The following is a 72,089-nucleotide window of genomic DNA, read 5'->3' as shown; positions in this document are numbered from 1 at the left end:
AATAGGCAGGACTCTGGGAAGGAGAACTCAGGAAAGCTGGGGGATTTACGGCCTAAGTCTCCTGAGGGCCCCACTACCAGGGACAGAGAGGTGATACTGGATAGAGGACCCCTCAGAGGCAGTAGTAAATCCACTGAGACAGCTAAGGACAAGAAGTCTGTTTTGACTCACATTAAGAAACTGGAGCAGGCAATGAAAGAGGGTTCCACCAAGCCCTCCTTGGTGTTGCCTGGGAACTATTTCTGCCCCCCTTCCCAGGAGGAGCAGGAGGGGGCGGAGAGGAAGGGGAACGAGCCCATATTTGGGACGCTGGAAGTTGCGGGGTCAATGCTCCGGCGGAGGTCGGGTGACCCTGAGAACGTGTACACTGAGCCTGGTGCTGCCAGTCCCTCCATCAACCCCTTACCCAAACCCCAGCGCACCTTCCAGCACCACACCCCACCCAGCACCCCCGCCTCAGGCCTGGGCCTTGGCAAGGGGAGACGTAACCTGCCCCCTCTGCCCTCCATCCCACCGCCTCCCCTACCCACCTGCCCCCCTCCAGGAGTCTGCAGGAGACCCTGGGCAGAGAGAACCAGAGACAGCAGCAATAGGTAAGAGACCAGACAGAGATGAAATGAGACAGAAATGGGAGGGAATACAGCACCCTCAGATTCATATTAATTCATTGCTACACAGCAAAAGGTCGGTGGTACAGTATTTTCTATCCATACAGTATTTTATGTAAACTCTGACAAAGTTCTTAGTGACATCTTTGCCCGTACATGTTTTTCCCCAACCCCACATACTTTATCCTGTCATCCAGTTTAGCTTCTCATTCTGCACATCTGCAATGAATCAGAGGAGGGGGTGATGATGTCATCCTACTCATCATTCTAGAGGATGAGGTCATTGGTTGGAGCTGTGGAATGTACACATGGACCACTGAACCATGCCAAGAGTCTCCTGGCAGGAAACAATAACATATTACATTGTGTGTCTGTGGTAGAGTGGCCCATGGAATATCAATGGCTTATATTTGAGTAATTCTATGGCTCTATCATAGCATTGCGTTAGAGTACCTTCCATTTTCAACTATGAGCAGCTAGCCATGAAGTGTCTGTGTGTAATGTGTGTTCTTAAACTGTCCTACAAGAGACACTAAAGGCGGATGTTGGCATTTATTGGGATGACTCATATATTGGAGGCAGCTCTGAAAGGTAGTCACTAGCTGGCACAGCCACAAAGTCATAAAATCTGATTTGAAACCTAACCCTAACCTAAACCCTAACTTTAACCACAATGCTAACCTTAATACTAACCCTATATGTAAAATTAAAGACAACAAGCACATGTTTTCAGGAATTTTGATAATGTGAAGGAAAAAGGAAACCGCACACTGCTCTTGATAGTATCACCGATATTTAATAAGCTTACGTATCCGCCACAGGAATTTTGATAATACATTGTCAATTCTGACTTTATGGATGGCCTATCTAGTGGAAATCATTCATCCCAATAAACTCAACCTGCAAAACAAAAGGCTTCTAAAAACACAATACATGTTTTCAAGTATCCAACGAAAGTACAAATGTGGATTCAAATGTTTCAATTGATTTCTTCAGTAGACTGCATTATTGTTAGCCCAAGTCTGGCTGTGTAACATTCCAAACCATATGTGGAGGCTTCACACTGCTGAGGTCTGTATTTTCAAAAACCTGTGTGAAGTCAACCTCAGTCAGGGTGTGCCCAAAATGGCACCCTATTCCCTAAATAGTGCACTACTTTTGACCAGCGCCTATTTGGGATTCTGGTGCACTACAAAAGTAGTGCACTATACAGGGAATAGGGTGTCATGTTGGGTGCAGCCTTAGTCTTTCTCTAGGAGTTTTACAGTACAATAGCTGGACTATTGGAAGAGATGCTGTCTGTTTCCCCACTGGGCCAGAATGTTAGGCAGCTCTGGAGAACACACAGAGACGGGCATTCAGAGCTGTCCAAGAGAAGCGTCTGTCCGTCCGTCCGTCCGCCTGTCCGTCTGTCTGTCTGTCTGTCTGTCTGTCTGTCTGTCTGTCTGTCTGTCTGTCTGTCTGTCTGTCTGTCTGTCTGTCTGTCTCACACAACACACGCATGCGCAGGCAGGCACACAGAGATGGGCATTCAGAGCTGTCCAAGAGAAGCGTGCGTCCGTCCGTCCGTCTGTCTCACACAACACACGCATGCGCAGGCAGGCACACAGGGCACATGCATGCACACACAACACACGCAGGCACACACAGCACACGCAGGCACACACAACACACCTTTTCCATCTACATAGATGGGTATTTGTTTGAGACAGAAATGGGTGTCTTTCTTTGCTCTAACCCAGGTCCCAGAAGTAGAGAGAAAATATGCAAACAGTTGATCTTGCGTTTTTTTTTGTGCAGGTTGGCCTTTTTCTTCATGAGTCTTCTTCCAAAGGCAGTTCTGCAGTGTGGTCACCAGCTGGCACAGCCACAAAATCATAAAATATGATTTTAAACCTAACCCTAACCTTAACACTGCTAACCCTAACCTTAAATCAAGACCAAAATGCTTATTTTTGTTCATTCATTTCTATATTATAGCCAATTTTGACTTTGCAACTGGCATATGCCAAGAGAAATCGCTCAGTTCTGCATCCAGGACAACACTCATGACAATAAACGTCAACCTGCATTATTTGTGACCCTTATAGTAAAATATTATGAATAATAATAATATAAGCCATTTAGCAGATGCTTTTATCCAGAGCAACTTACAGTCATGCATACATACTGGTGGAGCACATATGGGTGGTCCCGGGAATCAAACCCATTACCCTGGCTATACAAGCAGCATGCTCTAGCAACTGAGTTACAGAGGACCAGAGATAATGACTCACGCTTACACAATTATATATTTCCCACCTGGTTGATCTGTGTGTGTGTATGTCTCTCCTACAGGAAGTCCTATGAGTTTGAGGATCTGCTGCAGTCGTCGTCAGAGAGCAGCAGGGTGGACTGGTACGCTCAGTCACGACTTGGCCTCACACGCACTTTATCAGAGGAGAACGTCTACGAGGATATCCTAGGTAACACACTCTGGTCTTAAATATATGTTTGTATAATATGGGCTTGATGGCTCAGTTGGTTGGAGTTGTTGGTTGGTTTGCAACACCATAGCTGTGGGTTTCCTGCATGGACCACATATGCTGGTATTCCTATATGTTCCTAACACTGTAGAACAGTGGAAGCTCTCTCTAAGGGTTGACTTGGGCCATGGGCCCCTCTGCTCAAAGAGTTCAGAGAAAAGTCACTGCCACAGAGTTCGAGGTTATGTTCAGTAGGGTACACCGTAGCAAAACGCTTTGCAGTGAAAAACAAAAAAGCTGTGTTTTTATTGGACATGTTTAGGTAGTACCTCCCCATTTCACTCTGTACCAAAATGTTTTCTACCTACTGAACACGACCCAGGTGTAACTAAGGTTATGTTTTCTTTTGTGCGTGTTCTTTCTGTGTTTCTGTAGCTTTTTAATTAAAAAGAGGCACGCTGCTTCAGAATTGTTATTAGTAATGGCAGCTGCTCTTACCTACGTTCCTGCGTTATTGTTTTCTCTGTTATACTAACCCCACCTTCTGCCTTTTCCATGTTTTGTGAGGTCTTAGGTGAGCTGGTCTGCTGTGTGATTGTCTCTGAGGCTGCTGTGGGGGGCATATTTGCGTGACTTAGTCCCCCGGGGCATTTTTAGCAACATTATCCATATTTCTATGGTTTTCATCACTCACACTGTTGTGTTATGAGGATTGCTTGTTACATGTAAGGTATATTCAGGTCAGTGCTGTAGGGCTTAACCATAACAATCAAATGGTGTTTCTTACAGTGTCACAGTGTAGTACTTAGAGTGAATTCTCCGACATGGTCCACCGAACCCCCAGCTGCCCATGGGTTAGGTAACTCATAAGTGCCAACTGTAGAAAGAGCTAGAGCTGAATCTACAGAGAGAAAGAGACAAAGGTGGGACAGTGCATTACGATAACTGGGCTAGGTCTGAGTGTATTCTCATAGGGCTGTCTATAGTCTACACCATACATACTCTTAACAACTCTACACAACTCCAGTCTGCTGTTTCAGATAAAGAGAGCAATAACTCTCACTAAGTTAAATCTCAGTTTCACAGACTTTGAATAGTATAGTCAGTCAGTGATATTAGCCACTTGAAACAGCCATTGATCTAGCTGATTCCTTGATTTTCTGAGAGGAGAGGATGGGAGGGGAGGAGAGGAGAGGAGAGGAGAGGAGAGGAGAGGAGAGGAGAGGAGAGGAGAGGAGAGGAGAGGAGAGGAGAGGAGAGGAGAGGAGAGGAGAGGAGAGGAGAGGAGAGGAGAGGAGCTGGCTGTCGCGGTCCCTGTCTGATTGTCCCCCTCCAACAGGTCCATCTGGTGGATGAATCGACAGGGGAGAAGAGATGAGCCCCGGCTCTGGAAAATGGGCCTCTCTGTCCCTGCCTTAATCTTATCTGCACACACAGCCATGTTTAGAGTTACTGGTAGGATCAGTCACATACTGATGCAGTTTATCTTGGTGAAATATTAGCTTGGTTGCAAGCAAGCTCTGCTGCTGGCAGGTCTGTACATACGCAAATCTGGAGCAAACAACCAAAACATACCATCAATGAATTAGAGCACTCATTTGAGAAGATTGCCGTCAAATGAATAACGTTGGACATTAAAACCGTGGTTCGGTAGGATCACAGTGTGTCGCTGAGTGTAGAATGGAGGTGACAGTTGCTGTGTGTTCATGGGATGCTTTCTGTTCTGATTCCTCTATAGACCCTCCGTCAAAGGAGAACCCTTACGAAGATATAGAGTTGGAGAGAAGTTGCCTTGGAAACAAGTGCTCTTTACCCATCTCCTCCCCGTCATGCCCAGTCCCCGACACACCAACCAAGGTACATAAGACGATACACTAGAATGAATTCTCCTTGCTAGTAATGTGCATTCTGCGTATAGTGAATGTGGTTACAGCATAGTGATCAACCTCTTATAGTGATTAGATTGTGAACTTATCTTCAAAGGCAATAAAGGCCCACTATACAATTTCAAGAGAAGTGAACAAACATACATATTGATACACATCTCCTCCCCCTCCCCCTATATCTCCTGCTCTTCCTCCTCTATCTCCCACCAGCTCTCCTCAAAGCCAGTTTTCTTCAGGCAGAACTCAGAACGTCGCAGCTTCAAGCTCCTGGACCCGCGCAAGGCCAACCGGGACACCGGCATTTCCTCACCCTCCCGCATCAGCCCCCCCTCCACCCCCAGTAGCCCTGACGACACCCCAAACCTCTCAGGAGACCCTTACAACCGCAGGCGCAGGAAGATCCCCAGGGTAAAGGAGGGGGATACTAGGCTACTGAAACTTCCCCCCATTCCCATTGATTTCCAGGCAGTCTACTACTCTCATATGTCCCAATCTAGTGCAGAAGGACAGAGACAGTTAAAATGATGTGGTTAGACAGGAGACAGACAGTTAAGAAGATTTCTTTTGATAATATATTTCCTCTAGAGACAATCTCTCCCAAAAGCTCTGAATAGCATTATGTGGTTCCTGCCAGTCTGGCTGCCAGTCTGCTAATGCCTCTGCCAACAATGCCTCCGTAATTGCCTTTTTTGGCATGGTAATGACAAACGAGTTGGCTAATAAAGCAGAACTAGCCTGGCACCCAGTTCCAGGTTAATTATGTAGTGAGTGGGTGGTTCTGAGAAGCTAAGGTTGCTGACTGTTGTTGTCCTGCTTCTCCTCAATACAGATGGTGCTGAAGATCAACAGCATCTTTGAAGCAAGGAGAGGGAAGAAACGCATGAAGAGGGTGTCTCAGTCTACTGAGTCCAACTCAGGGAGAGGTGAGGCTGGGGGAGACCTTCCAGGAACATCAAGGGGGGCCTCAAGTTAACAAGAGCTGTATCTCACTCTTTTTTGTCTTTGATGCAGTGACAGATGAGAACAGTGAGTCGGAGAGTGACACAGAGGAGAAATTGAAAGGTGAGGAGATCTCAAATATCTGTGTGTGTTTTTGGTTTTACTATCCTTGTGGGGAACAGAAGTCCTCACAAGGATATTAAAACAAGGAACATTTAGACATGTGGGGACATTTCGCCGGTCCCCACAAAGAAAGTTACTATTTTAGGCTTAGGGGTTAGGTTTAGGGTTAAGGTTAGGAGTTAGAGTTATGGGTTTGGGGTTAAGGTTAGGTTAATGGTTAGGGTTAGGGGTTAGGGAAAATAGGATTTTAAATGTGAATCAATTGTTTGGTCCTCACAAGGCTAGTAAAACAAACGTTTATAGGACTCTCTCCTTTGTAGAGGGGGCATTATTGTCTGGAGGATGTCCTTCCTTTGGTTAAAGTGTATGTTGTTGTTTCAGTTCACAGCCAGCGTCTGTCGTCAGTGCAGTCCATGTTGAGGCAGACGGGGCGGTACCGGACACTGGAGAGGGACCTGATGGACCTACAGGAAAGGAAGCTGTTTGAGTACTTCATAGTGGTGGCCCTCCATAAGACCAAGGCTGGAGCTCCTTACCTACCAGAGGTCACTCAGCAGTTCCCTCTGAAGGTAGGCAGAGCTGACACTTAGTCCTCAACCAACTGGATATGCATTGGCCATATAATCAGTGAAAAAATGATGTATAAAACACAAGTAAGTGTCTGGTGTTTTTGTATGTGACCTACCAGACCAGAATGTGTCTTTGTGGGTTTTACACATGCATCTCTGTAGTTGTGTTAAATTGTGTGTGCTCTCTGTCTAGAGTTTGTGTGTGAGATAATATCAGATGTGGTATTGCAGCTGACCTATTATTCTCTCTGTGTCAGCTGGAGAGAAGCTTCAAGTTCATGCGGGAAACAGAGGACCAACTGAAGGTCATCCCCCAGTTCTGTTTCCCTGACGCTAGGGACTGGGCCCCCGTTGACAACTTCCCCAGGTCAGACACAAACACACACGAACTCAACCCATAAATAAGGTCTTGACAAATTATGAATGGTAGGATAGTGAGCTGCTAATCGTGTGTTTTAGCCCCTTGCTCCTCGTATTAGGAGAGCACCAGTCACTTCTTCTTTACCCAATAGCACCTAGACCCAGGTCAATCTCTCAAGCACTGCTTTGTTCCCAGAAGTGACATTGTGTTTTTGAGGGGAGACAGATAATAAAACTCCTCTAGTATATACTTGAAGGGTATAGGTCCTACAGGGGCCATTGGAATGTTAGCACAAGCAGACAGGCTGCATCCCAAATGGGATCCTATTCCCTGTACACTGAGTATTCAAAACATTAAGTACACCTGCTCTTTCCATGACATAGACTGACCAGGTGAATCCAGGTGAACGCTATGATCCCTTATTGATGTTACCTGTTAAATCTACTTCAATCAGTGTATAAATGAAGGGGAGGAGACAGTTTAAGGAAGGATTTTTAAGCCTTGAGACAATTGACACATGGATTGTGTGTGTGTGTGTGTGGCATTCAAAGTGTGAAGGAGCAAGACAAAAGATTTAAGATCTGCCTTTGAACAGGGTATGGTAGTAGGTGCCAGGCGCATTGGTTTGAGTGGGTCACCACCCAAAGGACATCCAGCAAACTTGACACAACTGTGGGAAGCATTATAGTCAACATGGGCCAGCATCCCTGTGGAATGCTTTCAACACCTTGTAAAGTCCATTCCCCGACAAATTGGGAGTCCATGCCCCGACAAATAGTTTGACCATAGGGCTCTGGTCAAAGTAGTGCACTATATAGGGAATAGGGTGCCATTTCAGATACAGACAGAGCCGCCCCCTCAAACACACACTTGCAGTGCAAAGACATTGAGCTGGCGACACACTGCCTGTCAGAGAGCCAGGGTTGGTCAACGCACACCTGTCAGGCAGACTGGAGCAGTCTTTGGAGTTGTCTTTGTGTGGGTGCTGCCCTGAGAGTAGGACTGAAGAACAAAGTAGGGCCTTATTGGTTTTAACGACATCAAGCAACGATTGGCAGAATGGCGCCAGAGGAGATGGCTGCCATTTTACGGGCTCCTAACCAATTGTGCTATTTTGTGTGTTGTTTTTTGCTTTGTTTGTAACTTATTTTGTGCATAATGTTTCTGCCACCGTCTCTTATGATGGAAAAGGGCTTCTGGATATCAGAACATCAATTACTCACCTCGAACTGGAGGTGAGTCGGATGCAAAAGATTTAACACTGATACCGGACCAGGTATCCCCGTCATTCGTTTGAAGAAGAGACGCCGATACAGGGGACGCAGGTCCGGGTGCCTTGTGAGAATTCATCCGCGAGTGGGTAACCCGCCTCTACCATCCGTCCTATTGGCCAACGTACAATCATTGGAGAATAAATTGGATGAGCTCCGTTCAAGACTATCCTACCAACAGGACATTAAATACTTTAATATATTATGTTTCACCAAGTTGTGGCTGACCGACGATGTAGATAATATACAGTTGGCTGGGTTTTCCGTGCATCGGCAAGACAGAACTGCCTCTGGTAAGACAAGGGGTGGCGGTATTTGTCTATTTTTCAATAACAGCTGGGGCACGAAATCTAATATTAAGGAAGTCTCAAGGTTTTGCCTGCCTGAGGTAGAGTATATCATGATGAGCTGTAGACCACACATAGATGCATACAAAGCTCTCCATCCCCCTCTATTTGGCAAATCTGACCATAATACCCTCCTGATTCCTGCTTTGAACCCAACTACACGCGCCTACCAGAAGAGCTAAATTACTTCTATGCGCTCTTCGGGACAAGCAACACTGAAGCATGTATGAGGGCACCAGCTGTTCTGGACAACTGTGGGATCACGCTCTCCGTAGCCGATCTGAGTAAGACCTTTAAACAGGTCAACATTCACAAGGCTGCAGGGCCAGATGGATTACCAGAACGTGTACTCCGAGCATGCGCTGATCAACTGGCAAGTGTCTACACTGACATTTTCAACCTGTCCCTGACCGAGTGTGTAATACCAACATGTTTCAAAGAGACCACCATAGTCCCTGTGCCCAAGAACACCAACGTAATCTGCCTAAATGAATACCAACCCGTAGCACTCACATCTGTAGCCATGAAGAGCTTTGAAAGGCTTGTCATGGCTCACATTAACACCATCATCCCAGAAACCTTAGACCCACCCCAATTTGCATACCACCCCAACTGATTGTCAGATGATGTAATCTCTATTCCACTCCACACTTCCCTTTCCCACCTGGACAAAAGGAGCACCTATGTGAGAATACTGTTCATTGACTACAGCTCAGCGTTCAACACCATAGTGCCCTCAAAGCTCATCACTAAGCTCAGGACCCTGGGACTAAACACCTCCCACTGCAACTGGATCCTGTACTTCCTGACTGGTCACCCCCAGGTGGTAAGGGTAGGCAACAACATATCTGCCACGGTGATCCTCAACACAGGGGCCTCTCAGGGGTGCGTGCTTAGTCCCCTCCTGTACTTCCTGTTCACCCATGACTGTGTGGTCAAGCACAACTCCAACACCATCATTAAAGTTTGCCGACGACACAACGATGGTAGGCCTGATCATCGACAACGATGAGACATTCTTTTCCTCCCCAATTTTCCTCCTCTATGTTCAGTTTTATGTCTTGTCTCATCACTACAACTCCTGTATGGGCTCGGGAGAGACGAAGGTCGAGAGCCATGCTTCCTCCGAAACACAACCCAACCAAGCCGCACTGCTTCTTAACACAGTGCGCATCCAACCCGGAAGCCAGCCGCACCAATGTGTCGGAGGAAACACCGTACACCTAGTGACCTGGTCAGCGTGCACTGAGCCTGGCCCACCACAGGAGTCGCTAGTGCACGATTAGACAAGGATATCCCTACCGGCCAAACCCTCCCTAACCCGGATGACGCTAGGCCAATTGTGCGTCGCCCCATGGACCTCCCGGTCACGGCCGGCTGCGACAGAGCCTGTGCTCGAAACCAGAGTCTCTGGTGGCACAGCTAGCACTGCGATGCAGTGCCTTAGACCACCCGATGAGACATTCTATAGGGAGGAAGTCAGAGACCTGGCAGTGTGATGCAAGGAAAACAACCTCTCCCTCAACATGATCAAGACAAAGGGAAAGGAGGACCGAGCACGCCCCCATTCTCATCGACGGGTCTGTAGGGGAGCAGGTTGAGAGATTCAAGTTCCTTGGTGTCCACATCACCAACAAACTGTTATGGTTCAAACACACCAATACAGTCGTGAAGAGGGCACGACAAAGCCTGTTCCTCCTCCAGAGACTGAAAATATTTAGAATGGGTCCTCAGAAACTGCACCATTGAGAGCATAGTGACTGGTTGCATCACCGCCTTTTATGGCAACTGATCGGCCTTTGACTGCAAGGCGCTACAGAGGGTAGTGCGTATGGCCCAGTACATCACTGGGGCCAAGCTTCCTGCCATCCAGGACCTCTATACCAGGCAGTGTCAGAGGAAGGCCAAAAACTCCAGCCACCCTGGTCATAGACTGTTCTCTCTGCTACCGCACGCAAGCGGTACCGCCAAGTCTAGGTCCAAGTCTAGCTCTCTTAACAGCTTCTACCCCCAAGCCATAAGACTGCTGAACAGCTAATCAAATGTCTACCCAGACTATTTGCATTAACCCCCCCTTTTTTTACACTGCTGCTACTCTCTGTTAATATCTATGCATAGTCACTTTACCCCGATCTACATGTACATATTAACTCAAGTACCTTGACTAACCTGTACCCCCGCACATTGACCCAGTACATTGATTCTACACCTGTTTTATCTACACCTGTTGTATGTGACAAATACAATTTGATTTGGTTTGATTTTAACAGGGTAGTTGGATTTTTCCTCAAAGCAAGGTCAATGAGCTGGCTATGCAGCCAACTGTTTTAGATATTCAAAAACTCAACGTCTAGTTGATGAATAAGATCACCTTAAAAGAGGTGTGCTGTAACTGACTCAACACACACAGTCAGTGACCTAAATCAGAAAAAGCAAGGAGTACATTTTTCAAAGTTGGCTGGTTGAGGTTGTTTTTTGAAATACAACCCTGACAGTGGTTTGAGTGCTCTATTCTCAACACACAACTCACTCCATTTCTTAGCAGTTTTATCGTTCCAATATATGATTAGTTTCCAACCTGTGTGAATTATGTTATTTTCCAGTGAAACGTTCTCCTTCGTCCTGACCGGTGAGGACGGGAGCAGACGGTTTGGATACTGTCGTCGTTTACTGGTAGGCAACTAAAAATGGCAACTTTTTTGAATTTCCACCTTATCCACTTCCATGTGTAGGCCTGTCACCTACCTAAGTGATGATAGTGATTGGAAACGCAGTGTTACTCTATTTATCTGAATCAGTTCTTGACGTTTTCTACTGCTTGAGCTCCTGTTCCTCTTTTAGAATATTTGCTCAAAAGTATTGTGGAGCTCCTGCAACTAAATAGAAATACTACCGGTACCCAAAATGAGTACCATCACCTACAGTATTTCAGTCCAGGTAAAGCACTGATATAAGTTCAAGACGGAGAGCCTTATTTGCACAGGTCTAATCCAAGTATTGTCCGGGTACTCATGTCTTCTGATGTGCTGTTTGTTCTGACCCTGTCTAACTATCCACAGCCCACTGGGAAAAGCCGGAGGCTGCCAGAGGTCTACTGCATCGTCAGTCGGCTGGGCTGTTTCGACCTCTTCTCCAAGGTACAGTATACTATGTGAACACAGCAAATTGGCCAATTTTACATAGTGTTGATTTTCCAATGTAACATTTATAGTGTTGATTCAAGAGTTAAATTAACTCTGTAATGTTAAATTAACATTCATTGGTTTAACATTCATTGGTGTTAATAAACAGAGTTGAACCAAAACCAAAACCAGGTCCATCATTATCATATTTCCCAGCATGCTCTATTGCAGGTAGATTTTTTTTTTTTAAAGAAGATTTTCTATGTTTTTGCATGTACATTGGACTTATTTGCCCCCGAAACTGAAATTTTGTTCCAGTTTAGATGCTTTAGGTAGTCTTTTATCTTAGTCTTCCCAACCCTGGCAGTCATTCTGAATGCAGGTTGAGTTCAGAAAGACGTTCTGGCTGGATACCAATAGGAATTACACTTTACTTTACAAGCCAGCAATAAGGCCACTGTATTGGTATAACTAGGCCTTATGAAATACGTATTGTCTTAAATAATTATATTTTAATTATAACATATTTGCTTAGGATCTCACTTGGTGATGGCCACAGGACTGAAAATGAATGAATGCAACAATCATGTCTCTGCCACTAACAAATACAGTCAGTCATGGGTGGTAACTCAATTCACTCGAAAGGCACACTGGGAAATGTGCAAATAAGGCTTTACACTAAGCAGTGTGTTCATTTAACACTGAAAAGTGTGGACCTGTATTGACCCTGGATCAGTGTTACATTTAACACAGCGTTGATTTAACACTGGAGAATTTGCTGTGTATAGATCTATACACCTAGGTCAAAGAGAGACAGTGTTTCCTGGTCAGGTCACATGGTCAGGCCAAACTCCTGGGAAGATCTCAATTGCATACTCATCGCATCCTCTCTTCGTGCCTCCTTCTCAAAACCCATTGAAGGAGATGGACCTCTGGCTTTCTCCTCCAATGGGTTTTGAGAAAGAAGTGAGGAGACAGGACGCGAGGAGTATGCAATTGAGATTCTCCCCAGCCTTCAGTATAGCCACCCACAGCCTCCCACAGGGAGAGGGACTGGAGCCAACATAAAGGACCCCACAGGGAGGGACCACCCTATGCATCCACAGAGCCCCACCCTCCCGCTCCCTGGTTGCCACTTTCCCACCGCGGCATGTTGGGCTGCTGCCCTGGCCCCAGTACACAGAGACACATATGAACCCCAGCTGAAGTAGTTACCGCAGTGGAATAGTGGGTTAGGCTCCCCTGTAATGAGCTACTGATTCATCTGTGTGAACGTGCATGTGCAAACATCTGTGGATGTAGGGGAGCGTGTGAGTGTATAGTGTATATAGTATGTTTTCAGAATGCTTAGTTTACTTTGTAATGTACTCTATTCCATATTGAATTATGTATATGTTGTGTCTGACTCCACAGATCCTGGATGAGGTGGAGAAGAGGAGGGCCATCTCTCCAGCCCTTGTGCAGCCCTTCATGAGGGGCATCATGGAGGCTCCATTCCCAGCCCCGGGAAGAACCATCACTGTCAAGAACTTCCTGCCTGGCTCAGGCACTGAGGTGGGGGGGAATAGCTGTGCACAGCAGGGTTGGGGGGCTAGAGCACAGACCTCAACTGGCCATGTCACTTTACTGTATTCAAAACATAATTGACTTGAGGTCTTATTTATCTAGGTAGTATGTCACTTTGTCTATGTTTATGTATTTGGTGCTTAACTCTGTGTGTGTTTATGAATCCTGTCTAGATGTGTATAGGGTATTTATATAGATCTCTCTCTGGTTCTCCATCCCTCTCTCCCTCCTTTTCCCCTCTCCCTCTTTTTGTCTCTCTCTCTCTTTCCTTCTGTCTCTTGCAGGTGATAGAGCTGTGTCGTCCGTCTGACTCTCGTCTGGAGCATGTAGATTTTGAGTGTCTGTTCTCCTCTCTGTCGCTGCGTCTGCTCCTCAGAGTCTTTGCCTCTCTGCTTCTGGAGCGCAGGGTCCTCTTCACCGCTGACAAACTCAGGTGGGACACTGTCCAAAAAGAACCCCCCCCTCTCCTAGACCCTTACAATGGCCCCTATATAAGGAGGAGCTATTACCGTATACAGTAGCTTACACCTATCCAGTTCATTCAAATGTTTAAAAGACTGAAACTTCTGGGGGCTATTGGGACAGGGACAGGAACCAGGGGCTTGGGGGTTTATGCCAGGGCTATCGATCAGTCAACCTTCTCTAGCTACTCCTCTACTGACTTGGGATCTGTGAGGTGGGATCAGGTGAGAGGCAGCGGACAGTGAAAAGGATATGACAGACACACACAAGACCGACGGACGGTCAGACACACGAGACAGATGACTCCTGGACGAGAGAAAGAGAGACAGAGTGTGTTAAGGAAGGAATGCTGTTGTGTTATACAGTTGTCTAGGGAACAATAATTTCTCTCTGGAAATATGTCATGGAAGCCAGAGACAGGGTTAGTGTAGAAAGTTAAGCTGTAAGACTGGTGTTTGTGCAACCAATTGACACACTAGCATCCACTAATCACCTGCTATTGATGGGCGCCGTGAGATAAACCCTTGAATTGCTACGCTGGTCTTTCTTGACATGCTAAATACTGTAGGCTTTCTTGGATATACAGTACATTGCTCTGTGTAGTGTGCTACTTCATTGCTTTTTAAAAGCCCACCTGAAATGCCTGTGAATCCACAATAGATTGTGTGCCGTTCCACTGTGACATTTTTCTACTGTTGCATTGAAACGAGTGGAAACCTGGCCTCACAATCACTGATTGTTTTTGAATTAATTAAATGAAAACAGACACACATATTGGAGGCATTAAGTTAACAGTGTGGTGTTAGTTCGTTCGCTCCCGCAGTATATATTTTATAGTGTTAAATCCCACTCCCTTAAAAAAAAAACTTTACAATTCCTCATACATTAAAGCCATGCTTAAAAATTCTATGTTCAGTTTTATGTTCCAAAATAAGTATTGGGTAATCACATTTTAATCTGCTAACACCATCTTGTGGTAGAAACGGGAACTACATTGAAGACATGCTGCGATTACATCATTTGACTAGATTTTAGTAGTTGACACCCTGTTCTCTCTCTCTTTCCAAATATACATCTCCCATCTCTCTCTCTCTCAATTCAACAACTGCTATATACGCATGAATGGGTGGTTGCCACTGTTGCCAAAGCAATATATATGAGTATTACAAATGAGCAATGTGCTTGATCAACAATAGTCATCTCTCTGCCTCGCTCTCCTGCTCTCTCTCTCCCCTCTCTGCAGTACTCTGTCTCAGTGCTGCCATGCGGTGGTTGCTCTACTTTACCCTTTCACCTGGCAACACACCTACATCCCCGTGCTGCCCCCTGCCATGCTGGACATAGTGTGTACCCCCACACCCTTCATTGTGGGTCTGCTATCCAGCTCCCTGCCCAGTCTCAAAGAGCTGCCCATAGAGGAGGTGAGACCAGGCTCCCGAGCCCAGCTGACTGTGTGTGTGTGTGTGTGTGTGTACCCCTGACCTCAACTCTTTCCTCCATTAAACAATGGTCTCTACTCTGAGAAAGGGCTGAGGCTGCCAAACTGACAGGAAATGACATCACCCTGCCCTTTGCTCTCTCCTTAGGTCCTGGTGGTCGACCTCGGCAACAGCCGCTTCCTCAGACAGGTATAAACCTCTAACAACAATACCTATAGCAACAGACCAACAACATACTGTATATCTCTTAAACGGTTGTCTACAGCTATATATGTAGCAACACCTCTATGCTCATGGGACACGGTCATCCTTTCCTCTCACACCTCGGTCTTTCCTATCCAGCTGGATGACGAGGACTCCATTCTGCCTCATAAGCTGCAGGCTGCTCTGGAAAATGTTCTGGACAAGAGGAAGGAACTGGCCAGTGAGATGCCCACCGGTTAGTCAGTGCTACTATATTAACACGTCTCGCAGAAGGGTCTTGTTGTGACCGATACAGCCTTGATGAAGGTCTATGTGACAACTGATATTTTTATTACGCAAGCATATGCCCTCCGTGTTGAAAGGCTCTCTTACTCTCTCTCTCTCTCCCTCTCCCCTTCCCTCCCTCCCCAGACTCAAGCTCCCTCAGTACCGTGGTGTCGGAGGCCTTTGTATGTTTCTTCGTAGAAATGGTGGGCCACTACCCTCTCTTCATGGGCGGGGGGGATCGAGAGGATGAGTCTGGAGCCCCCTCCTCCCCCACGCCGTCCTACTTTCAGCGCGAGGCCTTTCGCAAGGCTGTCACCTCAAAGAGTCTGAAAAGGTTCCTGGAGGTCTTCATGGAGACCCAGATGTTCGCTGGGTTCGTCGCAGAGAGAGAGCAGCGCAGGCAGGGTCTAAGAGGTATGGAGAGAGGGGGTGCAGCCAGGCAGAGTCTAAGAGTTACGGAGAGAGGGGGTGCAGCCAGGCAGGGTCTAAGAGATACGGAGAGGGGGGGGGGGGGGGGGGTACAGCCAGGCAGGGTCTAAGAGGTAAGGAGAGGGGGGGTACAGCCAGGCAGGGTCTAAGAGGTACTGAGAGGGGGGGTACAGCCAGGCAGGGTCTAAGAGGTATGGAGAGGGGGGGTACAGCCAAGCAGGGTCTAAGAGGTACAGAGAGAGGGGTACAGCCAGGCAGGGTCTAAGAGGTACGGAGAGAGGGGTACAGCCAGGCAGGGTCTAAGAGGTACGGAGAGAGGGGGTACAGCCAGGCAGGGTCTAAGAGGTACGGAGAGAGGGGTACAGCCAGGCAGGGTCTAAGAGGTACGGAGAGAGGGGGTACAGCCAGGCAGGGTCTAAGAGGTATGGAGAGGGGGGGTACAGCCAGGCAGGGTCTAAGAGGTACGGAGAGAGGGGGAACAGTACCAGGTTATGGGCACCGCCATAAGATAAGTCTGCTTTTGGAATCTGTAAGTCTGTCTGAAATGCATAATTATATGACAATTTTGCACAATTGTCTAACAGTTGTATGTGTTCTCATTATTCTACTGTTGTTGTTGTTGTGTGTCCAGGTCTGTTTGAGGTGAGGTCACAAGACTACCTGGACTCTCTCCCAGGGAGCGAGCAACGTGGGGTCAACAAATTCCTCAAGGGTCTAGGTGAGGCCCAAATCCTCTCCCATACACCCTATCCACTCTAGTACCTGCATAGATCATATCCCAAGTCACTCTGGATAATAGTTTCTGATTCAATTGTCATTGTAAATTGTGATACATTAGTGAAACTACATTCCTCCTCAATGTATGAAAGGGTTGCCAGAACTTGCCTCTCACACCAACGTTTTTTTGTTTTCATTTTCAGGAAATAAGATGAAATTCTTGTCCAAGAAATGATGCCTCGGGAAGGAACTCCATGAGAGAGAGAGCATGTTCAAGAGAGGTAGAGGAACAAACCACTTCGCCTAAAGAAGTCCAAGGACCTGAACTCCCTGTGGAATGCATGGAGTAGGGGATTCTGTGTGTCCACAAGCTTATGGACACATACTGGGCAAGGACTGAACACTCCCTGGTTTAGGAATCGGACCAAAAAACATGAATATTGTCCTAGCCTGAAGACACAGACCCATTAAGGAACATCGTTCTCCATTGAGGTTACTGAGTGTCTTTCCGTTTCCTCTATTGTGGAGAACTTACTTTTGTGAAGCGGTCAGTCTTTATAGTGTACATTGATGTACTGTACAGCACAGCCGATTTCCCTTCCTAGAGTTGGTATATAGAGGGTCCTCCCTCTATGTCACTCAGAAATGACTGACTCCACCCTCGATCCCAAAAGGCACCAATGAGAACCTGAGGATGTTGCTGGGTGGCTTAAGAATAATTCAATTTTGTACAGTAGCTTTTAAACATTCCACATATTTCTTTTGTCTTTAAAAAAAATAGTACAACTTCTTTGTTAACAGGAGGCTTATACGTTAATTTATACTGTATAGTTTCTAGAATAACTTTATCTTCCTTTTTTTCTCCTTCAAATGAAAGCAAAAAAATCTCCTGTAGTTTGTGATGGACTTTGTGTAGTCTGATCAGACGATCGATTGTAGAGCACTCTAGGTTACTATTGAGGAAATGTACCACTGTGATAGGAGAGTGAACTATGGAATGGACTGGGTGTACGCCAAAAAGAGGAAAAAGAGAGGGGAATGATCAGAAAATCATTCCTGGATGAAGGCAAAAATGAATTGAGTGGGTGAAGTGTGAAATCAGATCTCATGAAAAGAGCCATGTTTAAGATGGACTTAATGTTGTAGAAAAATATGTTCAGTATGTACGACCAATCAATATATGTCAATCTAAAACACCACTAGTTTCACTATAAACTTGTATTATTTTTAATTAAGAATACCCTGTTTATTTGATTGTGTTTGATCTTGCAGAGGATGTTATAGACAAACAGCTATCACAATGTTATAAACTGCTTATTCAAATATGTTATGTGTTTTATAGGTCACATAATTGTTTTCATTTTAACAGACATGCAAAAGTTACTGACTTGATTTCAGATGGAACTGTACAATGCACAACTGAAACCTTACCTGTTAGGTAATTACCTATATTATCCACTGGAGGGCGCTCTATTCTCTATTTAATTCAAACCTGACAGGCTCCAGTTGTTCAGAGTCCAGTTAACCGTCAGTGCTCAAGGTATTATGCTTTCTGTAAAGATGAATTGCACAATCGATTTTCCACGTTTGCTATAAATAAATAACTAATGATATCGAACGAAAAATCATTATTCTAAACTAAACGAAATATATCAACACATTTTGACAAAGGTCATTACACATTGTTTTTAAGTACACAGCCTATTTATAGGTAAAGTCATAGTAATTTGTACTATTTATCCCATTTATATTATTCGAATAGTGTCAGATAAAAAAAGCCAATAGGGGTATTTTAATATTTATTTAGGGTTATTTCACAACTTTAGATAATTATAAGAGGGCTGATAAGGTTTCGCAATAGCTTTGTCCCTTTGTGTGTTTGTCCCTCTCCTTACAGCGGCAATGATAATCCACACGTTTTTCTTGATGGATTTCCTTTTCCCTTCCGAAGCTGGCTTTCTTTTGCTTTTCGGAGCCCTGGCCCTCCCCTCTGATCCCCCTCCCTCATTACATGTTGACCGGTCAGTCCTGCCTCCTTCTTTCCCCAAGTCTTTTTCTCTGCCTTCCAGGCTTCATGTCATACCACAGCTAATTCCTGAAATTCCAGCCCTCCATTGCGCTTCCAAGGGGGTACAAATACTGATATTTCTTCACAGAAACCTGCCCCAAAAATTCCACTTCCCTGCCTGACCCACCCACCGGTGTTGTCTGTTGCTTGACCTTCAACAGGTAAGTTTCCAAAATATTCTATCTGTCTATTTGTTTTGTAAGTGAACATACATCAGTGTTCTTTTAAAAGCAGTACATTGTGGGTGACCAAACGTTCTGTTTCAGCGTTACTGGTCAGTTGTATTCTATGTACAGTTGTATGCCGGTTACGTTGTTTCTAATACGCTTTCATTCACTGTACAAGGAAAACATTCTTTACATTTCTGACATTTTTTTCTCTCGAATTCCCAAATTTCTATCCCTGCACTACTTCCTGCGTTTCGGCCGGAACTTTTTAAAGGAAACTAATAACGTCATAGGCACGCAGTTAAACATTAGCGCTCGTTTGGGTGAGGCGACTAATATGTTTACAAAATAGCGATTTCAATTGCATACTTTTTGAGAATGTCACATGTCAGAATGTTTCCGAAGTAATAGCCACATATGTGTGTGTATTGTTTTGGAGTTTTTTTGTGTCATAAAATAAAATACCAGCCTATTAATAATAACAACTATTACTATGAATGACTGATACTAATAATAACTACAGTTATTACTAGTCATATAATACATGAGATATATCATACTCAATAAATATACTTATAGATTAATGTGCATTTTAATTATGGTTATTATGATTAGGCTATTATTATTGGTATTTGTTTTAATATTCATTTAAAAAAAAAATTATAAGCCTATGACATTAGTTCCCATGATCATCATACATGTTCATATATTGTGTGAAAAGTCCACATACCGTACATTTATAGAATGCCTGTTACATAAACAAAATGTGGTTTACTGTGTATTGTATCTTTGTCCAAGCTAAATGTATTTACTGTATATCAGGCTAACATTTTTCTATAGTTTGAAAACGTCCACATTTTCAAGCATAATTTTATTTTTGCTTGGTTCACGATGTAAGGTACTTATTAGTATGTTGTTTTTGAGTCACCAATCCAACCACTGCTACCTGGCATATGTGTGTTTGTGTGCTTTGTGTGTGGGCAGTGAGAGGACACACACACACACACACACACACACACGCGGTTTGGTAGTGGAGTGAGTGGATAAACTTTGTAGACTTGCTGGTCATGGTGGTGCTGACATGGTGTGTGAGGGTGTATTTTTGGTCCGAGTGCAGGGTTAGACTGGTGTGTGTGATAGTCCGTCCTCCCGCGGGACAAGGGACAGGGTGTGTATTCCACAGGAGCAACAGATGGATTGGGCCAGGGGCATGGACAGGTAGGGGCAAGAAGAGGTAGGGGGCATGGACAGGTAGGGGGCAGGAAGAGGTAGGGGCAGGAAGAGGTAGGGGCAGGAAGAGGTAGGGGCAGGAAGAGGTAGGGGGCAGGAAGAGGTAGGGGGCAGGAAGAGGTAGGGGGCAGGAAGAGGTAGGGTGCAGGAAGACGTAGGGGGCATGGACAGGTAGGGGGCATGGACAGGTAGGGGCAGGAAGAGGTAGGGGGCAGGAAGAGGTAGGGGCAGGAAGAGGTAGGGTCAGGAAGAGGTAGGGGGCATGGACAGGTAGGGGGCATGGACAGGTAGGGGTATGGACAGGTAGGGGGCATGGACAGGTAGGGGTATGGACAGGTAGGGGCAGGAAGAGGTAGGGGGCATGGACAGGTAGGGGGCAGGAAGAGGTAGGGGGCATGGACAGGTAGGGGGCATGGACAGGTAGGGGGCATGGACAGGTAGGGGGCAGGAAGAGGTAGGGGGCATGGACAGGTAGGGGGTATGGACAGGTAGGGGGCAAGAAGAGGTAGGGGGCATGGACAGGTAGGGGGCATGGACAGGTAGGGGGCATGGACAGGTAGGGGGCATGGACAAAGCACACACCCTTTAGTGTGATGTTGATTTTCTTTACTCTTCCTCACTTCTTTGTTTTTCTGTCTTGGGGTCTCTGGGTTCACTCTGTCCTTGTCTGTTTTTACCTTACAGTTTTTACCATACAGTAGCCTACTAATGACTAGGTTTGGAGTGAAAGGTATTGCTAACTTGCTTTGTGTGCCTTGTGACTGCGACATTGTAATCAATTTATCAAAACTCATTTTGTGTGTGTGTCTGCCCTGAGACTGGCCCTGTGCTGAGGAGACTGTTCAGTGTGCTCATCCCACATAGCGAGCATTCCTCCTCCACTCGCACGAGAGAGCAGAATAATGTCCTAGATATGAGTCCTACAGGACAAACAAATCCCCTGGCCTCCAAGCCCCACCAACTCTACCAACCATCCTCCTCTCTAGGCTGTACATACTGTATGTCCAACAGGTCATCAGGCTGTGGTAGTGTACGTTCATATTAGCCAGAAGTGAACATCTCTCTTTAGGGATTATCTTGGACTGATCTCATGCAGACCAGTCTCCCTCTTGACCTTTGACCCTGTACCCTATGTGATTATTATGAGGTACAGTGGAGCAAAAAAGTATTTAGTCAGCCAACAATTGTGCAAGTTCTCCCACTTAAAAAGATGAGAGGCCTGTAATTTTCATCAGAGGTACACTTCAACTATGACAGACAAAATGAGAAGAAAAAAAATCCTGAAAATCACATTGTAAGATTTTTTATTAATTTATTTGCAAACTATGGTGGAAAATAAGTATTTGGTCACCTACAAACAAGCAAGATTTCTGGCTCTCACAGACCTGTAACTTCTTCTTTAAGAGGCTCCTCTGTCCTCCACTCATTACCTGTATTAATGGCACCTGTTTGAACTTGTTATCAGTATAAAATACACCTGTCCACAACCTCAAACAGTCACACTCCAAACTCCACTATGGCCAAGACCAAAGAGCTGTCAAAGGATACCAGAAACAAAATTGTAGACCTGCACCAGGCTAGGAAGACTGAATCTGCAATAGGTAAGCAGCTTGGTTTGAAGAAATCAACTGTGGGAGCAATTATAAGGAAATGAAAGACATACAAGACCACTGATAATCTCCCTCGATCTGGGGCTCCACGCAAGATCTCACCCCGTGGGGTCAAAATGATCACAAGAACGGTGAGCAAAAATCCCAGAACCACACGGGGGATCTAGTGAATGACCTGCAGAGAGCTGGGACCAAAGTAACAAAGCCTACCATCAGCAAGGGCATTGAAGATGAAACGTGGCTGGGTCTTTCAGCATGACAATGATCCCAAACACACCGCCTGGGCAACGAAGGAGTGGCTTCGTAAGAAGCATTTCAAGGTCCTGGAGTGGCCTAGCCAGTCTCCAGATCTCAACCCCATAGAAAATCTTTGGAGGGAGTTGAAAGTCTGTGTTGCCCAGCAACAGCCCCAAAACATCACTGCTCTAGAGGAGATCTGCATGGAGGAATGGGACAAAATACCAGCAACAGTGTGTGAAAACCTTGTGAAGACTTTACAGAAAACGTTTGACCTCTGTCATTGCCAACAAAGGGTATATAACAAAGTATTGAGAGAAACTTTTGTTATTGACCAAATACTTATTTTCCACCATTTGCAAATAAATTCATAAAAAATCCTACAGTGTGATTTTCTGGGTTAAATCATTTTTTTTGTCTGTCATAGTTGAAGTGTACCTATGATGAACATTACAGGCCTCTATCATCTTTTTAAGTGGGAGAACATGCACAATTGGTGGCTGACTAAATACTTTTTTGCCCCACTATGACTGGAATATAGTGTAGGATTTTCATTATGGGTTGGGTGTTGGGTTAGTGGAGGTACATGGAGGGTTGAGGTGTTACATATAATAAGGCTGAGCAATGTCTTTGATTCTGATTAAATCAAAGTTTATTTGTCACGTGCGCCGAATACAACAGGTGTAGTAGACCTTACAGTGAAATGCTTACTTATAGGCTCTAACCAATAGTGCAAAAAAGGTATTAGGTGAACAATAGGTAAGTAAAGAAATAAAAACAACAGTAAAAAGACAAGCTACATACAGTAGCGAGGCTATAAAAGTAGCGAGGCTACATACAGTAGCGAGGCTATAAAAGTAGCGAGGCTACATACACACACCGGTTAGTCAGGCTGATTGAGGTAGTATGTACATGTAGATATGGTTAAAGTGACTATGCATATATGATGAACAGAGAATAGCAGTAGCGTAAAAGAGGGGTTGGCGGGTGGTGGGACACAATGCAGATAGCCCGGGTAGCCATTTGACTACCTGTTCAGGAGTCCTATGGCTTGGGGGTAAAAACTGTTGAGAAGCCTTTTTGTCCTAGACTTGGCACTCCGGTAGCGCTTGCCATGCGGTAGTAGAGAGAACAGTCTATGACTGGGGTGGCTGGGATCTTTGACAATTTATAGGGCCTTCCTCTGACACCGCCTGGTGTAGAGGTCCTGGATGGCAGGCAGCTTAGCCCCAGTGATGTACTGGGCCGTACGCACTACCCTCTGTAGTGCCTTGCAGTCAGAGGCCGAGCAATTGCCGTACCAGGCAGTGATGCTCTCGATGTTGCAGCTGTAGAACCTTTTGAGGATCTCAGGACCCATGCCAAATCTTTTTAGTTTCCTGAGGGGGAATAGACTTTGTTGTGCCCTCTTCACGACTGTCTTGGTGTGTTAGGACCATTCTAGTTTGTAGTTGATGTGGACACCAAGGAACTTGAAGCTCTCAACCTGCTCCACTACAGCCCCGTCGATGAGAATGGGGGCATGCTCTGTCCTCTTTTTTCTGTAGTCCACAATCATCTCCTTAGCCTTGGTTACGTTGAGGGAAGGTTGTTATTCTGGCACCACCTGGCCAGGTCTCTGACCTCCTCCCTATAGGCTGTCTCGTCGTTGTTGGTGATCAGGACTACCACTGTTGTGTCGTCTGCAAACTTAATGGTGTTGGAGTTGTGCCTGGCCATGCAGTCGTGGGTGAACAGGGAGTACAGGAGGGGACTGAGCACGCACCCCTGGGGAGCTCCAGTATTGAGGATCAGTGTGGCAGATGTGTTGCTACCTACCCTCACCACCTGAGGGCGGCCCGTCAGGAAGTCCAGGATCCAGTTGCAGAGGGAAGTGTTTAGTCACAGGATCCTTAGCTTAGTGATGAGCTTTGAGGGCACTATGGTGTCAATGAATAGCATTCTCACATGGGTGTTCCTTTTGTCCAGGTGGGAAAGGGCAGTGTGGAGTGCAATAGAGATTGCATCATCTGTGTATCTGTTTGGGCGGTATGCAAATTGATGTGGGTCTAGGGTCTCTGGGATAATGGTGTTGATGTGAGCCATTACCAACCTTTCAAAGCACTTCATGGCTATGGACGTGAGTGCTACAAGTCTGTAGTAATTTAGGCAGATTGCCTTTGTGTTCTTGGGCACAGGGCATATGGTGGTCTGCTTGAAACATGTTGGTATTACAGACTCAATCAGGGACATGTTGAAAATGTCAGTGAAAGACACCTGCCAGTTGGTCAGCACATGCCCAGAGCACACTTCCTGGTAATCCGTCTGTCCCCACAGCCTTGTGTATGTTGACCTGTTTAAAGGTCTTACTCACGCTAGCTATGGAGAGCGTGATCACACAGTCGTCCGGAGCGCATGCCTCAGTGTTGCTTGCCTCGAAGCGAGCATAGAAGTGATTTAGCTCGCCTGGTAGGCTCGTGTCACTGAGCAGCTCGCGGCTGTGCTTCCCTTTGTAGTCTGTAATAGTTTGCAAGCCCTGCCACATAAGACAAGTGTCGTAACCGGTGTAGTATGATTCAATCTTAGCCCTGTATTGACGCTTTGCCTGTTTGATGGTTCGTCACAGGGCATAGCATGATTTATTTTATTTATTATTCCGGGTTAGAGTCCCACACCTTGAAAGTGGCAGCTCTACCCTTTAGCTCAGTGTGAATGTTGCGTGTAATCCATGGCTTCTGGTTGGGGTATGTACGTACAGTCACTGTGGGGATGACGTCCTCGATGCGCTTATTGATAAAACTAGTGACTGATGTGATGTACTCCTCAATGCCATCAGAAGAATCCCGGAACATGTTCCAGTCTGTGATAGCAAAACAGTCCTGTAGTTTAGCATAGGCTTCATCTGACCACTTTTTTATAGACCAAGTCACTGGTGCTTCCTGCTTTAATTTTTGCTTGTAAGCAGGAATCAGGAGGATGGATTTGTGTTCGGATTTACCAAATGGAGGGCGAGGGAGAGCTTTGTATGCGTCTCTGTGTGTGGAGTTCAGGTGATCTAGAATTATTTTCCCTCTGGTGTGTTTGTGTCTGTTTGTGCGCACATGAGTCTGTACGTGTGTGTATGGGGGGGGGGTTCAGAGAGCAAAGTTGATCTGCTCCTTACAGGGCAGCACATTGGGACACCGTGCAGAGACCATGTGCTCTCAGCAGAAGACATGCCATACAAATACGTTCCTTTCTCTCCCGATGCTTTTCCACTCCCCGCCCAGCCTGATTCCTGATCATCATATGAGAGTATGTTTTCATTTGGGATAACGGCCACAGCGTTATGTGAGAGTATGTTTTCATTTGGGATGACGGCCACAGCGTTATGTGAGAGTATGTTTTCATTTGGGATGACGGCCACAGCGTTATGTGAGAGTATGTTTTCATTTGGGATGACGGCCACGGCGTTATATGAGAGTATGTTTTCATTTGGGATGACGGCCACAGCGTTATGTGAGAGTATGTTTTCATTTGGGATGACGGCCATGGCGTTATATGAGAGTATGTTTTCATTTGGGATGACGGCCACGGCGTTATATGAGAGTATGTTTTCATTTGGGATGACGGCCACAGCGTTATGTGAGAGTATGTTTTCATTTGGGATGACGGCCACGGCGTTATATGGGAGTATGTTTTCAAGCTTTACATTCCGGTCCCGATTAGAGGAGATTGTGTCCAGCGGAGCCCCTCCCCCTCTCTGCTGCCCCCATACACCCCTCCACCTGCCAACCCTCTCTGGCGTGGGCCTCAGTTGGTGCCCCCTGCCACCCATAGACCTTCCCAACCTACAGCACACTGAGTGGGCAACACACAATAGTTTGAATAAGTGGGCCTATGTGTATTTCAGTTTTCATAATGAACGTGTGTGTGTGCTCGTCTGTATGTGTGTGTCTGTGTCTGGGAGGGGCCCCTGAGCGCAGCACCAGCTGGGGGATTATCCCGCTGAGCAGGCCCAGGGGAGAGGGGCCGAGGTAGGGGATAAGGGCGCCGTGGAAGGGGCAGCCTGGTTTAAGGGGCTTAGGTCAATTAACCCTGCTGGACACTTTGACTTAGGAACCTAACCAGCACTCTAATGGCTTATGGCCCACAGATCTCACTGCACTAAACATTCTCTTTCTTTATCAGTATTGGACTATTACATTGTAATTACAGTTGTCCTTTACACCAGGTTACTTTGTGAGCAAAGTTATGAAACATACTCTCTTGAAGCACAGCAAAGATACAATGACCACAAAAACCATTTCACCATAGACCCCTTATTTAAAAAGTTACTAAGGTTCACCACCAGAGCGACGAAAGGGGCTCTACAGTGTAAGTTTGCCCTACTCAGTTGTTTTACTTGGTGTTATTATGACAAGGCCTTAGCAGGGGTTTGGCCGAGACAGATATTCCATTACAACAAGTTTCATAACTATTCCAGAAAGCCCACCCTAAACAAACTGATTGGAGTAAACACTGTCACACTCAGTATGGTGTGCTTGACAGAGCTTTAGTTCAGTGCTTCTTTAGGGTCAGTCAATAGTAATGAGACATAGTCTGAATTCTACCAGAGGGCTACTACAAAGCAGGATCAATTAGTTAGCCAGCTAACTTGCCTAAATATTCTGACATAACTTTTTATTTTTTAGAAAGATAAGTTTGAAATGGGAATGATCCAGTTTACTCAACAATGATAAACACATATTTAAGTTTAGCTTTCTTAATGAACCATAACATTTGCAGTTATTTCTGGTTGTATATCAAAGTTAGCTGGCTAACTCATTGATCCTGCTTTGTAGTATACCCCTCTGTAGTGTTATCCCCATCATTCAGGTTTTTCAATTAGGTTAATATAGTGTCCATGTAGCCTGTACATTCCTGGGTTCTTTTGTTAACTCACTAAATTATAGTTCAGTATGGAGAGTCCAGAGAACGAGGGAGGGGGGAGAGGGAAAGAGAAACAGAGAGAGAAAAACAAAGAGCAAAAATTGAGAGAGCGAGAGGGAGGGAGGGAGAAACAGAGAGAGACAGACAATAGGGAGTGAGAGACAGAGAGAGAAACAGTTAGATAAAAAGAGAGAGAGACAGACAATAGGGCCTAGGCTGTCATTGTAAATAAGAATTTGTTCTTAACTGACTTGCCTAGTTAAATAAAGGTTAAATAAATAAATAAATATGGAGGGAGTGTGAGGGTCATTACTAGAGGTCGACCGATTATGATTTTTCAGCGTTGATACCGATACCGGTTACTGAAGGACCATAAAAGCCGATACCGATGAAATTTGTAATGACAATTACAACAATACTGAATGAACACTTATTTTAACTTAATATAATACATCAATAAAATCAATTTAGCCTCAAGTAAATAATGAAACATGTTCAATTTGGTTTAAATAATGCAAAAACAAAGTGTTGGAGAAGAAAGTAAAAGTGCAATATGTTCCATGTATAATATGTGCCATGTAAGAAAGCTAACGTTTCAGTTCCTTGCTCAGAACATGAGAACATATGAAAGCTTGTAGTTCCTTTTAACATGAGTCTTCAATATTCCCAGGTAAGAAGTTTTAGGTTGTAGTTATAGGAATTATAGGACTATTTCTCTCTATACCATTTGTGTTTCATTAACAATTGACTATTGGATGTTCTTACAGGCACTTTAGTATTGCCAGTATAACAGTATAGCTTCCGTCCCTCTCCTCGCTCCTCCCTGGGCTCGAACCAGCAACAAAACGACAATTAGCGCGCGCTAACTAGCTAGCCATTTCACTTCGGTTACACGAGCCTCATCTCGGGAGTTGATAGGCTTGAAGTCATAAACAGCGCAATGCTTGACGCACGACGAAGAGCTGCTGGCAAAACGCACGAAAGTGCTGTTTGAATGAATGTTTACTCGCCTGCTTCTGCCTACCACCGCTCAGTCAGATACTTGTATGCTCAGTCAGATTATATGCAACGCAGGACACGCAAGATAATATCTAGCAATATCATCAACCATGTGTAGTTAACTGGTGATTATGATTGATTGTTTTTTTATAAGATACATTTAATGCTAGCTAGCAACTTACCTTGGCTTACTGCATTCGCATAACAGTCTCCTTGTGGAATGCAATGAGAGAGAGGCAGGTCGTTATTGCGTTGGACTAGTTAACTGTAAGGTTGCAAGATTGAATCCCCCGAGCTGACAAGGTGAAAATCTGTCGTTCTGCCCCTGAACAAGGCAGTTATCCCACGGTTCATAGGCCGTCATTGAAAATAAGAATGTGTTCTTAACTCACTTGTCTAGTGAAATAAAGATGTAAAAAAAAAATATATATATATTTTTTTATCTGCAAATCGGCGCCCAAAAATACCGATTTCCGACTTGAAATCGGCCCTAATTAATCGGCCATTCCGATTAATCGGTCAACCTCTCGTCACTACCTGTTGTTTGTGTATGGATGTTGATCTGTGTGTGGTCAGTTTGCCCCATGGCCTCTGAATAGATACATTGTCTCATGTGTTTGTTTGGTTTGTGTATTTTAGTTATCTTGGTCATGTGTGTGTGTTCGTTTTGTGTGTGTGTGTGTGTGTGTACATGTATGGTTAACTGGCCAACTCATTTATGGAAAGCCCATTGGTACGTCAGGGGGCTCAGAGTAAGAGAGGGTGACTGGCTGGATGGAGATCGTTACTCACTCGTGGTTTTTCTGCACAGAAAAGTAATGGGGGAGCTGCCTAAGCATTTGTTTTATCCAAACAGTAGATCGGAATGGAAAAACGTTTTCAGTGTAAACTTAAAACAGTAAATGTTATCTCAGCCACATGGCTAAATGTGTAGAATTGCAGGACATTTGCCTTAAGCTAAATATTGTCACTGTGGCAAACAGGAGGGCCGAATACAACCAGGCAAATCATGATTCATACTGACTAACACTGTCAATAGCCTTAATTGGCAGCCCAGATTGCCTCTGGAGGAACACAAACAATGATTGAGATTCATCCATTTCTTGTGATGAGACGTTTGGAGATCTAGGAGTTTTTCCCTGACCCCATGTCCTGACCAGTTCTCAAACATCTAGCCTGATAATTTCCTTGAGTGTTTCGAAGTGTAATTACCTAAATAACCCTGATATGATATGACCTCCTCCTTGATGTGTCTGACCAAGTGTCTCTGTCTATCCCCAACCTGGGTTCAAATACTATTTGAAATCTTTCACATACTTTGAACTAGAGGTCGACTGATTATGATTTTTCAATGCCGATGCCGATTATTGGAGGACCAAAAAAAGCCGATCCCGATTTTTATTTCTTTATTTGTAATAATGACAATTACAATAATACTGAATGAACACTTATTTTAACTTAATATAATACATCAATAAAATCAATTTAGCCTCAAATAAATAATGAAACATGTTCAATTTGGTTTAAATAATTCAAAAACAAAGTGTTGGAGAAGAAAGTAAAATTCCAATATGTGCCATGTATAATATGTGCCATGTAAGAAAGCTAACGTTTCAGTTCCTTGCTCAGAACATGAGAACATATGAAAGCTTGTAGTTCCTTTTAACATGAGTCTTCAATATTCCCAGGTAAGAAGTTTTAGGTTGTAGTTATTATAGGAATTATAGGACTATTTCTCTCTATACCATTTGTATTTCATTAACCTTTGACTATTAGATGTTCTTATAGACACTTTAGTATTGCCAGTGTAACAGTATAGCTTCCATCCCTATCCTCGCTCCTACCTGGGCTTGAACCAGGAACACATCGACAACAGCCACCCTCGAAGCAGCGTTACCCATGCAGAGCAAGGGGAATAACTACTCCAAGTCTCAGAGCGAGTGACGTTTGAAATGCTATTAGCGCGCACCCCGCTAACTAGCTAGCCATTTCACATCGGTTACACCAGCCTAATCTCGGGAGTTGATAGGCTTGAAGTCATAAACAGCGCAATGCTTGAAGTACAACGAAGAGCTGCTGGCAAAACGCACGAAAGTGCTGTTTGAATGAATGCTTACGAGCCTGCTGCTGCCTACCACCGCTCAGACTGCTCTTATCAGACTGCTCTATCAAATCATAGACTTAGTTATAACATAATAACACACAGAAATACGAGCCTTAGGTCATTAATATGGTCGAATCTGGAAACTATCATCTCGAAACCAAGACGTTTATTCTTTCAGTGAATTACTGAAAGATCAATTACTATTGATTTTAAGAAAGGCATTGATGTTTATGGTTAGGTACACATTGGAGCAACGATATGCACCGCATCGATTATATGCAACGCAGGACACGCTAGATAAACTAGTAATATCATCAACCATGTGTAGTTAACTAGTGATTATGATTGATTGTTTTTTATAAGTTAAGTTTAATGCTAGCTAGCAACTTACCTTGGCTTCTACTGCATTCGCGTAACAGGCAGGCTCCTCATGGAGTGCAATGTAATCAGGTGGTTAGATTATTGAACTAGTTAACTGTAAGGTTGCAAGATTGAATCCCCCGAGCTGACAAGGTAAACATCTGTCGTTGTGCCCCTGAACGAGTCAGTTAACCCACCATTCCTAGGCCGTCATTGAAAATAAGAATGTGTTCTTAACGGATTTGCCTAGTTAAATAAAGATGAAATAAAAGGGGAATAAAAATAAATAAAATGTAAAAAATATTTTTTTAAATCGGCCAAATCGGTGTCCAAAAATACCGATTTCCAATTGTTATGAAAACTTGAAATCGGCCTTAATTAATTGGCCATTCCGATTAATCGGTCGACCTCTACTTTGCACGTTTGCTTCAGCTTGCCTGTAGACTGCCAGATGGGCAGAGTTTACAGTTTTGGTACTATTTTATTGGTCCATTAAGCCAGGCAAGCTCAATCGAGCACAGATAAAGTATTTGAAAATGTCAATGGCGGTGTGTTTGAGATCCCAGTTTCATGTATTTCCCAGTCTGTTACTCCTCTGCCTCACCCTCGGCCCTCTCCCTCGGCCCTCTCTCTCCGGCCCTCTCGTCAGCCATCTCTTCAGCCATCTGAAGAGCTGATGGCCTCTAGGTGCCAATGCTGTTTGTTTTCATGGCTCCATAATCTAATTTCTGGTCCGAGGTGCTTTATCCAAGTAGTATTAGCAACTCCCCATTGATGTGATCTAAGATTTCATAGCATTTGCGCGCACGCCGCTCTTCATATGACCACACTCAGCTGACATAGCTATCGCTTTCCTAGATAGTTCAACCTCCTTGGGCTGACGTCAAATGACCAGAATTCTGTTGTGGTTTTTGTTTCATCTTAATTTTACCAGGAAGTTTCTTGATGTTTGAATGTATGGTTTGAGTGAGATCTGGCAAGTTTTTAGCATGGGAATAGCTTATCATACATAGTCACAGACAGTACATAACTATGGATACCTAGACAATTCAAAGTATCAAATACTTAGCAGCATAATCAATATTTGAAAGCAATCCTTGTTATCCTTTAAAGCATATCATATGGTCATTCACTGTTTCCGATGGGTATTGCCTTCCTATGCTCTTGTTCTTGGCCTAACATTCTTCTAGCCAGCACTCCTTGGCTCAACCTCACCTGACCTAAATGTTATGTATTTTGCTTTCTCAGGATCACTCTCCCCTGTCTTGTTCTGTCATTGGCCCCTGGAAGACCATCTACACCCCACCTCAAGCCCCTTCCCCCTCCTGGGTCTACCCCCCCGATCCCTCCAACCCCAGCCCTGTCCTGTGGTCCCCCCCTGCCCCCACCACGTCTGCGGAGTGGGTGCCGGCCCCCTCCCCTGGGGGCAGCAGTGAGGAGCTGAACGAGCCTCTGGACAAGGCTCTGGAGAACGATGCGGAGGGCGTGTGGAGCCCTGACATCGAACAGAGCTTCCATGAGGCACTGTCCATCTACCCGCCCTGCGGACGCAGGAAGATTATCCTCTCCGACGAGGGAAAGATGTATGGTATGCCCTACCCTTTTCCCATCTATTCCCTGGCTTCATATGATGACTGACTATATGCTGTCCCCTCAAATGTTCATGTACATACACTCTCATGGACCCATGTCCCTTGAAATTGAAGATATGCCAGTATGCCAGTTGTATCTGCACTGACCACTTTCCTTCACAAATAAGGCCTACATACGTATACACACAGTTGCACACTCACACACTCACACACTCACACACACACACACACACACACACACACACACACACACACACACACACACACACACACACACACACACACACACACACACACACACACACACACACACACACACACATAGTTCTTATGCGTTGTGAGTGATAAATGGCAGTATCCCAGAGTACACACATATAGTTCCACACACCCTCTCACTACCACCACCACTCACAGCACTCTGGTACACACACCATGCTGGGTTTCTGCCCAGTTGTCCCTACCCTCCATCCACGTGGCTGAGTAGCGTGTAATGGCACCATGGATGTCACACGCCTCCATGCTGCTACTCACGTTCTGATTGATACTTGACATAATCCGCTCACCTTCCCTCTCTCCCTCAGCCATTTCTGTACTATACTAATATTCATTGAAATGTTTGTAATTTAGCAGACTCTTTTATCCAGAGCGACTTACAGGAGTAATTAGGGTTAAGTGCCTTGATTCGAACCAGCGACCTTTTGATTACTGGCCCAACACTCTTAACCGCTAGGTTACCTACCGCACTATTCGATTACATAACTATGGCGAGGGCATGTTGTTTACCCTGTTTTGCCATATCTCATTATCAGTCATACATTTATGTCAGACATACATTACTTAATTTCTTGTTGGCCTTCATACCTATGTTACATCATTGGCTTTTAAGTGTTGCAGTCCAATTAACATTTTGGAATAAAGGTGAAGAAAAAAGTTATATGCCACGATAAGGGAAAATATTTAGATAAGCAATGTGTTTCGGACATACTATCACGTTTCAGGTAAGACCCAAATGCAGACTATGTCGAAGTAACAGTGTTTATTACAGCAACAGGGGGTCAATAATCCAGAGCAGTGGGGAAAAGGTACAGGATGGCAGGCAGGCTCAGGGTCAGGTCAGGCAGAGGTTGGTAATCCAGAGTAGTGGGGCAAAGCTACAGGACAGCAGGCTCAGGGTCAGGTCAGGCAGAGGTCGGTAATCCAGAGTAGTGGGGCAAAGCTACAGGACAGCAGGCTCAGGGTCAGGTCAGGCAGAGGTCGGTAATCCAGAGTAGTGGAGAAAAGGTACAGGATGGCAGGCAGGCTCAGGGTCAGGTCAAGCAGAGGTCGGTAATCCAGAGTAGTGGGGCTAAGGTACAGGATGGCAGGCAGGCTCAGGGTCAGGTCAGGCAGAGATTGATAATCCAGAGTAGTGGGGCAAAGGTACAGGACAGCAGGCTCAGGGTCAAGTCAGGCAGAGGTCGGTAATCCAGAGTAGTGGGACAAAGGTACAGGATGGCAGGCAGGCTCAGGGTCAGGTCAGGCAGAGGTCGGTAATCCAGAGTAGTGGGGAAAAGGTACAGGATGGCAGGCAGGCTCAGGGTCAGGTCAGGCAGAGGTCGGTAATCCAGAGTAGTGGGGCTAAGGTACAGGATGGCAGGCAGGCTCAGGGTCAGGTCAGGCAGAGATTGATAATCCAGAGTAGTGGGGCAAAGGTACAGGACAGCAGGCTCAGGGTCAGGTCAGGCAGAGGTCGGTAATCCAGAGTAGTGGGGCTAAGGTACAGGATGGCAGGCAGGCTCAGGGTCAGGTCAGGCAGAGGTCGGTAATCCAGAGTAGTGGGGAAAAGGTACAGGATGGCAGGCAGGCTCAGGGTCAGGTCAGGCAGAGGTCGGTAATCCAGAGTAGTGGGGCAAAGCTACAGGACAGCAGGCTCAGGGTCAGGTCAGGCAGAGGTCGGTAATCCAGAGTAGTGGGGCAAAGGTACAGGACGGCAGGCAGGCTCAGGGTCAGGTCAGGCAGAGGTCGGTAATCCAGAGTAGTGGGGCTAAGGTACAGGATGGCAGGCAGGCTCAGGGTCAGGTCAGGCAGAGGTCGGTAATCCAGAGTAGTGGGGCTAAGGTACAGGATGGCAGGCAGGCTCAGGGTCAGGTCAGGCAGAGGTCGGTAATCCAGAGTAGTGGGGCTAAGGTACAGGATGGCAGGCAGGCTCAGGGTCAGGTCAGGCAGAGGTCGGTAATCCAGAGTAGTGGGGCTAAAGTACAGGATGGCAGGCAGGCTCAGGGTCAGGTCAGGCAGAGGTCGGTAATCCAGAGTAGTGGGGCAAAGGTACAGGACAGCAGGCTATATATATATACACACAGTACCTTTGGAAAGTATTCAGACGCCTTGACTTTTTCTACATTTTGTTTTTTGTTACAGCATTATTCTAAAATGGATTAAATCAAAACAAATTCCTTAGCAATCTACACACAATACCCCATAATACCAAGAACCCAATGGTCACTCTGACAGAGCTCCTCTGTGGAGATGGGAGAACCTTCCAGAAGGACAACCATCTCTGCAGCACTCCACCAATCAGGCCTTTATGGTAGAGTGGCCAGACGGAAGCCACTCCTCAGTAAAAGGCACATGACAGCCCTGTTGGAGTTTGCCAAAAGGCACCTCAAGACTCTCAGACCATGAGAAACAAGATTCTCTGGTCTGATGAAACCAAGATTGAACTCTTTATCCTGAATGCCAAGCGTCACGTCTGGAGGAAACCTGGCACCATCCCTACGGTGAAGCATGGGGGTGGTAGCATCATGCTTTGGGGATATCTTTCAGCGTCAGGAATTGGGAGGCTAGTCAGGATCGAGGCAAAGATGAACAGAGCGAAGTACAGAGAGATCCTTGATGAAAACCTGCTCCAGATCACTCAGGACCTCAGACTGGGGAAAAGGTTCACCCCTCCAACAAGATAACGACCTTAAGCACACAGCCAAGACAACACAGGAGTGGATTTGGGTCAAGTGTCTGAATGCCTTGAGTGGCCCAGCCAGAGCCCGGACTTGAACCCGATTGAACACTTCTGGAGAGACCTGAAAATAGCTGTGCAGCGACACTCCCCATCCAACCTGACAGAGCTTGAGAGGATCTGCTGAGAAGAAAGGGAGGAACTCCCCAAATACTTGTCACGTCATACCCAAGAAAACTTGATACTGTAATCACTGCCAAAGGTGCTTCAACAAAGTACTGAGTAAAGGGTCTGAATACTTATGTATATGTGTACCTTTTCAGTTTTTTCTTTTTTATACATTTGTAAAAAGGCCTCTTGACTTTTTCCATATTTTGGACTCTGACATTGCTTGTTCTGATATTTCTTACATATGGGATAACATCTGTAAAATGCCCCTCTCCCCACTGGTGTGATTAATATATCTGAGGGTTTAGATCTTAATAAGGTAGTCACCTCATACAAGTACTTGGGAGTATGGCTAGACGGTACACTGTCCTTCTCTCAGCACATATCAAAGCTGCAGGTTGAAGTTAAATCTAGACTTGGTTTCCTCTATCATAATTGCTCCTCTTTCACCCCAGCTGCCAAACTAACCCTGATTCAGATGACCATCCTACCAATGCTAGATTAAGGAGATGTAATTTATAGATCAGCAGGTAAGGGTGCTCTCATGCGGCTGGATGTTCTTTCCATTCGGCCATCAGATTTGCCACCAATGCCCCTTATAGGACACGTCACTGCACTCTATACTCCTCTGTGAACTGGTCATCTCTGTATACCCGGCACAAGACCCACTGGTTGATGCTAATTTATAAAACCCTCTTAGGCCTCACTCCCCCCTATCTGAGATACCTACTGCACCCCTCATCCTCCACATACAACACCCGTTCTGCCAGTCACATTCTGGTGAAGGTCCCCAAAGCTCACACATCCCTGGGTCGCTCCTCTTTTCGCTGCAGCTAGCGACTGGAAGGAGCTGCAACAAACACTCAAACTGGACAGTTTATTTATTTCGTATTTTGAACCCCTTTTTGATCTTGCTAATCGCTGACTTGGGAGAGGCTAAGGTGGAGTAATGTGTCCTCCGAAACATAACCCGCCTAACTCCCGGCCATGGCTGGTTGTGACACAGCCCGTAGTAACGCTTCTTGCACAGCGATGCAGTGCCTTAGACCGCTGCACCACTCGGGAGGCCCCAAACTGGATAGTTTTATCTCCAACTTTACATTCAAAGACTCAATCATGGTCACTCTTACTGACACTTGTGGCTGCTTTGCATGATGTATTGTTGTCTCTACCTTTTTGCCCTTTGTGCTGTTGTCTGTGCCTAACAATGTTTATACCAATTTTGTGCTGCTACCAGGTTGTGCTGCTGCCATATTGTTTCGCTACCGTGTTGTCATGTTGTATTGCTACCATCCTATGCTGTCATGTGTTGCTGCCATGCTGTGTTGTTGTCTTCAGGGGTCTCTTTTTGTAGTGTTGTGGTGTCTCTCTTGTTGTGATGTGTGTTTTGTCCTACATTTGTATTTTTAATCCCAGCCCCGTCCCCACAGGAGGCCTTTTGCCTCTTGGTAGAGTGTCATTGTAAATAAGAATTTGTTCTTAACTGACTTGCCTATTTAAATAAAGGTTAAATAAAAAAAATCTGTGTACGCAACCAATAAACTTTGATTTGATAGGACACACTAGGTCTTGCTGGTAGACATCTGCTAACAGATGGCTTGCGATAACGATAGCTCGTCTGCTGGTGGTGGAAAAGCGTTGGGTCCAAATGGAGCAGGTGGTTGTGTGCTTTTCAGAGGAGGTCTGTCATCTCCCCTCTCTGAGCGAACTCCTTTAGCCTAGCATGTGGCTAATGGCTATCTGGGCCCGGCGAGTTCACAGCCGTCCCCTGATCAACTCTAACCCCTTATAAAGCCTGCAATAATGGGACGGAGGAGAGGGGGCAGGTGTCACATTCTGTTTTAGGGGAGGGGAGGGAGGGGAGGGTGGTGAGAGCTGGGGGGGCGCGCTGAGGTGCCCCTTCCTCCCCACGGGGGTCAGGGGCGGGTGATGCGTGCCAGGGAGCACGATGGGCCGTTAGGAATGGCATGCGCTTGGAACCGGGGTTCAAGGCAGCTCCGCTGTAACCCTATACCAGAATAGACGTTTACCCTTTGAGTGCTTGGAGTGAGGGGGGGAAACAAATAAACACCAAGGCAGCGGCGGTGTCTTGTGCGGCTCCGGGGCATTCTGCACCTGTTTCGTGTGTGTGTGCGTGTGTGTGTGCGTGTGTGTCTTTATGCCTCCCTCCTCTGTTCGCTGCTATTTCTGGGATTTATCATGCTCTTTGCCCCCCCCCCCATCTGTACGTCAGTCCGTCAGTCTCTCAGCGGGTCTGTCTGCCTTTCAGCTAACCTCCAACTGCTCCCCAAGTTCACCACAGCCTCACGGCCAGATAAAATTTACTACATGAGAAAAGAGACAAGACTGAACCCGCTGCCCACCCACACCCCATCAGCCCCTAAACAGCTAAGCCCACCCCCCACACTGACCCCCCCACACTGTTTAATCAGCCCTGTCAGGGTCATTGACAGACCTTTCGGCACATTGCTACAACTCAACTCATTTCAACCTAAAGCTATGTTAATTTCATTCTCAGGTTGAGGTTTTAAAATGTAAGTATATCATTACATGAAGTGAGAGGAAAACCTATGGAAATACACTACCGGTCAAAGGTTTTAGAACACCGGCTCATTCAAGGGTTTTTCTTTATTTGGACTATTTTCTACATTGTAGAATAATACTGAAGACATCAAATAACACATATGGAATCATGTGGTAACCAAACAAGTGTTAAACAAATCAAAATATATTTTATATTTGAGATTCTTGAATATCCACCCTTTGCCATGATGACAGCTTTGCACACACTTCCCATCCAACATGAGAGAGCTTGAGAGGATCTACAGAGAAGAATGGGAGAAGACTCGAGGCTGTAATCGCTACCAAAGCTGCTTCAACAAAGTACTGAGTAAAGGATCTGAATGTCTAACAATCTGTTTTTGCTTAGTTATTATGGGATATGGTGTGTAGATTAAATTGTTTTTTTCCACCCTAATCAATCTATTTTAGAATAAGTCTAATATAACAAAATGTGGAAAAAGTCAAGTGGTCTGAATAATTTTCCTGAATGCACTGTATTGCATTTCCTGTCTATAACACTGAACAAGTGCCATTCCAGAGGCAACAATGCCATATTGAGATGGGGAACCGTTAATTTTGTAATATGCGTGTAGATCCTCTTCATCCAATTGTAATTTCTTATATCGAGAGGAATGTTTTTGTCTCATATTTCCTCATGCATTCATGGCATTTTTCTCATAATAGTCTGGCCGTCATGCTTATTACTCACTGCAGTTATTAGCTTGCTTATTAAGACAGTGTCACGGATATTGTGGAGGTTTTTGTGTGGCAGTCATTCGTCCTGCAGTGCCAATGAAAACATTTCCTGGCTTCCATGTGTCCCGGTTGTGCTTTGCCCCATCTAACGTCCGGCGTGTAAACTAACAGGGATCCACCGAGTAGAAACAAATGATGACAAATGATGTGTGTTATAGGGGAGGAGGGATGGACAGTTGGATAAGTGCTTTGCCCCAAGGTATAGGATACCCATATAGGCCGTATATGAAAATAACACATTTGATAGTGGAAATGTTGGTTGTTTATTTACAGTTTTTGAATAATTAAGTGATAGTGCCCGAGAAGCTCGGTTTTAACCAATCAGCATTCAGGATTAGACCCACCCATTGGATAATCACTCATAACTAAACACTTGTATTATTTACATAATCAGAAAAAGGCAATAGTCTTATGCCTAATGCAAAAATAACTGACAGAGTATAATATTTTATTCAGTCATCATGTTCCTTCACACCTGCTCTTCCGCTATACCTCCTATAGTGAACATCTGTTTTCTCTGGCCTTCATTGCAAGGGTTTTATTGCCGACAAACATCTTGACATGTTTGTTTCTCTTGTGTAGACGCCAACGTGCCCTGCAAACAGAGAGCAGCAGTTTTTTCTGTCAACCCTCATTAATAACAGTGTATGATGTAAAGGAAAGGCCCAATGGAAATAAATAATTATCCTCCTCACCCAGGTCCCAACCTTTCCAGTCAAGTGAGAGATTCACTGACAGAAGGCTGTGTGTAGCTGGTAGCCTTTTGATAAAGTGCTCCTGTGTCATGTTTCTTTTGTAATTGCAACTGAGACAGGACAGAGTTCTCAGTACGGTCACCATATCATTATTGAGTACTACTGCAGTGGGGTCACTGTTTGCTGTCTCCAGAGAGAGTACTTGAAGGCATGGCCAGGTCAGGGGTTTGCTGGGTAGTGAGTGGGTAGTGGCGACACCTGAGCCCTCCTGAGGATGAGGCTGGGGCGGTGCAGGGGGCACAGCACAGCAGTCACATGGGGGAGGTCCTGAGTCTGAACCTGACCTCGGCTCTGTAGCCCTAGCCCCTGTCTTGACCTTCACTCTCACATGCGATTGGATCCTCCCTGGGACTTTGAGGAATCATCACTGCATGTCCACTAAGGTGCCTCCAGAATTCAGACATGGCTGTCTGCTTGGCTCTGACATGCATCTCACCTCTGTCTAAGGCACTGATCGAATGCTCTCTCTCATTACATATCCCAAGATCTGACATGACTGGATAGATACAGTTGAAGTTGGAAGTTTACATACACTAAGGTTGGAGTCATTAAAACTTGTTTTTCAACCACTCCACAAATTTCTTGTTAACAAACTACAGTTTTGGCAAGTCGGTTTGGACATCTGCTTTGTGCATGACACAAGTCATTTTTCCAACAATTGTTTACAGACAGATAATTTCACTTATAATTCACTGTATCAGAATTTCAGTGGGTCAGAAGTTTACATACGCTAAGTTGACTGTGCCTTTAAACAGCTTGGAAAATTCCAGAAAATTATGTCATGGCTTTAGAAGCTTCTGATAGGGTAATTGACATCATTTGAGTCAATTGGAGATGTTCCTGTAGATGTATTTCAAGGCCTACCTTCAAACTCAGTGCCTCTTTGCTTGACACCATGGGAAAATCAAAAGAAATCAGCCAAGACCTCAGAAAATAATTGGAGACCTCCACAAGTCTGGTTCATCCTTGGGAGCAATTTCCAAACTCCTGAAGGTACCACGTTCATCTGTACAAAACAATCGTCCGCAAGTATGAACACCATGGGACCACGCAGCCATCATACTGCTCAGGAAGGAGATGTGTTCTGTCTCCTAGAGATGAATGTACTTTGGTGCGAAAAGTGCAAATCAATCCCAGAACAACAGCAAAGGACCCTGTGAATATGCTGGAGGAAACAGGTACAAAAGTATCCACATCCACAGTAAAACGAGTCCTATATTGCAATAACCTGAAAGGCCCCTCAGCAAGGAAGAAGCCACTGCTCCAAAACTGCCATAAAAGCCAGACTACGGTTTGCAACTGCACATGGGGACAAAGATCGTACTTTTTGGAGAAATGTCCTCTGGTCTGATAAAACAAAAATAGAACTGATTGGCCATAATGGCCATCGTTATGTTTGGAGGAAAAAGGGGTACACTTGCAAGCCAAAGAACACCATCCCAACTGTGAAGCACGGGGGTGGCAGCATCATGTTGTGGGGGTGCTTTGCTGCAGGAGGGACTGGTGCACTTCACAAAATAGATGGCATCATGAGGAAGGACAATTATGTAGATATATTGAAGCAAAATCTCAAAACATCAGTCAAGAAGTTAAAGCTTCATGGCAAATGGATCTTCCAAATGGACAATGACCCCAAACTGAAAAATCGTGGAGGCCTACAAACCTGACTCAGTTACACCAGCTCTGTCAGGAGGAATGGGCCAAAATTCTCCCAACTTATTGTGGAAGCTTGTGTAAGGCTACCCGAAACGCTTGACCAAAGTTAAACAATTTAAAGTCAATGCTACCAAATACTAATTGAGTGTATGTAAACTTCTGACCTGCAGGGAATGTGATGAAAGAAATAAAAGCTTAAATTAATCACTCTCTACTATTATTCTGACATTTCACATTCTTAAAATAAAGTGGTGATCCTAACTGACCTAAGACATGGAATTTTTATTAGGATTAAATGTCAGTAATTGTGAAAAACTGAGTTTAAATGTGGAGTGCCTGGACACAGCCCTTAGCCGTAGTATTTTGGCCATATTTCACAAACCCCCATATGCCTTATTGCTATTATAAACTGGTTACCAACGTAATTAGAGCAGTAAAAATAAATGTTTTGTCATACCCGTGGTATACGGTCTGATATACCACGGCTGTCAGAAAATCAACATTCAGGGCTCGAACCACCCAGTTTATAATATTATGTAACCGGTGGAGAGGTACGGTTCTGTATGGATTCAAATGAAACAGAGTAAACAGTCAGCTGCTGCTGTTACAGTGATTTCACATTTGAAAGTGAGCTAGCCAGTGGCTTCAGAGACGGGCCTGTGTCAGGAGTCTCCACGCCACCACTCCAAATCTCTCGGCTAGCTATCCTATCCGAGGGGAAATCGCACCCTGCCAACACATTCCTGCCTGCGGCCTAAATCTGACCTTAGTTATCACCCAGAGACAGAGAGGCTGTCGGAAGCCGTACAGCTGGCAGATGTGCGTTCATAAAGCGGCTTGCTGTGCGTGTGCACGTGTGCTCTCTGTCTAACAGAGATGGTTTGTGTGTTACAAAGTGGCTGGCATGTTTGGCCTAATCATGTCGATCCCATGGAACGCCACTGTTCAGAATAGATGGAGAGTAGACGTAAGAAGCTGGGTCCTCTGTGCTGGAGTCTGGAGTGGCTAGCGAGGCTGGGATGGCTATGTGCTATGGTGTGAGTGGATGTCCTCTAGCGTCATGAGGGTGTGAGTGTTTGTACACAGAGGTCAAGTGGTGTAGCTGCGTGCGCACACACAAGTACAAATACACACACACACATAATAACCCAGTACGCCCCCATGGGGCAGGCAGCAGAGAGAACAGATGCAGGCCCAGTGCTGCAGCAGGCAGGGCAGTCAGGGTGTTGGTATGTGAGGAATGCTCTGGGAAGGAGAGAACACAGAGAGCAGGGAGAGCAGGGACTGACCGTTCGGGGACAGAGAGGAACCCTGCCTTGAGAGGAGGCAGATTTATGACAGGGATGGAGGGGAGGGTTGCACCTGCACCTTCGCGTGACACATCCTGCACCCACCACTAACCCCTCTGACCTTTCCCTGAGGATGTGAGGGTGAGGGGACCAAGGGTGTTTCTTGGAGCTCCCAGATGATCTCTAGACCAGCCGCGTTCCCAGAGTCGGTCACTGCTCTGGAGAACTTGGATCCTATTTCCTGTTCCCAGTCTCTAACCTACCTGACCTAAACCACTGAGTTGGCCAAGGACAGGCTGCTGCTCCGTCGCCCCCTCTGGAGTCTAGACACCACCCATTCAGTTGACACAGTCACACGATCACACGATAATGACCTCATCATTGTGCTATTGAATGACTACTTCTCAGTGTCTCTGATCTGTCTAGATAATTTTAAAATCATACCACCCGTCCATTTCTGGGAGTGCCAGGGACATCTGATATATAGTGCATTCGGAAAGTATTCAGACCCCTTGACTTTTTCCAAAATTTGTTATGTTACAGCCTTATTCTAAAATGAATTAAATACAAATCTACACACAATACCCTATAATGACAAAGCGAAAACAGGGTTTTAGACATTTTTGCACATTTATAAAAAAATATAAAACAAATACCTTATTTATTCAGACACTTTGTTGAGACTCGGAATTGAGCTCAAGTGCATTCTGTGTCCATTGATCGTTCTTGAGATGTTTTTACAACTTGATTGGAGTCCATCTGGGGTAAATTCAATTAATTGGACATGATTTGGAAAGGCACACACCTGTCTATATAAAGGTCCCACAGTTGACAGTGCATGTCATAGCAATAACCAAGCCATCAGGTCGAAGGAATTGTCTGTAGATCTCAGAGACAGGATTGTGTCGAACAACAGATCTGGGGAAGGGTAACAAAATATTTCTGCAGCATTCCCCAAGAACACAGTGGTCTCCATCATTCTTAAATGGAAGAACTGAGCAATCGGGGGAGAATGGACTTGGTCAGGGAGGTGACCAAGAACCCGATGGTCACTCTGACAGAGCTCCAGAGTTCCTCTGTGGAGATGGGAGAACCTTCCAAAAGGACAACCATCTCTGCAGCACTCCACCTTTATGGTAGAGTGGCCCGACGGAAACTCAGTAAAAGACACATGACAGCCCGTTTGGAGTTTGCCAAAAGGCACCCAGAGGACTCTCAAACCATGAGAATCAAGATTCTCTGGTCTGATGAAACCAAGCTTGAACTCTTTGGCCTGATTGCCAAGCATCACATCTGGAGGAAACCTGGCACCATCCCTACGGTGAAGCATGGTGGTGGCAGCATCATGCTATGGGGAAGTTTTTCAGCGTCAGGGACTGGGAGACTGGTCAGGATCGAGGGTAAATATGAACGGAGCAAAGTACAGAGAGATCTTTGATGAAAACCTGCTCCAGAGCACTCAGAACCTCAGACTGGGGCTAAGGTTCACCTTCCAACAGGACAATGGCCCTAAGCACACAGCCAAGATAATACACAAGAAGCTCCGGGACAAGTCTCTGAATGTCCTTGAGTGTCCAAGCCAGAGCCCAGACTTAAACCCGATCAATCATCTCTGGAGAGACCTGAAAATAGCTGTGAAGCGACGCTCCCCATCCAACCTGACAGAGCTTGAGAGGATCTGCAGAGAATAATGGGAGAAATTTCCCAAATACAGGTGTGCCATGCTTGTAGCGTCATACCCAAGAAGACTCAAGGCTGTAATCACTGCCAGAGGTACTTCAGCAAAGTACTGAGTAAAGGGTCTGAATACTTATGTAAATTTGATATTTCAGTTTTGTATTTTTAATACATTTGCGAAAATGTCTAAAAACCTGTTTTTGCTTTATCATTATCGGGTATTGTGTGTAGATTGATTAGGAGAAAAAAACAAATCAATTTTAAAATAAGCCTGTAACGTAACAAAATATGGAAAAAGTCAAGGGGTCCAAATACTTTCCCAATGCATTGTAAACACATGAACACCAGCCTCTTTAACAGCTCATTAATGACTAGGTTTAATGGTAACAAATACAGGATGCTAATTTTGAATGGGCTGAGTGGACTGGGAGGATGTCATGTGTGTAGAGACTTTGTGTGACAGTATGTGAACATAATGCCAAATCTTGTCTCAAATTATTTTATAAGCACAATGCCAAAAATCTGGATTCCACTCAAGTCACCCCAGAGACCTCCCCAAGTCACCCCAGAGACCTCCCCAAGTCTTCACAGAGACCTCCCCAAGTCACCCCAGAGATCTCCCCAAGTCTTCACAGAGACCTCCCCAAGTCACCCCAGAGACCTCCCCAAGTCTTCACAGTGATCTCGCCAAGTCACCCCAGAGACCTCGCCAAGTCTTCACAGTGATCTCGCCAAGTCACCCCAGAGAACTCGCCAAGTCTTCACAGTGATCTCGCCAAGTCTTCACAGTGACCTCGCCAAGTCACCCCAGAGACCTCCCCAAGTCACCCCAGAGATCTCCCCAAGTCTTCACAGAGACCTCCCCAAGTCACCCCAGAGATCTCCCCAAGTCTTCACAGAGACCGCCCCAAGTCACCCCAGAGACCTCCCCAAGTCTTCACAGTGATCTCGCCAAGTCACCCCAGAGACCTCGCCAAGTCTTCACAGTGATCTCGCCAAGTCACCCCAGAGACCTCGCCAAGTCTTCACAGTGATCTCGCCAAGTCTTCACAGAGACCTCGCCAAGTCTTCACAGAGACCTCCCCAAGTCACCCCAGAGATCTCCCCAAGTCTTCACAGAGACCTCCCCAAGTCACCCCAGAGACCTCGCCAAGTCTTCACAGTGATCTCGCCAAGTCTTCACAGTGACCTCGCCAAGTCTTCACAGAGACCTCGCCAAGTCTTCACAGTGACCTCGCCAAGTATTCACAGAGACCTCGCCAAGTCTTCACAGAGACCTCGCCAAGTCTTCACAGAGACCTCGCCAAGTCTTCACAGAGACCTCGCAAAAAGTATTTGCCTGTTTTCAGTCAGCAACTGCAAAGTGCACAAGAAATGTGGAACACTTTTTTTAATCCAAAGGGATTAAAGAAATATGCATTGAGGTGCTCAAACAATTGGCGAGCGAGTGCACCTTCTGATAAACACTGAACGCTTGAGCAGTTCCAGCCCGGAAATGAAAATAAGATTCAGAGTGAATGAGTGCCGTGACTGGGCTGTGTGTGGAGACATAAGGAGACTGAGAGAAAGGTTTAAGTCCATAAAAGCATGACACAAAGGGAGCCCTACAGCTGTGTGTGTGTGTTTGTGTGCATAAAGAGGTTACAATCGCCCTCCTTAATTTAAACTATTTTGTGAACATGTCGCCACTTCACAGAAAACCATCACCGCCAATTTCACCGCAATGGCCTCTAATGCTAACAGCTGCCACTTTCATAAGTTGTAAATTTGCCTGCAGTGGACTAGTCCCCTATTAAACTTTAACACTTTTAGGGATTGATTAGTGGAAAGTTACTGTATGTCTGAACAAACACCGTCCGCTAGAACCTTATCCCCAGCAGCGAGGCTCAGAAGAGAGCTGGAGAAACTATGTTTTGCATTCCATTCAGAGGTTGCTTCCCAAATGGCACTCTATTCCCTATATAGTGCATTACTTTTCACCAGGGCTCTGGTAATAGGGTACCCTTTGGAGTTCAAGCTGAATCGTATCACTTTTATTGCCTACCAGTGTTTCTGGGCTTCTTCCTCGACGTAACTGGGCATTCTGATTGGTCAGACGGGGTAGGGTCGGGTTTTCTGACCCAAGCATCACTATGTGAGGAAAATATTATGCTGGTTGTTCCACATTGCGTTGCGTGACTGATCTCTGTGTTAATTCACATGGAGATGTGGTGTGACAGGGAAAAATTACAGTGTTTAAGAGGTGGTGCAAACTCGACTCTTCTACAGCTGGGAGGCACGCTGTGTGTGTGTGTGTGTGTGTGTGTGTGTGTGTGTGTGTGTGTGTGTGTGTGTGTGTGTGTGTGTGTGTGTGTGTGTGTGCATATAGTACCAGTCAAAAGTTTGGACACCTACTCATTCAAGGGTTTTTATTTGTTTGTACTATTTTCTACATTGTACAATAATGGTGAAGACATCAAAACTATAAAATAACATATGGAATAATGTAGTAACCAAAAAAGTGTTCAAGTATATTTTAGATTCTTCAAAGTAGACACACTTTGCCTTGATGACAGCTTTGCACACTCTTGGCATTCTCTCAACCAGGTTCACCTGGAATGCTTTTTCAACAGTCTTGACCGAGTTCCCACATATGCTGAGCACTTGTTTACTGCTTTTCCTTCACTTTGCGGTCCAACTTATCCCAAACTATCTCAAGCTGGTTGAGAGAATGCCAAGAGTGTGCAAAGCTGTCATCAAGGCAAAGGGTGGCTACTTTGAAGAATCTAAAATATATTTTAATTTGTTTAACACTTTTTTGATTACTACATGATTCCATATGTGTTATTTCATAGTTTTGATGTCTTGAGTATAATTCTACAATGTAGAAAATACAAATAAAGAAAAACCCTTGAATGAGAAGGTGTGTCCAAACTTTTGACTGGTACTGTATGTGTGTGTGCATGTGTGTACAGGGCCAGGGAGAGGTGAGAGGCCACATGACCATTGAAACAAGTCCTTTGCCCTGTAACCAAAGCCTTGATGGAGGAACAAGCCTAAGATTTACTGCAGGCGTATTCTATAAACATTGACACACACAGACCAGCTGCCGAGCGGCCTCTCCAGGCCAGGCCTCCTTCGTCACTCTCTGTGGCTGTGGTGTCTCCTCTGAGCCCAGCCTGGGATCGCATGGCTGCTATACCCCTTCACCTGCTCAGCCAATGTGACCTGTCTTTCAGCAGCACCAGCCCCACAGGGTACACAGACCAGGGCAAGCACACACACACAAGTGCGGTTGCACACACATGTACGTACTTGCACATACACACCCACACACTTGCGTTTACATAAATACACACTTTTACTTTTACATCTACATACACACACACTTACACCAATACAAACACATACAGGACACATTAGCACAGACTCAGACACCCCTCCCACCTCTGCAGCTGATTTTCCTAGCCAACCACGTCCAGCATGCTGATGATAAGTTAGCAGTACCTCATCATCCCCTAGCTGACCTATCCTCCTACTGACACCATGCCAAGCCTGTTGCATTTACATACATTCAACAAGGATTTACACTGTTGGACATATCACTATGAACTAATAAACTAAATCAAACTTTGCATGTAAACAAATCCACAAATATCTCATTATATATTGAATAACTTTACATTTTCTTAATGCAAATAATGTTTTTAATGTCAATGTGCTGGCTCTTTCAGGACGAAACGAGCTGATAGCACGGTACATCAAGCTACGCACAGGGAAGACGCGGACAAGAAAGCAGGTGGGTTTCGTAACACCACTCCACTTTTCCCCTATATGTTTCCTGCCCTTTCTCCCAAACCATGTGCACCCCTTAAACAACCCACTCACTCCAAGCTGTCTCCAATCAGGAGCTGGAAAAAACCCAGAGAGGGCTAGGGGAAAGCCATGACAGCAGGAAATGATGCTGCTGTCACTCTGACACATTCCCGAGCCCCAACCCTGTTCTCATGCTGAAATGGGCCTCTCTTGAGTGATTTAGAGGGCCGGGGCCCAATGCACAGATGCTATAGGATCAGACGACTGTGTGTTCTTCACCACTTCACCTAGCACGTGGCCCAGCCTCATGAGGAGAGCAAGAAGCAGAGGAATACAGGATCTTTATGGCAGAGAGGACACTGTAGAGGGCTGGATGGGGCAGAGATTTGGACCCTATCTGGGACATGGGATTTCGAGAGATTGGGACTATAAGGTTTTATCTGCAAAAGATGATTCTGAGATAATTGGCTTTAAAGTTCCAAACCCTCATTGGTTTGAATGGTGTCAGCTATTTTTATCCATATTATTTTGAACTTAACAACTTGAGTTGGGGGTAGTTAGAGTACTATATTGACAAATAACATTGAACTGAACAAGGCTATGTCAATAACATTCTGACAAAAATGCAGAGAACCTTATTGTTCCAAGCTCTTGATTTGATATAGAGGGACTGACTGACATATTGGCACTGACTGATGTTGCATTATATAGAGAGAGAGGGAAAGGGGTCCATCTGTGTCCCTTTATGTGAAGATGTGATGGGGGGAAAGAGGGAGAGGGGTTGGAGTTGACAATGAGTTGAGGAAGGGTAGAGTGAGAGGGGAAGGGGGACACCTGCTGGTCTAGCAGTGGCCAGGGCCATGAACAATTCAGTTTGGCGTTCTTAATAAATGACATATTGGTACCAAAAGTCTCAAGACAATGACATCATAGAATGAGAAAAGGAATATTATTGTTTGTTGAACATTTGGCGCCAACATGGAGGATAGTTGTGTATGTGACAAATAAAATTTGATTTGATTTAGTTGGCCGAACCCTGTACAGCACATCTGTCATCGACCTGATCAGACCTAATCTCTCTCTTTTTCTCTATCCCTCTCTCTCTCCTCCAGGTGTCCAGTCACATCCAGGTGCTAGCGCGACGGAAGGCCCGGGAGATCCAGGTGAAGCTGAAGGTACGCTACGTGAGTCTCCCCCCTTTTTGAATCTTGAACCTGTGCACTGCATTGTGGGTTGGCTTGAACGGCTAGCACCATAGCAATGGAATGGGTAGAAAAACGAATCAAACAGGTTCTAAATTCTGGAAGATTTACATGGATCCACCGATATAACGGAGCAATTCGACCTTTTAGAACACAAGTCATCCACATTCTGAACAACCTCTCCAATGTCTGCCATGCCACATACCATGGTGTTACAGTAGGGACCTTGCTTTCAATGGGAATGTCAATGTCTACCATTCTACCCATTCCAATTGTATGACTGCTACAGCACTAGCTATGCAGATCATTTGGAGTAGCGTGCTGGTGGCTGATGTTTTTAAGGTAGGGGTATTCAACCTGGGGTCTGCCTCCCCCCTAAGAGTCCACTGAGGTACTGCAGGGGGTCCGCAAAAATATTTGTATAAAAATATATCCCTAGCAACAATAGAATAAAGGAATGTTGAATTACATACCTACAGTAGAAAAGAGAAGAATCTTCTTTCTCATTATGTCAACTTTATTTATCAATCCAAATATTGAGCAAATTATACTCATTGGCGCAGAGTCTAGGTCCAAAAGGCTTCTTAACAGCTTCTACCCCCAAGCCATTAGACTCCTGAAAAGCTAATCAAATGGCTACCTGGACTATTTGCATTGTCCCCCCACCCCCATTTTTATGCTGCTGCTACTCTGTTTATTATCTGTGCATAGTCACTTTACCTCTACCTACATGTACATATTACCTCAATTACCTCGACTAACCTTTACTTCCCCACATTGACTCTGTACCGGTACCCCCTGTATATAGCCTCGTTACTGTTCTTTTATTGTTGCTCCTTAATTGTTATTTTTAAAACTCTTTTTATTTGATTAATTTTTTTACTTCAATTTATTTTAGTAAATACTTTAACACTTTTTTTCTGAACTGCATTGTTGGTTAAGGGCTTGTAAGCAAGCATTTCACTGTAAGGTCTACACTTGTATTCGGCGCATGTGACAAATAAAATTTGATGTGATTCAATTACACTCAATGAAGTATCTGACATGGGCTTTGAAAAAGCACCCGCTACCAGTGCAGAAAGTGCCGCTGCTGCTAAGCTTTCTTGACTTGATTCATGTTTTGCCAACACACAGCTAACCTTCATTTAACCAGCTAAACAGCTGTTATTAGTGAAAATGTGTTTGGAGTTACCTTTCTAGCTACTAGGCTATGTTAGTTTACACTTCCTCTTCCAATTATATGGATGTGGGAGGTCAAAATAATAATAAAAAAAGATCAAATCCATTCATTTTAAGATGTTGATTACCTCTCCTTGCCATTCACCTGATAAAACAAAATGTGTTTTGCTAATTTTCCTGGGCAAGAAAAGGTTTAAAAAGCCTATTTTAAAGTGTGAAGTTGTTGTGTTGTTGGGGAGGCTGTGGTGCTGCTTGGCTGTAGCCATGGTGTTGTTCTAAAGCCACAGAGTGCAGATCATCAGGAAGGCTTCCTGTGACCTTCATGCCATGTTATTCTCTTCTCATTTTTAGGTTTGATTCCATGAAAAAAATTACTCAATACACCATGGCCTTGATAGCCATGAATTCGATATGGAATTTCTAATGGTTCCCATTCCTACATTTCAGTACAAACAATATGGAAAGACAAAACAATGACAAACAGAGAGTGGGTTGTATTTAATAGCACCACCTTAATTCATGTGGGTGTTATATGGAATGCTTAGTCCTATGATGCATATCTACAAATGACCACAGTAAATGTGGATACGCTCCAGCATCCCTGGCCTGAGGCTTGCTGTGCACGATATGAACAAAATGCGTTTGTCAGGAGAGAAATTAATTTTTGTATTGTTCCTTCCAGGCATTTCATTTGGTAAGTATCTCAATAAAAGTGTTCCTGTTTGGTGGGTGAAAGCTTTCCTAACACCGTCCGCCCCTAGCACTTTCTTAGTTTACGTTTCTTACCGCAGACATGCACGCAAACACACAACACAACACAGCTCTCCGTCACCTTGGACGGTGGCCACTGGGCCACAGCTGGCAGGGCCCAGCATTGGTCACAAGTCATCCTCCGACAGGCCTTTTTAAATACATCTTTCTTGTAACTGAGAACACTACCAAATGTACTCCCCATATTTCAGTTATGCCCTTGTGTCAGCTGGTTCTGGGAACAAGATTGTGCCGTGTGGCATAGCATTATGTGGCTGAGAGTGTTGGTAGTCCTCGATGAGTTGGAAACTGCTCAAGTCGGCATGATGGACACACACACAACAGAACAATAACGTTATATCATAGACAGGAATGACTGCTGTTTCTGGTAGCCACCATGTCACCTGTTTACTGTTAACATTTAGCCACAAACTAGCTTGATCATTACCATTAGCATAGAGCTAGCCCTCCGACATGCTCGACCCAGCTCCCACTGTGACCTCTAGCAGAGACATAGGCCACTTGTCAACACCCCCCGGCCTCTGCCAAAGCAATAAACCTTACTCTCAACCTCGGGGATCTTGACTGCAATATTACCCATCCTCCCAGTCCAGCCCCTATGATCAACCTGGCTTTCACCCCTCATTTCCCACCCAACAAACAACATAACGAGGCTAGTATTCCCACAGGGTGCTGACTATAATGGAGAGCGTGACCTGACCCCTGGGCCTTGCTGTGTGTGTCTGCAGGACCAGGCTGCCAAAGACAAGGCCCTCCAGAGTATGGCCACCATCTCCGCCACCGCCTTCCAGAACAAGATGGCTCTGCAGGGGCTGTCCAGGCCGCCGTACCCCACTGCTGGTGGCGTGAGTAGTGTGCGCAGACAGACAGACACACACACCCTGTCCTTGAGCAACACTGGGGGATACATATACAGTAGAAAGATAGGTGGTGTCATATAGAGTGTATGTAATAAAATATGTTTCCATGTTTTCTTTTTCCCAGTTTTGGCATGGTGGTCCTGAAGAGTAAGTTACAACCCTGTGTGTGTGTGTGTGTGTGTGTGTGTGTGTGTGTGTGTGTGTGTGTGTGTGTGTGTGTGTGTGTGTGTGTGTGTGTGTGTGTGTGTGTGTGTGTGTGTGTGTGTGTTTGTGTGTGTGTGTGTATATATATATATATATATGTATAGGGCTGTTGCGGTGACCATATTTCTGCAAGACCGGCAGTCATGAGTCATGACCGCAGTAAAATTCCACATGACCAGTAAGCCACGGTAATCTCCTCTTATGCACTCTGGACATGCGTTGGTACTATCCAACTCGCTAATGACTGTCAGGTCACTAATGGCCTGGTACCCAGCGCTCTATTGTCCCTTTAACCACTCCGACATCAATGCAAAATCACATCAAACACTTATCATCAAAACAGTCTGTGCTTTTGAAATTCACCTTACTGTGATCGATCAATTTGAAGAAAGAAGTTCAACAACAGGTTGAAATAGTGGAAAACATGATCGTTGTGGATGTTGTTTCAAAGCCAAACCCAACGAAATGGACAGCTTATTAGAGCTTATACATTGGCCAAAATATGAGCCCATGTCTGTAAAAAAAAAGGAATTACAACATATTACCCACTGCAGGATTTTTTTTTAAAACACAGATTTAAGATGTATTTGGTACATAATTGGTCTAGCCTATGCTCCAAAATGTAAACAATTCTAGTAATGGCCTTTGAGTGTGAACTGTATTATTATGCATACTGGATGTTACCTTCTGCTACACTCCAAACTTGCTGTATAGTCTGGGAGAGAACGTATAGGCCTTGGCGATGCTGTTGGTAAATTGATTGTGCAGTGTGACTTAGTTAGCCTAAAATTATAGTGTTATTAATTAAGTACGGGGTAACTAGAGGAACAGGGTTGGAGAACCCATGGCATACAGAGTTTTGCCAAATTGGGCAGAATATCAGCTGCAAGCCCTCAAAAGGTGGTTGACGCGTGGAGTAAAACATGCATTCTTATAAGATGTAACGAAGACACAATGAGTCAGGAAACCAGTGCATTTGGTGAGTTTAATATGACCGAACATAGTGTGAAACTACAACCACCTGTTGCATCTCGACATGAAACAATACTACCTGATGGGTGACAACAACGGAGTGCTAGATAAAGGGGGAGTGATCAGGGAAGTGATGAAGTCCAGGTGCGACTAATGATGAGGCGCAGGTGTGCGTAATGATGGGTTGCCAGGTCCGGTGATTAGTAGACCAGCGACCTCGAGCACCGAGGGGGGGTGTGACATAAGCCCAGGATTTTCTATATGCAATCCTTTGTGAAAGCAGAAAGAGAAGGATCCCAAATGCTACTTTTTTTGTGACATTTTCCAGTCATCAATCCAGTCATCAATATCCTAGAGTCGCTTCATGCAGCCCATAAATGTTTTGACTGCTAGACATTCTCAGGTTTGTGTCATCTCACTAAAGTTGCCAAATAACTCTAAATCTAGCGTATAGGACCTATTTCAAATGGTCGCTTTTCCGCTCAACATAACCACTTCATATGCGCACTTGCTCTGGAATGGGAGAAATATTACTTCTATTTCATTAAGCTATGTTCAAATATATTCTTCTTACTATAATGTAATGGCAAGGGACTTATAAGCATATCCTGTCAGCTAAATGAACTAGCCTACAGCCTATATCATGGTGCATAGTCAGATAACATACAGAAGGACAAATCATATTCTGTTCTTCTGAAATACATTTCCTTCATATCATGTTTCTTTAAACCTGCCTAAAATAAATAATGGATTTGTTGTGGTGGTTTATATTATTAGACTCTATTAAACTGTAGCTATTCCAAAGGCACATCAGAGGCTTGTATGTGTGGAGGCCTGGAGATGCTAAACATGTTTATATTAATTAACAATAAATTACAGCGAGACCTGCAGTAATTTTCATGACCATAACCAGCTGACAAAATGTAATGATCCCCTATGCCTGCGTGAGAGCCTCTCTGACTGTCAGTGAAAAGGCATAGGCCTACTGCCACTGAATAAATAGAAATCACAATCTGTCAAAACTGAATGTGACAGAGTAACATCTTAACACGTTTATTTAAATGGCACTTTCGTTAATGAACCCGAGCCCCCAGTGTGTTTAACAGTCTGCCGGTCTAGTCGTGTGTGCAAGGGGTCAGGGTGTAATGTGTCTACTGCCTGTCTTGTCTCTCCAGCATTAAGCCCTTTTCCCAGCAGAGTTACGCCATGCAGACGTCCGGCCCACCCCCCATAACAGGTGGGTTTTCTCAGCTTCCCTTCATGTCCCCATGTGTCGACAGACGTTGTCATGGTCTGCAAGTGACGAAGAGCTCCAAAAAAGCTCAGAGAAACTGACAGTATGCAACAACATTTTTCAAATCGATGGTATGTTCTGTTACTCTGCGCCACCCCCCTCCTCTTCTTCAGGCTATGAGAGCATGGCAGGCCTGTCCATGTCACCGGGTGCCCCCCCGTGGCAGGGGCGGAGTATCGCCAGCTCCAAACTCCGCATGCTGGAGTTCTCTGCCTTCCTGGAGCAGCCTCAGGACCCAGAGACCGTGAGTAGTAATTTAGTAGCCACTCGCCCTGCCTAATAAGCCTCCACATTCATATTCATCTCACTTAGTTGATAGGGACCCTTTCAGTGCTCATCAATGTAAAAGTTTGAGACATAAAGAAAAACAATCTCTTCCTTTTCATCCAACCCTTTCCCTAAAGCTGTAATGTGAACTTCCTCACACCATGACTGCATCTTGACCATGAACTGAATCAGTGCTCAAAGTACAACATCAACATCTCTTTCTCTGTTTTCCAGTTTAACAAGCACCTGTTTGTGCACATCGGTCAGTCCAACCCCACCTTCAGTGACCCTTACCTGGAGGCAGTGGACATCCGTCAGATCTACGATAAGTTCCCTGAGAAGAAGGGAGGGCTGAAGGAGCTGTTTGAGAAGGGGCAGCCAGACACTTTCTTTCTTGTCAAGTTCTGGGTGAGTCCAAGCAGAATCAAATCAGAGGTGTGTGTTAGTGGGCACATTGTAGTGTGTGTGGGTGAGTCTCTGCTTTCTGAATAGAATAATGGAAAGGGACTCGAAACAAAGAATTAGTCGCAGTACAAAAGGGGAACTGAAAGTATTTTGTAAGGTAAAGGTTTTTGTAGCACTCTCCTCAGTAGTTAATGACCTAAATGTGTTAGGTGTTGGGATAACTTTAGCACTGGAGCTAAAAGAATTTAGTAACGATTTCAGTTTGAAGCATATGAAGTCATTGATTAAGATCTGGCTGTTTTCTGCTCATGGGTACAGTGGGTAGAGGGCACATTGTAGCGTGTGTGACCGCAGCCTTTGGTGCGAGAGTGGCAGGGCTTCTCTTTCACTGGGGAAATCTGAGCCTGGGCACCTGTCCCCTCGCTATTAGGCTGGATCCACTTATTTATAGGTCCCTCAGAGCGAGAGAGTGTAAGGGAGAAAAGTGTGTGTGTGTGTGTGTGTGTAGTGTTACGAGGAGCTGGGATGCAGGGGTAGTGAGAAAAGGACATGAGAGAGCGAGAACAGAGTCCACTGTGTCCATCTCCTCTGATCACTTCTTTCCCATGTGGATAACTTACTTCAGAAACACAACTCATACAGGCTCTATTCTACAGAATAGAGATTTTCAGAGCTTGATTATCATGTTTCCAGTCACACCTTTACATTCCAACTCTATATTCCATTATGATCTCTCCCCCAGTTGGCTTGTACATGATGTGTTAGTCACCCTCACATGCTCTTTTGTGACGTTATTTATTGTAGAGAGATAAAAGACATTAGTGAGTGACAGAAACCCATTGTGTCCGATAAGCCATTCATCAATAGGACACCCGCTTACTTCATGTCAGAGCTCTGATGGACTCCAGAACCCATGACATACAGTACCTTCAGAAAGTATTCACACCCCTTTACTTCACTCCTCACTTTGTTGTGTTACAGCCTGAATTTAAAATGGATTACATTTAGATTGTCACTGGCCTACACACAATACCTCATGTCAAAGTGGATTTAAGTTTTTATAAATGATTGTAAATGAATTACAAATGAAAAGCCAAGATGTCTAGAGTCAAGTATTCAACCCATTTGTTATGGCAAGCCTAAATAAGTTCAGGAGTAAAAATGTGCTTAACAAGTCGCATAATAAGTTGTATAGACTCACTCTGTGTGCAATAATGGTGTTTAACATGATTTTTTTTTATGACTACCTCATGTCTGCACCCCACACATACAATTATCAGAAATGTTCCTCAGTCAGGCAGTGAATTTCAAACACAGATTCAACTACAAAGACGAGAGGTTTTCCAATGCCTCACAAAGAAGTGCACCTATTGGTAGATGGACATAAATTGAAAAAAGCAAACATTGAATATCCCTTTGAGCATGATAAAGTTCTTAGTTACACTATGGATGGTGTATCAATAGACCCAGTCACTACTAAGATCCAGGCATCCTTAACTTCGTTGCCAGAGAGGAAGGAAAACTACTTAGGGATTTCATTGTAAGGCCAATGGTGACTTTAAAACAGTTTTATGGTTTTGATAGGAGAAAGCTAAGGAGGGATCAACGTTGTAGTTTCTCCACAACAGTAACCTAATTGACAGAGCGAAAGGAAGGAAGCATGTACAGAATAAAAATATTCCAAAACATGCATCCTGTTTGCAACAAGGCACTAAAGTAGTACTGCAAAAAATGTGGCAAAGAAATAAACTTTTTGTCCTGAATACAAAGTGTTGTGTTTGGGGAAAATGCTACATAACACATCACTGAGTACCACTCTTCACATTTTTAAGCATGGTGGTGGCTGCATCATGTTATGGGTATGCTTGTCATTGGCAAGGACTAGTGAGTTATTCTTAGGATAAAAAGAAATGGAATAGCGCTAAGCACAGGCAAAATCCTTGTTCCGTCTGCTTTCCAACAGACACTAAGAGACATTCACCTTTCAGCAGGACAATAACCTTAAACACAAGGCCAAATATACACTGGAGTTGCTTATCAAGACAACATTGAATGTTCCTGAGTGATCTAGTTACAGTTTTGACTTAAATCGGCATGGAAATCAATGGCAAGACCTTGAAAATGTCTGTCTAGCAATGATCAATAACTAATTTGACAGCGCTTGAATAATTCTTTACCCAGAAAGACTCACAGCTGTAATCGCTGCCAAAGGTGATTCTAACATGTATTGACTCAGGGGTGTGAATACTTATGTAAATCTGAGATTTCTGTATTTCATGTTCAATACACTTGCAGAAATGTCTAAAAACATGATTTTACTTTGTCATTATGGGGTATTGTGTGTTGGTGGGTGACAGAGAAATCTATTTAATCCTGTTTAAATTCAGCCTGCAGCAGCAAAATGTGGAACGTCAAGGGTTATGAATACTTTCTGAAGGCACTGTATGCAGCTATCCCAGACTAACTGGAGAAACAAGCCCATATGACTGCTGCTAGTGCCAGATGCATCACCTCAACATATCTTATTATAGTGGGTCTGATTGTCCTGAGGGGGCTCTCCAACCCTCATGACACCCATGACAAAACACACACAGACAAACAACCAACCAACATCTGGACATTTCAACAGCTACGCTGAGTACAAAAAAGAAATAAAAAGCAACCTTATCTGAGGTGACTTATACCTCGTTTCCTTCTTCCGCCTTCATAAAGTGAGAGAGAACCCAGTTCCATCGAGGCAGCCAACCAGCCACCCGGGCATGACTTGGGGGCGTCCTGAGGCTCTGGCTAGTTGTCATGGCGACTGTGACAGGCTGCTGGCCCGTCTCCAAAGCTATGGCATTCTAGATTGAATTTCCAGCTCCCCGACCGGCCCTGCCTTCTCCCCACAGCGCCCGTGGCCCTGTCCTAACGGATTGTCTCGCGCCTTTGAAGTGCCCGGAGAATCCGATTTGAGCCGGCCCTTGTAAATTGTTACACAGGAGCCCGGCCTGGCTGATCTAATCAGCCAATTGAGGGCTGTTGATTATAATTGGATGAATTCCCTCGCAGGCCGTTAGGGAAGTGGGGAGCGCAGGTTCGGGGAGGGTCACTGGGCCCTGGGGATGAAGACAAATGAGAGAATCACAGGAGCGAGGGATGAAGACGAGGAGCGGGGCGATGAAGAGAGGCTGAGCGCTGTATTAATGGCCCATTAGGAGACAAGGGCCTGAGAGGGGAAAAGGTAAAGCCCTCTGTGTCTGTACTCCTCTACCATGACAGAGATGACGCCTCGTCTCTATGTAAAATATTATATAGCATCAGATTACCCTCACCCCCATCATTCCCTTAACCATTAGGAGGGATAAAAATATATCTGACCCAGTATCAGTGACTAGGAGCAGATTCTGCCTTCTTAGACAGACATGAGGTGGGATGCACCTGATGAAGAGAGTCCCTTCTGGCACTAATGCCACAGCTAGACACAGCATCTTGGGAATGCAGAGGCTGGATTGGCAGCCTAAATTAAGTCAACACAGGCCAGGCCAATAGATGCTGCTTGGCTTTGCAGAGCGTTAGTTGCAGGCTTTGTTGAGCCGTCACACATTTTGGGTTACATGTTTCAGGAAGCCAACAGAAGCACACACACACTTTTCCCTGTTCCTTGAAACAAAGTCTATTAAATTAGAAGGACCGGACATTTACTGAAAGAAAGATTGATGTGTAACGACTGAAGTAGATTTCTGTTGAGATTTTTGATTGAACTGTCCAGAACTAAAAATGTGTCTCGTCTTAGACTGGCAGGTTGTTCGAACAGTGCCTTATCCTCTTGCTAAGACTGACAGGTTGTGTGTGTGTGGCCTGTGTGGACCTCCTGTCTTTCCTGTACTGTCCTCTGTTCAATAAAAGAGAGGGGGGAGGTTGTTGTTGACTGTGTGGTTCATCTCTCTGTGTAGGCTGATCTGAGTGCCAACCTGCAGGAAGACAGAGGTTTCTTCTACGGTGTGTCCAGTCAGTACGAGAGCTCTGAGAACATGATCATCACCTCCTCCACCAAGGTCTGCTCCTTTGGAAAGCAAGTGGTGGAGAAAGTAGAGGTGAGAGACACCAGAAGGATTACTCTAGCTCCATCAGTACCTGTCCCAGACCTGCTGTTTTCAACTCTCTAGAGACAGCAGGAGCGGTAGAGATACTCTTAATGATTGGCTATGAAAAGCCAACTGACATTTACTCCTGAGGTGCTGACTTGCTGCACCCTCGACAACTACTGTGATTATTATTGGACCATGCTGGTCATTTATGAACATTTGAACATCTTTGCCATGTTCTGTTATAATCTCCACCCGGCACAGCCAGAAGAGGACTGGCCACCCCTCATAGCCTGGTTTCTTCCTAGGCCTTTCTAGGGAGTTTTTCCTAGCCGCCGTGCTTCTACACCTGCATTGCTTGCTGTTTGGGGTTTTAGGCTGGGTTTCTGTATAGCACTTTGAGATATCAGCTGATGTAAGAAGGGCTTTATAAATCCATTTGATTTGATCAGTAGAGACTAAAAAGTACTTGTAAAAAAACAGCAATGAAGAAATATATACCATAGATGTAGATACAGTAACATATATGGATTATGTAGAGCTTTGGGTCCAGGATTGGCATAAAAAATAGATATTTTAGACCTGTTATCTCTCCACACTTCACTGACTCTTGACTGCTGATAGAACACAGGTTATAGTTTGCTGGTAGACTTAGGTAAGTATTTGACCTGGTACTAAAATATAAGGGGATTTGAATGATTGACAGTTGAACTGATAGGCGGGGTCAACATTTGAGGTCAATGACTGATTATTATCCCTCTGCGAATGAATAATAACCCAACCAGTGGCTGTGATGGATTCAACTCACTATTCTCCTGCTCTGTGGTCCAGAACAGACATCACAAGACAACACTTACATTCCTCACCCTGACTCACTGAGCATGTCCCAAATGGCACCCTATTCCCTAGTTAGTTCACCACTTTTGATCAGCCCTATAGGTCCTGGTCAAAAGTAGTGCACACTATAGCGAATAGGATATCATTTGGGACAGAACACCTTTGTTCTGTGTTGCCTGTCCACCACAGCATCACTGTTATCCCTACAGAGATGTTGTACAACACTCAAACACATACAGTGCTTTGCAAAAGTATTCGGCCCCCTTGAACTTTGCGACCTTTTGCCACATTTCAGGCTTCAAACATAAAGATATAAAACTGTATTTTTTTGTGAAGAATCAACAACAAGTGGGACACAATCATGAAGTGGAACGACATTTATTGGATATTTAAACTTTTTTAACAAATCAAAAACTGAAAAATTGGGCATGCAAAATTATTCAGCCCCCTTAAGTTAATACTTTGTAGCGCCACCTTTTGCTGTGATTACAGCTGTAAGTCGCTTGGGGTATGTCTCTATCAGTTTTGCACATCGAGAGACTGACATTTTTTCCCATTCCTCCTTGCAAAACAGCTCGAGCTCAGTGAGGTTGGATGGAGAGCATTTGTGAACAGCAGTTTTCAGTTCTTTCCACAGATTCTCAATTGGATTCAGGTCTGGACTTTGACTTGGCCATTCTAACACCTGGATATGTTTATTTTTGAACCATTCCATTGTAGATTTTGCTTTATGTTTTGGATCATTGTCTTGTTAGAAGACAAATCTCTGTCCCAGTCTCAGGTCTTTTGCAGACTCCATCAGGTTTTCTTCCAGAATGGTCCTGTATTTGGCTCCATCCATCTTCCCATCAATTTTAACCATCTTCCCTGTCCCTGCTGAAGAAAAGCAGGCCCAAACCGTGATGCTGCCACCACCATGTTTGACAGTGGGGATGATATGTTCAGGGTGATGAGCTGTGTTGCTTTTACGCCAAACATAACGTTTTGCATTGTTGCCAAAGTTCAATTTTGGTTTCATCTGACCAGAGCACCTTCTTCCACATGTTTGGTGTGTCTCCCAGGTGGCTTGTGGTAAACTTTAAACGACAGTTTTTATGGATATCTTTAAGAAATGGCTTTCTTCTTGCCACTCTTCCATAAAGGCCAGATTTGTGCAATATACGACTGATTGTTGTGCTATGGACAGAGTCTCCCACCTCAGCTGTAGATCTCTGCAGTTCATCCAGAGTGATCATGGGCCTCTTGGCTGCATCTCTGATCAGTCTTCTCCTTGTATGAGCTGAAAGTTTAGAGGGACGGCCAGGTCTTGGTAGATTTGCAGTGGTCTGATACTCCTTCCATTTCAATATTATCGCTTGCACGGTGCTCCTTGGGATGTTTAAAGCTTGGGAAATCATTTTGTATACAAATCCGGCTTTAAACTTCTTCACAACAGTATCTCGGACCTGCCTGGTGTGTTCCTTGTTCTTCATGATGCTCTCTGCGCTTTTAACGGACCTCTGAGACTATCACAGTGCAGGTGCATTTATACAGAGACTTGATTACACACAGGTGGATTGTGTTTATCGTCATTAGTCATTTAGGTCAACATTGGATCATTCAGAGATCCTCACTGAACTTCTGGAGAGAGTTTGCTGCACTGAAGGTAAAGGGGCTGAATAATTTTGCACGCCCAATTTTTCAGTTTTTGATTTGTTTAAAAAGTTTGAAATATCCAATAAATGTCGTTCCACTTCATGATTGTGTCCCACTTGTTGTTGATTCTTCACAAAAAAATACAGTTTTATATCTTTATGTTTGAAGCCTGAAATGTGGCAAAAGGTCGCAATGTTCAAGGGGGCCGAATACTTTCGCAAGGCACTGTACACATATTCACATGGATATTGAGGGGAAGCCAGGCCAGTCATCTACTATAATGTAATAACATTCAACAGTCATTATGGTAGCTATTATCTATAGACTATATTTAAGCAAAAAGGTACCTGGGGTGTTTGTGGTATATGGCCAATACCACGGCTAAGGGTAGTTCTTAAGCGCGACGCAACGCAGAGTGCCTGGATACAGCCCTTAGCTGTGGTATATTGGCCATATACCACAAACACCAGTGGTGCCTTATTGCTATTATAAACTGGTTACCAACGTCATTAGATCATTCAAAATAAACTTTTTGTCATACCCGTAGTATACGGCCTGATATACCACGACTGTCAGCCAATCAGCATTCAGGGCTTGAACCACCCAGTTTATAATTAGTGTTATCTATCAGGTACATATGACATGCCTTTAATTGCATCTATGAGGGCTATAATATAGTTTTAATGTGATATCTCTAGGACCATGTCCTGGTATATTGAACATACAGTATATCATATATTGGATACATTGTGTGTGTGTCCCCAGACAGAGTATGCACGGTTTGAGAATGGGCGGTATGTGTTCAGGATCCACCGGTCCCCACTGTGTGAATACATGATCAACTTCATCCACAAGCTCAAACACCTGCCAGAGAAGTACATGATGAACAGTGTACTGGAGAACTTCACCATCCTACAGGTAAAGGCGCACGCACACAATTACCATCTATCATTAAAATATTGGAGCAGACAACTGTTCACTTGTCAACCACCTGCTTGAAGAGTTTTCAATACAGAAGCAGAAGAGATTGAGAGCAAGGAGAGTACCACCATAGTAACAATGTGGTCATCAATATAAGGGTTCAAGTCACTGTCCATTCCATTGGCAACTGCAGTCCAGACACAATGACCATATTGAAACCACACAGCAAATCACATCGCAACATGTTATTAGGTTCTCAATGGGCTGATTTAGCCCATATTAAACATGAGCTGCACACACGCGTATCAATGCTATGGATTATGCAACAAGTGCTTATTTTAGGGATAGAACAATGATATGTTGAAAGTATTGTTCTCAAAAGGAGCTCATACATTTTGACAGTTCGCTTTTGTGTAATTGCTTGTACCACTCTGTCAGTGAGAGATGAAACCGACCTGTATGCAAAATAAACTCATTTGTATTGCTTAAAAATGTATCTTTTTGAGAAATGTGTGTAGTAGTTTTATAGTTAGTGGTGTAAAAGAACTGTGCATGTGGATCTGTCTCTCTGCAGGTTGTGATCAACAGGGACACACTGGAGACCCTGCTGTGTATAGCCTATGTCTTTGAGGTGTCTACTAGTGAGCATGGAGCCCAGCACCATATTTACCGGCTGGTCAAAGACTGAGACAGCCCTGTGGACAGAGAACCACTATAGACCAACAACACCCCAACCATGGACAATCTCCGCTGTAAGCTGCAAGCACAATGCGATTGTCTGTCAGGACCCAAAGAAGCACTGGGCGGGTTGCTTGCCCACTGAAACTAATGTGGAGGAGTTGGCTTGGGAGCTGGAGTGAACTATACCACTGTGTTATGTGAAAGAGAGGAGCAGAGAGTGGGAACCTTCATTGTGGTATATCTGTATGTACAAGGGGAGCCAAATGTCAAGACAATGCATGAGAAATTGTTGTTTTTCATCTCATATTACTAGTGCTTGCTTGTGTTGATTTAGTTTCATTTTAGACAGCTGCATGAGCGGTATTTGTTTTGTCTATGGCCGCCACCTAGTGACTTCTAATGTATATTACACACAGGGCAAGAGGACGAAAGGAGAACTGGAAAGCAAGACTGCACATTTATAGTATTGTTTTGGTGCCAATGTTTGTATTATTTGAGTAAAAATATGTACAGTACCACAGCTATCTCCCCTGAAGAATAATCTCTATTGATGAAAATGAGTGAAGATTATGATATAAATAAATATTGTATCTGCCTGGTTTGATGATCAAATTAAATGTTGGACTATTGTTGAATGAAATTGAGCACAACTCACATACAGTAGATAACTCTGCTTGAATCTGGGTTGAATCTGCTATCTGTAATTGAAGTTGACTAGCTACAGTATGAAGAAACTGTAATCTATTTTTGGCACTGAACTGAAGTTTAAGATGGAAATACCCTTCACATATCATACTTAACAGATCAGGTTGCTTGATTTTTGTTCTTAATGTGATCTATTGAGACTAATATATGAACATGTCATACTATTGTTGTACCTGTAATAAAACGATGATACAAATGAGTTCTCAGGTAAGTTTCAAACATAACAATACAAAATGCATCCATGTTGTTAAACTCCTGAGTGGAGCAGCGGTCTAAGGCACTGTATCTCAATGCAGAGTGGTGATACAGCAAAATGTGTTTTCTACTACTTTCGCGGTTATTTGACCATATTAGCTCAGGCCGTGTTCGAGACGAGTAAAACCATAATGTATCATCGGTAAATTGTGACTGACTGATCTACAAATGATGAGTAGTTATTTATGGTGCAAGGTTATTTGTAGATCAGTCTGTCAGTAGCAATGTCGAACAAGCCCATTGTGATCGACACTAGCGCGATACCAGAGACAGATGACGTGAGACACCTCAGGTTGTCACTAGTTACCACAGTCACAAAGTCAGAAGGCCCGCCTACTCGACCAATCGGATGAGGGAGTGTGATGACACAAATGTGCAAAAGGAGCACTGAACATGAAATCCGATAAAACACTTCAAAACAAGACATGGTATCAAGGACAAGATTAAACGAGTCACTTACGATTACCCACATGGCAGTTTCTTGTCATTGTTGGTAGCTATCTGGCCATCCAGAATCACAACTCGGTCTTCTGCCCCATTGAAGCGTGCATATTGTTTTCGTGAAGTTGTCAGTGTACCTATCTAAATAGTGCCTTCAGAAAGTATTCATACCACATTACTTATTCCACATGTGTTACAGCTTGTATCCCAAATGGATTCAATCGTTTTATTCTCACCCATCTACACACAATACCTCATAATGAAAAATGAAAGCATGTTTTTAGAAATGTTTGCAAATTTAATACAAATGTAATTGAGAAATGTCTAATTTACTTAAGTAATCACACCCCTGAGTCAATACTTTCTAGAAGCACCTTTGGCAGCAATTACAGCTGTGTTTTTCTAGGTAAGTCTCTAAGAGCTGTGCACACCTGGATTGTGCATCGTTTGCCCATTATTCTTCAAGCTGTCAAATTCATTGTTGGTCATTGCTAGACAACTATTTTAATGTCTTCCAATAGATTTTTAAGTAGATTTAGGTCAAAACTGTATCTCTCCCACTAAGAAACATCTTCTTGGTAAGCAACTCCAGTGTAGATTTGGCCTTGTGTTTTAGGTTATTGACCTGCTGAAAGGTGAATTCCTCTCCCAGTGTCTGGTGGAAAGCAGACTGAACCAGGTTTTCCTCTAGGATTTGGCCTGTGCATAGTACCATTCCATTAATACCCCCCCCCCCCCCTTAATGATTACAAGCATACCCATAACATGATGCAGCCACCACTATGCTTGAAAATATGGAGAGTGGTACTCAGTAATGTAACTACAATGTTGTAGTTGTGCAAAGTGGGTGGGGTTATATCCTTCCTGTTTGGCCCTGTCCGGGGGTGTCCTCGGATGGGGCCACAGTGTCTCCTGACCCCTCCTGTCTCAGCCTCCAGTATTTATGCTGCAGTCGTTTATGTGTCGGGGGGCTAGGGTCAGTTTGATATATCTGAAGTTCTTCTCCTGTCCTATTCGGTGTCCTGTGTGTATTTAAGTGTGCTCTCTCTAATTCTCTCTTTCTTTCTCTCTCTCGGAGGACCTGAGCCCTAGGACCATACCTCAGGACTACCTGACATGATGACTCCTTGCTGTCCCCAGTCCACCTGGCTGTACTGCTGCTCCAGTTTCAACCTTTCTGCCTTATTATTATTGGACCATGCTGGTCATTTATGAACATTTGAACATCTTGGCCATGTTCTGTTATAATCTCCACCCGGAACAGCCAGAAGAGGACTGGCCACCCCACATAGCCTGGTTCCTCTCTAGATTTCTTCCTAGGTTTTGGCCTTTCTAGGGAGTTTTTCCTAGCCACCGTGCTTCTACACCTGCATTGCTTGCTGTTTGGGGTTTTAGGCTGGGTTTCTGTACAGCACTTTGAGATATCAGCTGATATACGAAGGGCTATATAAATACATTTGATTTTGATTTGATTTGTTGATCCATCCTCAGTTTTCTTCTATCACAGCCATTAAAGTCTGGAAGGTCACCATTGGCCTCATTGTAGTATATCCCTTAGCGGTTTCCTTTCTCTCTGGGCAACTGAGTTAGGAAGGAAGCCTATGTCTTTGTAGTGGCTGGTTGGATTGATGTGGTTGTATTGAAAGTGTAATGAATAACTTCACTATGCTCAAAGAGATATTCAATGTCTGCTTTTTGATTTATTTTGACCCATTTACCAATAGCTGCACTTTGCAAGACAATGGAATGTGTTTGAAATTCATTGCTCGACTGAGGGACCTTACAGATAATTGTATGTGTCTGGTACAGAGATGAGGTAGTCATTCAAAGAATCATGTTAAACACTATTATAGCACTCAAAGTGAGTCCGTGCAACTCATTATGTGACTTGTTAAGCACATTGTTTACTCCTGAATTTATTTAGGCTTGCCATAACAAAGAGGTTGAATATTTATTGATTCAAGATATTTCAACTTTAAATTAATTTGCAAAACATTTATTAAACATAATTCCACTTTGACATTATGGGGTATTATGTGTAGGCCAGTGACCAAATATCTAAATGTAATAAATGTTTAATTCAGGCTGTAACACAACATCATGTGTAAAAAGTAAAGGGGTGTGAATTCTTTCTGAAGGCGATGTATCTTTCGAGTTCGTTAGAGGACCAAGTAACTAAATACATTCGGGAACAAGAATGGTCAACGTCACTAAAGTTCTTAACATTGAAAAAGGACAAAAGTTTGGCGCAAAAGGATGAGTTGTCTTTTCGAGATTACTAATAGCTAACTTTTGCTACTCTCATCTAAAATGAGCTAGCTAAGGGATTCTATTCCAAGCACAAAGGTATTCTATTTGATAGAGCAAAGTTGTTTGTTTCCCTACAACCCTCTCATTCTAGTAGTAATATGTCACACTCTTGATATTCAACAGATGCATAACCTTAGACAGCGAAAAAAACAGTTGGGTGAGTAAAGGTTTTCAATTCAATGGTGTTCCCAAGTTGTGTGCACAAAGATGAATGAATGCCACCATGGGAAAGACAAACAAAAGCCAAAGAGAAAAATGCTGCTGGAATGAACTAGAAGGCAGTATGTTCAAAGACAGATCATTTCAGTTCATTAATGTTGAAGTACTAAATAACAATGGAATGTTTCTCAATGAAGTTGAAGAAGATGGAACTTGAAATGGGTGCACTTATTTCAAGAGTATGTAGGCTAAGTGGGGTTAGGGTGGTGTTTCCTGCTTAAATTGTAAAGAGCTTAGGGTTTCTATCACAGTGGCATGTAAGTTCAATCAATAATTATTACATGTTTTGCTGTACAAAGACGGAAAATGGTCAAAAAAATAACAAAAGGTGGACCTCAAGGCTATAATAAACACTGCCCACGTTATCAGTGTTCCTGGTTTTAAGGTCAAGTATATCAACCTACTGTTGGTCAAAGTCTAAGGCTGCGTTTACTCAGGCAGCCCAATTCCAATTAAAACATGTTTTCTCATCTCAATATGTTAAATAAGTTAAATAAATAAATGCCCATAGTAAGTTCCTAAGTGCCAAATAAAGTAGTTATTTTAAATCAGTTTCTTAAGTCAGCCAAACCATTTATATTAAACCTGCAAAAAATCTTACATTTTTCAAAAATAAACATTTTGGAGAACATTTCTGTGAAACTATGTTTTACTTGTGAATTTTGAAAATACAAATCTAAAATCAAGCTGTGTCAATTTGTTTGTGTACAATGCAGCTATTAGAGTAGGCCTAAACCAATTTTGGGTTAAGACAAGAAATGATGAGTAGGTGCAAACATCATGATAAGCTTGCAAGCTGAGTTTGAATAAGAGATCAGATTACCACTTCACATTTAGAACGAATAGTTTTTTTTATTATGGCTAATAAATAACCAAATGATTGTTGGATCACTAGATCAAATAAATGGTTTTATAAATTGTTGTGCTGATCAATAGGATCTGATCTTTCAAATGAATATGTAGCTTAAAGTGGTGTGCATTTGTATTTATTTTTGCAATAAAAATGGTGATGCTTCAATAATACACATTTACAATAGGCCAATATCTAAAAATACATACAGCCCTAATGATTTGTCTATGAAATCATACAGATGTCACATCATCTGAGGAGTATGTGTTGTGCCTGCTATGGTTGAGACACATCATAATCTTGAATACACAGTGGGTGTCATGTTTGGCTGATAAATTTGACTAAAATTGAAATGTAAACTTACAAATGGTACGACAAAGATGGTTGGCCACCAATCAGAGAATATTGTCTTAAATGGGAATACACATTGTTTCAAATTATATTGGCAATCTTCCATAGCTGTCACACCCTGATCTGTTTCACCTGTCTTTGTGATTGTCTCCACCCCTCCAAGTGTCGCCCATCTTCCCCATTATCCTCTATGTATTTATACCTGTGTTCTCTGTTTGTCTATTGCCAGTTCATCTGGTTTGTTCAAGTCAACTAGTAGTTTGTGGCGCAGCGCCGTTCTTTTTCCAGTCTCTCTTTTCTCTCCCTCCTGGTTTTGACCTGTCCTGACTCTGAGCCCGCCTGCCTGACCACTCTGCCTGCCCCTGAGCCTGCCTCTGAGCCTGCCTGACGACCTGTACCTTCGCCCCTCTCTGGATTACCGACCTCTGCCGTACCCTGGTTTACTGACCCCTGCCTGCCTTGACCTGTCTATTGCCTGCCCCTGTTGGAATATTAAGCTATTGTTTATTTGACGTGGTCTGCATCTGGGGTTTACCTTCATACCTGATAATAGAATAGACATTCCCATTCAAGATTTGTGGTGTGAATTGAAACTTAACATTTCAATTAATTTACATTTTCAATGATTGTAGTTGTCTAAAGGGATAGGTTGATTCTATTAATTATATTTCTCACTGAAATGACACCCACCATGTATTCAAGAGTATGCTGTGTCTCAACCAATGATTTGCAGTATCAGTCAACATTTGGACTCATCTACTAATTTCAGGGTTTTTCTTAATTTGTACTATTTTCTACGTTGTAGAATAATAGTGAATACATCAAAAATAGGAAATAACACATTCATATAGTAACCAAAAAAGTGTTACACATATTTGAGATTCTTCAAAGTAGCCACCCTTTGCCTTGACAGCTTTGCACATTCTTGGCATTCTCTCAACCAGCTTCATGAGGTAGTCACCTGGAAACAAGCTCACATTGCAGATTTTTTGCAGGTTTTGTTGTCATATTTGTAGTAAATGGTTCTCCTTAAACAATGAACTTACAGTGCACATGAGGAGCCACACAGCGGAGAAATCATATCACTGCCCCGATTGTGGGAAAACATTCAATCAGAGTGGGACTCTGAAATATCCCAGAAGGATCCACACAGGGGAGAAATCATAACATTGCAGTCATTGTGGCAAAAGCTACAGGCACTATTTGAAAATGCACATTTGGATTCACACAGAAGAGAAATCTGGCTATGTTACTGCCCTGATTATGGCCAGGCTTCAATCCGATTGGACATCAAGAGATACACATGAGGGCTCACACGGGAGAAACAGTGAGAGTTCTATTAACCTGAGCCGTGGTGCACCGGTCTGTGGCCTGTGACATGACCGGGCAAAAGTGGTGAGGGAGGAGTGCCCTACTCTAATAGATCAGTAAACTGCAACATTCAGTCATTTTGTCAACAAGGCAGCATGGCACATCATCCAGAAACATACATCTCTTTTCCATAAAATATACAATGTATACAAAACATTAAGAACACCTGCTCTTTCCATGGACATAGACTGACCAGGTGAAAGTTATGATCCCTTATTGATGTCATTTGTTCAATTCATGTCAATCCCTGTAGATGACAGGAAGGATTTTTAAGCCTTGAGACAATTGAGACATGGATTGTGTATGTGTGCCATTCTGAAGTTGAATGAGCAATACAAAAAATGTAAGTGGCTTTGAATGGGTACATCGGTCTTTGTCAAGAACTGCAACGCTGATGGGTTTTTCACGCTCAACAGTTTCCCTTGTGTATCAAGCATGGTCCACCCCCCAAATGACACTTTTGACATCTTGTAGAGTCCAAGCCCTGACAAATTGAGGCTGTTCTGAAGGCAAAAGGAAGGGGTACAACTCATTATTAGGAAGGTGTTCTTAATGTTTTGTACACTCAGTGTATGTTCACATTTTCTAACTAGTTTTCATTGTAAAGGCAGATAAAGCAGTCACTTTCATTTGGACAAGTACATTAGAGTGTCTAATTTGAGAAACAGATGCCTCACAAGTCCTCAACTGACAGCTTCATTTAATAGTACCTGCAAAACACCAGTCTCAACGTCAACAGTGAAGAGGAGACTCCGGAATGCTGGCCTTCTAGGCAGTTGCAAAGAAAAAGCCATATCTCAGACTGACCTATAAAAATAAAATATTAAGATGGGCAAAAGAACACAGGCACTGGACAGAGGAACTATGCCTAGAAGGCCAGCATCCTGGAGTCGCCTCTTCACTGTTGACGTTGAGACAGGAAGCTCCTGCACGCCATCTCTAGCCGACACTGTCAGCTACAGTTCACTAGCGCCTTCAGAGACCTTTGTGCCGAACCCATGAACTTTGCGTCTCCTTTCTCTGTTTTAGTTAGCAGAAGACTACACTTTAGCTAGCTAGTTATCAGAGCAATAAATCAAACAATCATTTTGTTTTACATAGCCTAGATAATTGTTTGTACAGTATGTCGACTTTGATGTCTATTTCAGACCTGATGTCAATTTTCAAGGATGAGCATTAAAAGGGATAATACAGTTGAAGTGAAGGAAGGAAGTTCACATACACCTTAGCCAACTACATTTAAACTCAGTTTTTCACAATTACTGACATTTAATCAGAATAAAAATCCCTGTCTTAGATCATTTAGGATCACCACTTATTTAAAGAATGTAAAATGTCAGAATAATAGTAGAGAGAATGATTTATTTCAGCTTTTATTTCTTTCATCATATTCCTAGTGGGTCAGAAGTTTACATACACTCAATTAGTATTTGGTAGCATTGCCTTTAAATTGTTTAACGTTTCAGGTAGCCTTCCACAAGCTTCCCACAATAATTTGGGTGAATTTTGGCCCATTCCACCTGACAGAGCTGGTGCAACTGAGTCAGGTTTGTAGGCCTCCTTGCTCGCACACGCTTTTTCAGTTCTGCCCACAAATGTTCTATTGGATTGCGGTCAGGTCTTTGTGATGGCCACTCCAATACCTTGACTTTGCTGTCTTTAAGCCATTTTGCCACAACTTTGGAAGTATGCTTGGGGTCATTGTTCATTTGGAAGACCCATTTGTGACCAAGCTTTAACTTCCTGACTGATGTCTTGAGATGTTGCTTCAATATATCCACATTATTTTCCTCCCTCGTGATGCCATCTATTTTGTGAAGTGCACCAGTCCCTCCTGCAGCAAAGCACCCCCACAACACGATGCTGCCACCTCCGTGCTTCACGGTTGGGATGGTGTTCTTCGGCTTGCAAGCGTCCCCCTTTTTCCTCCAAACATAACGATGGTTATTATGGCCAAACAGTTCTATTTTTTGTTTCATCAGACTCGAGGACATTTCTCCAAAAAGTACAATCTTTGGGGTCCCCGTGTGCAGTTGTAAACCGTAGTCTGGCTTTTTTATGGCAGTTTTGGAGCAGTGGCTTCTTCCTTGCTGAGTGGCCTTTCAGGTTATGTCGACATAGGACTCGTTTTACTGTGGATATAGGTACTTTTGTACCTATTTCCTCCAGCATCTTCACAAGGTCCTTTGCTGTTGTTCTGGGATTGATTTTCACTTTTCGCACCAAAGTACATTCATCTCTAGGAGACAGAACGACTCCTTCCTGAGAGGTATGATGGCTGCGTGGTCCCATGGTGTTTATACTTATGTTCTATTGTTATTACAGATGAGTGTGGTATCGTCAGGCATTTGGAAATTCCTCCCAAGGATGAACCAGACTTTTGGAGTTCTACAATTTTTTCTGATTTTCCCATGGTGTCAAGCAAAGAGGCACTGAGTTTGAAGGTAGGCCTTGAAATACATCCTCAGGTACACCTCCAATTGACAAAAATTATGTCAATTAGCCTATCAGAAGCTTCTAAAGCCATGACATAATTTTCTGAAAATTTCCAAGCTGTTTAATGACAGTCAACTTAGTGTATGTAAACGTCTGACCCACTGGAATTCTGATACAGTGAATTATAAGTGAAATAATCTGTCTGTAAACAATTGTAGGAAAAAGTACTTAAAA

The 72,089-nt window shown here is 44.1% G+C and overlaps 2 protein-coding genes across 2 annotated transcripts in view; both read left to right on the top strand.

Annotated features, from left to right (window-relative positions):
- The window catches only part of LOC109897830 (DENN domain-containing protein 2A), a 50,250-nt gene extending 31,856 nt beyond the window's left edge, over positions 1 to 18,394 (top strand). The window contains exons 3-20 of the mRNA XM_020492429.2: positions 1 to 593; positions 2,946 to 3,073; positions 4,812 to 4,930; positions 5,170 to 5,367; positions 5,789 to 5,882; positions 5,971 to 6,021; positions 6,403 to 6,590; positions 6,848 to 6,957; positions 11,173 to 11,242; positions 11,629 to 11,706; positions 13,105 to 13,245; positions 13,542 to 13,690; positions 14,963 to 15,140; positions 15,306 to 15,347; positions 15,501 to 15,597; positions 15,774 to 16,043; positions 16,690 to 16,776; positions 16,979 to 18,394. The exon at positions 1 to 593 is cut by the window's left edge and continues 442 nt beyond it. Coding sequence (XP_020348018.1) covers positions 1 to 593; positions 2,946 to 3,073; positions 4,812 to 4,930; positions 5,170 to 5,367; positions 5,789 to 5,882; positions 5,971 to 6,021; positions 6,403 to 6,590; positions 6,848 to 6,957; positions 11,173 to 11,242; positions 11,629 to 11,706; positions 13,105 to 13,245; positions 13,542 to 13,690; positions 14,963 to 15,140; positions 15,306 to 15,347; positions 15,501 to 15,597; positions 15,774 to 16,043; positions 16,690 to 16,776; positions 16,979 to 17,010 — 2,625 coding nt within the window. The 3' untranslated portion in view covers positions 17,011 to 18,394. The remainder of the gene's footprint in view (positions 594 to 2,945; positions 3,074 to 4,811; positions 4,931 to 5,169; positions 5,368 to 5,788; positions 5,883 to 5,970; positions 6,022 to 6,402; positions 6,591 to 6,847; positions 6,958 to 11,172; positions 11,243 to 11,628; positions 11,707 to 13,104; positions 13,246 to 13,541; positions 13,691 to 14,962; positions 15,141 to 15,305; positions 15,348 to 15,500; positions 15,598 to 15,773; positions 16,044 to 16,689; positions 16,777 to 16,978) is intronic.
- Positions 18,395 to 25,312: 6,918 nt separating this feature from the next.
- LOC109898723 (transcriptional enhancer factor TEF-3) lies at positions 25,313 to 63,821 on the top strand. Its single transcript, XM_031832849.1, has 13 exons — positions 25,313 to 25,360; positions 31,689 to 32,028; positions 47,541 to 47,605; positions 48,735 to 48,797; positions 50,686 to 50,697; positions 51,503 to 51,619; positions 51,759 to 51,781; positions 53,986 to 54,047; positions 54,218 to 54,348; positions 54,606 to 54,779; positions 58,712 to 58,852; positions 62,081 to 62,233; positions 62,811 to 63,821. The coding sequence occupies exons 1-13, from the start codon at positions 25,313 to 25,315 to the stop codon at positions 62,922 to 62,924; spliced, it is 1,443 nt and encodes a 480-aa protein (XP_031688709.1). The 3' UTR covers positions 62,925 to 63,821.
- The last annotated feature ends 8,268 nt before the right edge of the window (positions 63,822 to 72,089 follow it).

This window comes from Oncorhynchus kisutch, linkage group LG10 (genome assembly GCF_002021735.2).
Source record: "Oncorhynchus kisutch isolate 150728-3 linkage group LG10, Okis_V2, whole genome shotgun sequence".
Lineage (NCBI taxonomy): Eukaryota > Metazoa > Chordata > Actinopteri > Salmoniformes > Salmonidae > Oncorhynchus > Oncorhynchus kisutch.
This window is presented reverse-complemented; position numbering and strand designations above follow the sequence as displayed.

Coding starts and splice junctions, on each gene's coding strand:
- LOC109898723 (XM_031832849.1), top strand. CDS start 25,313: ATGCTTTTCCACTCCCCGCCCAGCCTGATTCCTGATCATCATATGAGA. Junction 25,361..31,688: donor TTCCTGATCATCATATGAGA/GTATGTTTTCAT, acceptor TTGCTTTCTCAG/GATCACTCTCCCCTGTCTTG. Junction 47,606..48,734: donor AGACGCGGACAAGAAAGCAG/GTGGGTTTCGTA, acceptor TCTCTCCTCCAG/GTGTCCAGTCACATCCAGGT.